Source organism: Mixophyes fleayi, chromosome 6, assembly GCF_038048845.1.
Source record: "Mixophyes fleayi isolate aMixFle1 chromosome 6, aMixFle1.hap1, whole genome shotgun sequence".
Lineage (NCBI taxonomy): Eukaryota > Metazoa > Chordata > Amphibia > Anura > Limnodynastidae > Mixophyes > Mixophyes fleayi.
The window spans coordinates 105,388,774-105,460,862 of record NC_134407.1 but is presented as its reverse complement, the minus strand read 5'-3'; the positions used below and the strand labels follow the sequence as shown (position 1 = coordinate 105,460,862).

The 72,089-nt window shown below is 41.6% G+C and overlaps 1 protein-coding gene across 1 annotated transcript; it reads right to left on the bottom strand.

Annotated features, from left to right (window-relative positions):
• Positions 1 to 17,410: 17,410 nt before the first annotated feature.
• On the bottom strand, positions 17,411 to 56,368 carry PRXL2A (peroxiredoxin like 2A). The gene is made up of 6 exons (XM_075217150.1): positions 56,202 to 56,368; positions 38,223 to 38,402; positions 33,441 to 33,532; positions 28,707 to 28,847; positions 19,938 to 20,102; positions 17,411 to 18,392 (listed from the first exon to the last, which is right to left on the bottom strand). Exons 2-6 carry the CDS (start codon positions 38,398 to 38,400, stop codon positions 18,288 to 18,290), a joined length of 681 nt encoding a protein of 226 aa, XP_075073251.1. The 5' UTR covers positions 38,401 to 38,402; positions 56,202 to 56,368; the 3' UTR covers positions 17,411 to 18,287.
• Positions 56,369 to 72,089: the final 15,721 nt, after the last annotated feature.

Genomic DNA, 72,089 nt, shown 5'->3' with positions numbered 1-72,089 from the left:
GCGTTTGCATTCCTTGATGAATCGGGCCCCTAGTTACTATGTCCACTGTAGTTAGAGAGGAAGTGTACTGTCAGATTGAAGCATATGCATCTTAAGGCTGGATGTCTACAATTGTTGTTCAATATTTGTTCAACTGTGCTGTTTAACTGTAATTTCATAATAAACACTTTGTTACAAAAACACACATCTGACCCACTGCATCTGCCCCCCTACACTAAATGCTAATATATAAATAAATAGCTGATGATGATGATGACAGAGAGGTTGATTTCAGGATCAGCTACATCTGTAGTAATTGGTCAACTGATCAGAGGAAAAAACCCAACATCTATTTGTCTTATTAGGCTAGATCAGTGGTTCCCAAACTTTTGCAGTTCACGGCACCCTTAGAGTGTCACACTGTCCCCCTCCTCTGTCACACTTTCTCCCTCCTCTGCCCTCTGTCACACTTCCCCCTCTGCATCAAGTCACTCTGCCCCCTCTGCCCTCTGTCACCTCTCACTGCCCTCTGTCACGCTGTCCCCCTCCTCTGTCACGCTGTCCCCCTCCTCTGCCGTCTGTCACGCTGTACCCCTCCTCTGCCCTCTGTCCCCCTCTTCTGCCCTCTGTCACACTGCCCCCTCTGCGTCCAGGCACTCTGCCCCCTCTGCCCCCAGGCACTCTGCCCCCTCTGCAGCCCTCTGTCATGCTGCCCCCTCAGCTGCCCGCTGCCCCCTCTGCTTCCCTGCTGTCCTCCTCTGCTTCCCTGCTGTCCTCCTCTGCTGCCCCGCTGTCCTCCTCTGCTGCCCTCTGTCCTCCTCTGCTGCCCTCTGTCCTCCTCTGCTGCCCTATGTCCTCCTCTGCTGCCCTCTGTCCTCCTCTGCTGTCCTATGTCCTCCTCTGCTGTCCTATGTCCTAATCTGCTTCCCGCTGTCCTCTGTCCTCCTCTGCTGCCCTCTGTCCTCCTCTGCTGCCCTATGTCCTCCTCTGCTAACCGATGTCCTCCTCCGCTTCCCGCTGTCCTCCTCCGCTTCCCGCTGTCCTCCTCCGCTTCTCCCAGCCATAAAAAAAAGAAAGAGCACGTCGATATTCAGTGACAGCTGCGGGAGAGAGGAGGCTGCTGGGTCCCGGCGCCTGCCGGATTGGTAAGTTTATGTGCTCTTTCCTTTTTTTTTTATGGCTGGCCCGCGGCACCCCAGTTTGGGAACCGCCGGGCTAGATAATGCAGAACTCTGTCATATATTAGGTATCAATGATCACTAGGCCAGCACAAGTTAAAACAATATATAAAACATTGCTGTTACTTATTTTTTCAAACACAAACATAGTTGCATAGATGACAATAGGAGAGGATCAGATGTTATTAGAGAACCTTCTTTATGCAAAGATCTCAAACTGTTGTGATAATACAGCCATCATTATCATTCGCTTAGCTGCTAGTAACTGGCACTGACTATTTCCAAGTCTCTGAGCAAAATAAGCAGTATGTAAAACGACAAGAGATAAGCAAATTCTTTTTCAAGAACATATTAACATAGAGGGCCTCAAACCATGTTACAATGCCAGGGATGAAAATTAGTTTACTATTTTGCACATAATTTAAATACTGGCTGTTTTTTCATGTAGCACACAAATACTTCATAGCTTTATGTTTACACTTAATTTAAAGTAGAACTAGGACATGCCCTACCCCAACTATAAATCTGTCCCCTCATTTTATTTACCTCCCCTCCAATGTAACACGGTGTTGCTAAGATGCAAAGTTGCTCCTATTTTTTTTGCTTATCTTTCTATAGTGAATCAGGCCCATAATGTTTTGCGAAACCTATGTTATGTGTGATTTCTGGAGAATTTCAGTATAATAAAAAAAAGTGAAAGTCGCTTACCGACAGCTGGAACATACATCCTTTAAATGCCCTGTGTTTCCTTAGGGGGTTACCATTACTAAACTGAATAATGAAGGAACTTATTTGTGGTTGAGCCTTGTGAGGCTGTGGATAGTCTGGGCAGAGTAGGTTATGGCCTCGACTCCAGATGTCACTATTTGAACTTTGGGAGGTATAAAGTAAAAAGAACAGATGATACACAAATTGTAAGTCTGAGTGCTACTCGGGAGCTGACTTGTACACTGCCAACCTAAGCCGCTCACTGGATGCTCACTAATTCTCCAGGATCTCTCTGCTGCATTTGACACTGTTGACCACACTCTCCTTATACAAATGCTACACTCCCTAGGTCTTGAAGACACTGTCCTATCCTGGTTCTCATCCTACCTATCTAATCACTCTTTCAGTGTTAATTTCTCTGGAACAACGTCCACTCCGCTTCCTTTATTAGTTGGAGTACCACAAGGCTCAATCCTAGATTCTCTGCTATTCTCTATCTACACCACTTCTGTTAGAAAACTAATAAGTTCCTTTGGATTTCAGTATCATCTCTATGCCGATGATACACAAATTTATCTATCATCTCCTGATCTCTCACCAGCTGTGTTGTCTCACATTACTGACTGTCTTTCTGCCATTTCATCTTGGATGTCCTCTCGCCAACTCAAACTCAATCTTTCAAAAACAGAATTAATAATATTCCCACTCAACAATAGAAGACTCCTGCCTGACATTTCTATTTCTATTGACAACACGACCATAAATCCCATCCCACAAGCCTGCTGCCTAGGTGTAATCATTGACTCGCAGCTATCCTTTGTACCCCACATCAATTCTATATTTACATGATGCTGCATACATCTAAAAAACATTTCCAGAATATGTACATATCTCACACAAGATACTGCACAAACTTTAATTCATGCACTCATCATCTTCCGCATCGAGTAATGTAATTCCCTCCTTACTGGTCTTCCTAAAATCAGACTTGAGCCCCTACAATCTATTTTGCATGCATTGGCTAGATTGATTTTCCTTGCAAATAATTTTTCATCTGCCGAGTCACTCTGTCAGTCTCTACATTGGTTGCCTGTTTCTCAAAGAATCTAATATAAAATTCTTATACTAACATACAAGGCCAAAAAACAAAATAACCTGGTTTCTACATTGAGTAACCAAATATCCATTCGTATGCAGTATCGGTTTTACATTTTATTGCATATTAAGTGGGTCACCACCTCTTCACAATTATTTGTATTTATTCTTTTGGATGTTTTATACCATTTTATTGAGGTTTTAATTGTTTATGGGATAAATAAATTGATATTTTTATAATTGCCTTGGATATATCTTTTTTAGTTATCAATTTCCAACCTGTGTATCCTCCTCTCACCGCTGGTAACATACAAGGCCATCAACAAAATTGCACTGACATACATCTCCTCACTTGTCTCAAAATATCTCCCAACTAGACACCTCCGTTTTGCTCAAGATCTGCATATCTCTACCACTGTCATTACTTCCTCCCATTCTCGGTTACAGGACTGCACTCACTTTATGGAATTCACTCCCTCGCACCACAAGACTTTCCTCTAGTCTTCAAACCTTCTCTGAAAACCCACCTCTTCAGACAAGCTTATAATACTCCTCTACCACCCTCTTAATCTACCTAGGTTACCCTACTACCACCCTCTACACAGCTAACACAGGATAACAACCCTCTGACTAATATAGTTGTGTGACTAAGCATACAGCCCACTTAATACTTTGTAACCTTTGCATTCTAACTGGACAAATATTCAATATTATGTAACACTTAACTTAACCTTGTGTATCAAACATTGTCCCAGATTGTAAACTTGCAAGCAGGGCCCTCTTACCTCTCTATATGTATGTATTACCCAGTATTGTTTTATTACTCTTTGTTCCCAATTGTAAAGCGCTATGAAATCTGTTGGCACCAGAGTCGTAACTAGGCAGGTGCAGGTGTTGCCTTGACCCAGGGCACAAGCCCAGGTGGGCGCAGCCATCCCATACCTGCCTCTATACCCAGGCTCAATCGCTCCACACAGTGCCCTACCACAACGGTAATCTTGCCAGCTTCCCCCACAAGCAACAACTCATTTCCGGCATCAGAATCAGTCACCGAAAGCAGGAAGTTGAGCACTTGGAACGCAAACTTGCGTTCCAAATGCCGAACTTCCTGCTTTCGGTGGAACTCACATGCGTTCCCCTGCTTCTGATGCCAGGAGTGAGTTGTAACCTCCCGCAGGTGCGCACTCAGGGGGGGGGAGGAGGATTCAATTGCCCAGAAACACCTTTCCCCTGTGCTTGTATCCCCACCTCCAGTAATCGGAGGTTTTCTGCATTTCTTTAAATAAATTATTAAAAAGGTGGGCGGAGCCAGGAATCACCCTCTCATCTTTACTGTGTGACTGTAGGGTCCGTGCAGCCTATTACTGCAGCTCACGGACCCTACTGACCGCCCTGCAGGAACAGAAAAAAGGAGACCGTGGCTGCCACATTGCACTACAGCAAACAGCAAGAGGAAAGTGAAAGTATGTTTTGTAAGAAGAATAGACAGAGGAACGGAAATGGGGATGAACTAAATGAGAGTGAGAGGGGGGAGTAAAGAGAGGTAGAAGGTTATAAGGGATATTTTGAAATGGGAACGGGTTCCCCCTTTCTCCATACTATGATCCATGTTTGCTAGTAAACAGAGCAGATCTACTTCTCAGAGTAGTAGGTGACTGTCTCCATTCACACTTTTCACCAACCCAGTCCTGACTCCTGTCTCCCCCCATGTTTGTGTGTACTGTGTATAAGTGTCTCTTGCCCCTCCCCCTCCTAGTGTGTCTGTATCAGCTTCCTCTATCCCATACTTACCAACTCGAGGAGGCGTGACTGGATGGCGGGAAGGGGCGGGACGAGGCCAAACGCGTCCTTTTGGCCCTGCCCCCCGCGAAAACGTAATTTACGCCGCAGGGGAGCGGGGCCAAAATTACGCGATTGGCCTGGCCCCGCCCCCTCCCGCCCTCCAAAATGGCGTGATTCACAGAGAATCGCGTCAAATGACACGATTCTCGGTGAGATCGGGATGCGGGAGAAATGCCAGCTCTCTTGGGAGCCCGGGAGACTGACCCGAATTTCGGGAGTCTCCCGGACTTTCCGGGAGAGTTGGCAAGTATGCTCTATCCCTGGTTGTGTTATCTCTTTCTCCCTCTGTATTTGTGTGCCCACCCATGTTTATATGTGCATAGCTCTCCTCTTTGTGTGTTTATGTCCATTTCTGTCTTTCCATTTGTGTGCCCGTGTCTCCTCATGTGTGTTTCTCTGCCCCCCCTTGTGATTATATGTCTCTATTTCTACATTGTGTCCCTTTATTTTCCTCCCCTTTGTGTGTATCTCATTTTGCCATCTCATTACATATGTCTGCCACGTGGGCAATTAGGGGTATTTTACAGTTGTCCAGAACCCCCTTACATTCAAATCAAACCAAACCACCCTAAAAGCAGTATCTGCACAGTATGCTGAAGCTGAGGTCGCAGAAAGATTAGTAAGAAATGGGCGCATGCATGTTTTCATGCCTGTCATATGACGCAGCCTGAGCGTAACACAGCCGAGATGGCACCCTCTACCCCCCACAACAGGGACAACAGCATTTCTGCTGAGAGGTGAGTGGCTGTTAGTATGCTATAAACTATATTTGATACGCTGGGGCCTATTTATAAATAGGGCCTCCAGTCCAGCGATATGTAGGAGTTTTTTAGCTATAAACTATAGTAAGTATATAGGGCTTTCAGTTACAATACTGTGGAAAAAATAGGTTAAATAAATAGATTACATTTAATAAAAAATATATATATTTATTTTAAAGCCTTTCATTAAAAATGTTTTATTCAAAGAATAAATTGTTTTCAAACTATATTAATCTGTTGCCTCCATCCTGTGATGGCACTAACAGATGTCACGAGCCGCGGCGGTATGCTGCCTCCTGGCGTGAACTAGCAGCCGGCCACGTGCTTTAGTTTCTGTGCTGATTTTATCCTTGTGGCATAGATGTAGGAGGGTGTAGGGACATCCTCCAACTCCAGGGGGAGCTCTCATATTATTTAAACTGGTTAATTTATATTTTTATACATGCTTCCTGGTTTGTGTTATTACCTATGCTAGTTCTAGCTAGTAATTAATTAGCAGCCTCCTGAGCCTGATTGTCAGCCCTGTCCTCCTCTGTCCTGATTGGCTCTTGGTACTATTTAAGGCAGTGAGGTCTGTAGCCTCACTGCCGGTTATAGCTTCTGTTACCAGTCTGCTGACCTGCTCTGCTCCTTGCTCCTGTCCTTTGGATATTCTGTTGGATTGCCCGTTTATGACCCCTTGCCTGGATTTGGACCCTGCCTGTGTTTCTTGTGACCCCGACCTCTGGCGTGTTTACTGACCTTCCTGTTTGCTCATGACCCTTGACCTCGGCTTGTTTATTGGATTCCCTGTCTGCTGCCAGCCCTCGACCCTTGCCTGGACTTCACTCCGCTTTCCCCGGTTCTCCCCAGCCGGTACGCACATTTCACGACCTTCTGTCAGTCTGCGGCCCAGTCTGTCCCCACCACTAGGGGCTCCAGTGAACACCTGACTTGCAGAGTAGATTCCGGGTTGTGCAGTATCGGCTGGGGGGGTTCCTAACCTTATAACCGGCCCAAAAGACATATTGGAGACAAAATTGGGATGGATGAAAGCGGAACCAAATCGTCTCCATGCCAACCCCTGGCGGGTCATGTTGAGACTCTGTATCAGATGGTCCGGAGATTGTCCCAGCGTTTGTCCGCTCAAGAGGAGGACTCCCAGACTACACTAGCCATTTCCCGTTCCACCGATGAACCCAAGTTAAATTTGCCATATTGATTCTCCGGAAATAGAGCCCTGTTCCGGAACTTTAAGGAAAGTTGCAAGCTCTACTTTCGGCTGAAACCTCGGTCTTCCGGTTCGGAACCACAGAGAGTTGGGATTGTCATCTCCCTCCTGCAGGGTGACCCCCAGTCTTGGGCCTTCACCATGCCGCAGTCTAGTCCTTTCTTGCAATCTTTGGAAGCTTTCTTTAACGCATTGGGTCTGCTCTACGATGACCCTGACCGAGTTGCCTCCGCTGAGGCTCATCTACGGGCTCTAAAGCAAGGACGACATCCTGCAGAAGAATACTGCGCTGAATTCCGCAGATGGTCACCTGAGCGTTACGCAGCCAGTTTCGCCTTGGACTGTCAGAGCAGATCAAAGATTCACTTGTGCAGTATCCTTTCCCCACCACGTTGGAAAGCCTTATGCAACTCGCCATTAAAATTGACAGGAGAATCAAGGAGAGGAAGACAGAGAAAGAGGCATCTTCCTTTTCATCTGCATTTATCCCGGTTCCCACGGATAAGGAGGAACCTATGCAGTCGGGGGCCTATTGCCTCTCTCCTGACGAAAAAGACAGAAGACAGTCACAAGGCCTATGTCTTTATTGTGGTAATAAAGGCCACTTCTCCTGCTCTTGCCCTGACAAACTTGAAAAAGGAGTCTGGGAAAGGTTCACTTAGGTCTGCAAGTTGTTTCCCAAAAGAATGCTGTTCTGATTCCCGCACAAGTCACTTTCGGTGCCAGTTCCGTGGCCCTGTCGGCCTTCATTGATAGTGGAGCTGCAGGCAACTTCCTCGACATCGGGTTTGCCCGCTCCGCGGAAATTCCGACTTTGATGCTTAAATCTGCCATTACCGTTTGTGGTTTAGATGGGAGTCCATTGCCTGGTGGCAAGATTACTTGGGAGACTTCATTACTGCAACTAAACATTGGAGCTCTCCATTCAGAGTCAATGACCTTCTTCCTTATCGACTGTCCGTCAGTTCCATTGATCCTGGGCCACCCTTGGCTTTCCCGTCATAACCTTGTCGTGGATTGGGCGAAAGGAGAAATTGTCCAGTGGAGCTCTTATTGCACACAGCCCTGCTTAACTCTGCCTCTGCGTGTGATACAGTCTATTCCGGAGCAGTTTCCCTCACAGTATCATGAGTTCTGGGTGTTCTCCAAAAAGGCTGCTGACACCTTACCACCGCACCGTGACTTCGACTGTGCCATTGAGCTTATTCCTGGTTCCAAGTTACCCAAGGGACGCTTGTACTCCCTCTCTGGTCCAGAGACCAAATCCATGCAGGAATACATTGATGAAAACCTGGAGAAAGGCTTCATCAGGCCATCTAAATCTCCAGTAGGAGCGGGATGCTTCTTTGTATCCAAAAAAGACGGAGGACTAAGACCCTGTATTGACTACCGAGGACTGAATCTCATTACAGTCAAGAACACCTATCCCCTTCCTCTCATCTCCACATTATTTGATCAATTAAGAGGTTCCACAGTCTTCACCAAAATCGATCGTCGTGGAGCATATAACCTCATCCGTATCAAAGAAGGAGATGAATGGAAGACGGCATTCAATACGCACTCTGGCCACTACGAGTATCTGGTCATGCCGTTTGGTCTTAGCAACGCACCTGCAGTATTCCAGGACCTGATTAATGAAGTTCTTCGGGAGTTCCTTGATTGTTTCGTGGTAGTCTATTTAGATGATATCCTCATCTATTCTAAATCCTTATCCGTACATCAGGGTCACGTCAAACAGGTTCTACAGAAATTTGCGAGAACACCACCTTTACGCCAAACTAGAAAAGTGTGAGTTCGAGGTGCAAAAGGTATCCTTTCTGGGTTACATAATCTCTTCTGAGGAATTCTCCATGGATCCAACTAAGGTTCAAGCTATCTTGGATTGGGTGCAACCAAACAATCTTAAGGCGGTGCAGAGGTTCCTGGGCTTCGCCAACTACTATAGAAGGTTCATTTGTGGTTTTGCTGACATCGTGACTCCCATTGTCAACCTGACTCGCAAAGGAATGGATCCAACTAATTGGTCGCCCCAAGCAGTAGCCTCATTTGAAAGCTTGAAAAAAGCCTTTGTGTCCACTCAGGTCCTTAGACACCCGGATCCAACTAAAGCATTTGTTCTTGAGGTCGATGCCTCTGACTTCGGTGCCGGTGCTATCCTATCACAGAAGGACCTTCATACTCATCATCTACACCCATGTGCCTATTTCTCACGTAAGTTCTCTTCAGCAGAAGCCAACTACGATGTTGGTAATAGGGAATTATTGGCAATTAAATGGGCCTTTGAGGAATGGCGGCATTGGCTGGAGGGTGCTTCACATCAGATCTCCGTTATTACAGACCACAAGAACTTACAATATATTCAATCGGCCAAATGTCTAAATCCCAGACAGGCCCGTTGGTTGTTGTTCTTTACCCGTTTCAATTTTGTGATCACCTACTGACCAGGTTCCAAAAATGTCCGGGCAGCTGCTCTGTCCAGAAGCTTCTTGGCACACCACGTTCCAGTCACAAACCCAGAGCCTATTATTCCGTCTTCCATAATCCATGCTGGGTTAACCCAAGACCTGAGTATCACATTTCAGAGATTTCAAAGGTTAGGTCCTGATACTACTCCGGAGCGGTGTCTATTTGTTCCAGTCCATTTAAGAAAAGCGGTTCTTGCAGAGGCGCATAATAGTAGGACTGCCGGACATCCAGGAATTCAGAAGACGCTAGAAATCCTTTCCCGTACTGTCTGGTGGCCATCATTGTCTGCTGACGTCAAAAGTCATGTCCTCTCGTGCGAGGTTTGTGCCAGGAATAAAATCCCCAGGACTCGTCCAGTAGGCCAGTTGGTTCCATTGGCCATTCCTGCAAAACCTTGGACACACTTGTCTATGGACTTTATAGTCGATCTGCCACCCTCTGCAGGACACAATACCATTTGGGTCGTGGTTGACCGGGTCAGCAAAATGTCCCACTTCATACCGCTAACCAGACTTCCCACCGCTCGAGATTTGGCCGTCTTATTCATCCAACATATTTTCCATCTCCATGGACTCCCTACTAATATCGTTTCCGATCGGGGTTCCCAGTACATAGCACAATTCTGGAAATGCTTTTGTAACCTTCTCGGAATCAAGATTAGTTTGTCATCTGCATACCACCCTCGGTCAAATGGGCAAACTGAAAGGGTTAACCAGTCCTTAGAACAATTTTTACGATGCTACACGTTGGAATTTCATGATAACTGGTCCTCCTTGTTACCCTGGGCAGAATTTGCTTATAATAATTCATGTCACTCATCTACCAAAACCTCTTCATTTTACTGCAATTATGGTTTTCACCCCAGATCTAATTCTTCGTACTCGCTCAAGTCAGCTGGTGTTTCGGAGATTCACTCCACTGCCAGGGATCTCAAAGTTATCTGGAAAAAATTGCAGTCATCATTGAGACAAGCCTCATTTAATGCAAAAAAAATTTGGACCACCACCGTACCACCTGCTCCCCCATAGTGGGCCAGAAAGTGTGGCTTTCTACAAAAAATATTAGGCTCAGACAGCCTTGCAGGAAGTTGGGCCCTAAGTTCATCGATCCGTTTCTCATAATCAAGCAGGTTAATTCTGTTGCATTTAGGTAAAAAATTCCTGGGTCGTTGAGAATCCCCAACACGTTCCATTGTTCCCTGCTCAAACCTGTACTTTACCCAAGTTCATATGGACAGAGTCGGAACAGATCTAGAAAATTTGTGGTTCTTGCCTGGATTTGGACCCTGCCTGTGTTTCTTGTGACCCCGACCTCTGGCGTGTTTACTGACCTTCCTGTTTGCTCGTGACCCTTGACCTCAGCTTGTTTATTGGATTCCCTGTCTGCTGCCAGCCCTCGACCCTTGCCTGGACTTCACTTCGCTTTCCCGGGTTCTCCCCAGCCGGTACGCACTTCACGACCCTCTGTCAGTCTGCGGCCCAGTCTGTCCCCACCACTAGGGGCTCCAGTGAACACCTGACTTGCAGAGTAGATTCCGGGTTGTGCAGTATCGGCTAGGGGGGTTCCTAACAACAGAACAGGTATTGTGGCGGTGCAATTACCACCATGATGCTTGTTAAATAGGCTTCCCCTTAAAAACATTTGGAAACCCCCCTTTAGAAATCCTGCGTTTGACCCTGCTCCCGGATACAACTTTCTAATTTACTGGTACCAGTGACTGCAATAGACAACTACTGAGGTTGGTATTTTTTACTGAATAATGATTGGTCCTTACAGAACTAGCAGAGCCCCAAGAAAATGGCTGGCTGCACAGAGGGCTTCGGCTAGAAGAAGCAGCATGTTAGTGGAATGTTTTCAGTAGGTAGCACTGCTATTGTAAATATGTATTTTTGTTTTGCATGCATTTTTTAACCTATTAATGTGAACAAGAAGAAAAACAAAAGACAGGGGGCGCCCCCTGTCTTTTGTTTTTCTTCTATCAGGTCTGACATTTGCAGACAGGTGTCGAATGACTGGGGAGCTGCCTATTTGATATAAGTATAAAACTTATTAACACAGTTTTCACTTGCACTAAGCGCTTTTTCAGCTTAGAATTATTGTGTATTAATGTGAACAATTCGATTTGGTTTAATGATTTTAAGGGGACACAATTTATAAGCTTATATTAGTGATTAGAAAGTACAGTACAAACATAGTCTGTAATCACAGCAGAAATAACACTTTTATTTTCTAATTGTTTGAATTTAGTGAGATTTTTTTTGATTGAACCTCTGTAGTTTTGCACCATTTGCGAAGTGTACAACCTTTTTTGTTTTTTTTAAATTGATTTGCTTTTCCATTGGGGAGAGGGGGGAGTGACAGTTGCTAAAGGTTTGGGGATTTTCCAAAGCACTCTTAGTAAATCTATTTAAATCTACTGTTTACTGTATGTCAGTATTGTCATTGGTGATGGTGAATAAATGTAGCTGGTTTCAATTTTACATCTTCAGAATTCAGTAATGCTTCTTGTAAGGCCAGAGCCGTAACTAGGCAGGTGCAGGCGGTGCCGTCGCCCAGGGGGGCGCAGCCGCTCGATACCTGCTATTATGCCCAGGCTCAATCGCTCCACACAGTGCCCTACCACAACCCTAATCTCGCCAGCTTCCCCACAAGCAACAACTCATTCCCGACATCAGAAGCAGTGGAATGCATGTGCGTTTCACCGAAAGCAGGAAGTTCGGCATTTAGAACTTTCTGCTTTCGTTCCACTGCTTCTGATGCTGGGAATGATTTGTAATCTCCCCGATACAACTTTCTGACCCCGATCACTAAGTAAAGAGCATTACTCTAAGCTAACTCACTGACGTGATAGCATTCAGCTGTGTGATAGGCGCGCTCTGATCGGTCAGCGCTGTAGCCTTTCATGTCTCTCCATTCAAGTTTGCAGTTACATCCTCTTAGTCCGGGCACAGAGGGGCCATGGTTGTCTGTGCGCCAAAGCGCTGCGCTCCATGTTCCCTGTCTTGCACCGCTCTTCAACACCCGGCAGCTATTGGAAATCAGGCCACGTCTCGTTTCAAATAAGTAAATTGAGGATTTTAGTAGGTAAATTATAATGTATGTATCAATACGACTGAGTGGGAGATGTGTTTTACAAGGGAGAATAGTTTAGTTAGCCCTCCTATAGTCCACAAGGCTGTTGTAGGTATACTGTTACAACCTATCTGTTAGGCTGTCTGGTCAGATAATGAACCTGCAGAACTGATAGGCGGAGGTCTTCACCTATAGCAGCCGCTTTTCCCCTAGAGCTAGACGCGCTCACAGGTACACAGATGCCCCCAGAACTTAACTCCAATGTAGTGTAGGTTCGTTATACTAACCGCAGCGCAGGCCCGAAGACAGTACAGATGGTAATGGATAGTCAGACAAAAGCCAAGGTCAGGGGTCACTTGCAGGGTAGAATAGTCAGAAAACACGCCAAAGGTCAAGGTCACGAGCAGAATAGCAGAATCCAAGGTACAGGCAAAAAGGTCAGGGTCACAGGCAATCAGGCAAGGTCCAGTAAACAGGCAGCAGGTCACAACAGAAATCCAGCAGAGTATCAGAGCAGGTCAGCACAAGTACAAGACTAAAACGCTATAACCGGTAGGGAGGTTAAGCCCTCCCTGCCTTAAATACAAGACACAGCCAATCAGAGCCTAGCTCTGAGATTATCCACAGTCCCTGCTAATTACCACCAACACTGTTATTAATTAGCCCACAGGCTGGTGAGCATGCTGCGCACGCGCCTGTCTTCCCTACCTCGCCAGGAGGTGGCACCGAGGAGATTCAGCGGGTCCTACCCGGAAATGACGTCCTGGTCGTCAAGGTGACGGCCGGGAAGCTGGTGGGCACTGGAAGAGAGCCGCAGCAGTTGTGAGTACCACTGTGGCTCGTAACAGTACCCCCCCTTGAGGAGGGGTTAGGAAACCCCGACATCCTGGCTTTCTGGAAAATTGTTTGAAGAATTTTTTAACGAGTCAAGGTGATGGCCGGGACGCTGGAGGGCACTGGAAGCGACGGCTATGAGTTCAGCCGCGACTCGTAACACTATCTAAAGAAAAAGTTAGGCATTTAATATAAAGTGTAAGTATAAGGTAAGGTACATATAAGTACAAATACATACAGCATTTGATCTATATTATATAGTTATATAATTATATATCTATATAGATATAAATATATATAATCATGCATTTGGCTTATCGTGCATTTGCAAATATGTGTAACAGAATTATTTTAGTAAAGTGTCAACCACACCCCCATATTAGGTTATCCACACCCGCTCAGAAAATGTCACACCCATTTAGATGGGGGGCGCCAGTGCCCTGTCTCACCCAGGGCACTAAAATGTCTAGTTACGGCATTGGCTGGCGCTATATAAATGTTGATGATGATATAGGTGTGATTGCAGTAAGACATGTAGTAAAATGGTGTCAACTTCACTCCTTCATTAATCAATTCTTGTAGAGCAACTGCTAACCAGACCAGTTGGTGAGAGGTATGTAGGGAGCTAGAAGAAAAGGTGAGAATTTCATCTATTCCAACCTTAGGATGCTGTCATGAGATGATCTTGCCGTATATGAGGAACGGCCATGGTGTCTGTGCACTTCCTCCTGTTGTAGATGTAACAGCAATTTAGTAGTCAGGAGAGGTACTTGATGAGAGGGGAAGTGGACGGTTGGTGAAGAACCTCCACTCCTCCACCTGAGGCATGGTTCTTTTGTTGCTTCATGGTAAAAATGGTATATCCAGTGGAGCCATTCAAGTGCTCTGCACTAGTTTGCTAGTTTAAATTATATTGTGTGAGTATTCACTGCAGCCAGGAACACTTTTGGAAGGATATTTTTGCACATCATTTATCACAAAATATTTTTTATAAAATATTGACAGATCGACCCTTTTACAAGGATGCTAGCTTGTCTACATTTCAGATAGAACAAATTATACATGTTGCTTCCAATAATCTATCACAGGGGTCGGCAACCCCCGGCACGTCCTGAGTCCTGGCACGCCGTCCAAATGCCCCCAGAAACACATAGTATGCCACAGTTGCCCCCAGAAACACATATTATGCCACAGTTGCCCCAATACATTTTATGCCACAGTAATGCCCCCAATGACTCTTATGGCCTCAGAATTGCATCAAAAAACATTTTAGGACACTAATAAGTGAATAAAAAATTATATAATTTTATACTTGCCTCTTCCAGGCGTGAAGCAAAGGTGCTTGGGAGGAACTGCATAGCCGACACTGAACTGATGCGCAAGCGTAGCAGTTCAGCTCTACTCCGGCTGTCATTCCTTCCCCGACACTGAACTGCTGCGCAAGCGCAACAGTTCAGCACTTCTCCTTCTGTCATTTATTAAAAATGACAGCGGGAGAAGAGCTGAACTGCTGCTCTTGCGCAGCAGTTCAGTGTCGGCTACGCAGTTCCTCCCAAGCACCTTTGCGGACCGCTTCACGCCTGGAAGAGGCAAGTATAAATTTATATCATTTTTTATTCATTTATTAGTGTCCTAAAATGTTTTTTGATGCAATTCTGAGGCCATAAGAGTCATTGGGGGCATTACTGTGGCATAAAATGTATTGGGGCAACTGTGGCACATTATGTGTTTCTGGGGGCAACTGTGGCATACTATGTGTTTCTGGGGGCAACTGTGGCAAGGTATGAATTGGGGGCACAACTATGTGGCATAAGGTGAATTGGGGGCCCAATTATGAGGTATGATGTGAACTGGGACACTACTGTGCAGCATAGCATAACATTTTTTTTTGCTGGTTCCTTACTGTTAATAGGATATTAGCCTCATAAAATGAGAAATTTATATATAATATATATATATATATATATATATATATATAGCCGCAGAGAGGGGAGGGGGCAGCTACAAATTGCCTGGGCCTGCTTGGTGGCCTGAGTCCCCTCTGGAGACATGATTTTGAAAAAAAAAAAAATATATATATTTTAAAAGTACTTTTTTTTTAAAAAAAATTGAGTGCAGGGGGATCGGTAGTGGTTAAATCCCCTTCAGCTCAGGTACCTTCAGACGCCAGTTCATGTGACTGCAGTCACATGGTACTCGGCGGGCTGCTGGATATCTTCCCACGCTGTGCAGTGGAGAATAAGGTAAGAAGGTGTGCTGGAGAGAGGGCATTTGTGACGAAAGGTGATGGAGAGGGGCTTGTGTCACTAAAGGTGCTGGGCAGAGGGGGGGGGGGCAAGTGTGATTAAAGCATGTGGGCAGAGGGGACATATGTGAGCAAAGCTGCTGAGCAAGGGGGCATGTGTGAGTAATGCATTTTTCTGTAAGAGGGTGGCCTGGTGCTTTTCACCTGCTAGACATGCCCCCAATGATGTACTGCCACGCCCCCAATTGTACAACCACTTGCATGGTAACAAAATGCGGCGGCACAACATTTCTTTTAACCATGCTTAACTATAAGGGAGGACCCATGGAGTTGCTGTACTGGGGCCATGAATTTCTCTAGGTAGCTCTGTATGTATGTATGTATGTATGTATGTATGTATGTATGTATGTATGTATGTATGTATATATATATATACACACACACACACACACACACACACACACACACACACGGGCTTGACTAGATTTTAGCCGGCACTCCGATAGAAAAAGGTTGCCAACCCCTGATCTATCACTTAAATACAGTGTGAAGGTTCATATAACAACCTTTGGTCTATTGAGATGGAGCAGAAAGTGAAACCCCCCCAAAAAACAAATTTTTTTCTTTTGTAACCAAAATTTTTGTTCGTTTAAATTTCAAGTTCCTGTAAGTGCATATGTTACAAAGAAATGAAGGTAAATAAATGTGAACATTTGCAATGTTACTACAACTGGATTCAAATCTGAATGAGGAAAAAACCCCAACAAACAAAAACTTAATCAATTTGCAGACTATATGAAGGATTTATTGCTTAGGACACGTTGTGAAATTCTTGGGTCATGCTGCCCTTTAAGAGTTCATTTGTTCCTTTCCGCTTTCTACTCTTTGTAAGGGAATATCCAGCCCTCGCCAGCAACCTTCATAGTGCATTTTATCAACTTGACTGGCAAAAGAGATATGTTGTATGTCAACATCTAGATGTTTTGGGCATTTAACAGCTACTGAAAACAATATTTTCCCAGTCAATTGAAAGAAAGCCTTAACCCTGCCATAAGAGATGCATTTAATAATTACTACATAATTTTTGTGCCTTCAGAGTATAAATACAGTTGTTACTTTAATAGACATTTTTATAGTCGCAACAAATTAGTTTTAAAATTGCAAATAAATTCTGAGTGCTTGTGTGGATATAATAAAAAAAAATAATTTTAAAATTAAACAAAAATCATTTGATTGCACTTTACCTTAATCAAATGAATCACACTTCATATTTTAATGTAACAAATTAATTGCTTCATTTGATGTAAAAGCAAATAGAAATTATATGTACTCTGGAAAATAATGATTTGTTCCAGCACAGACACCAATCTGGTACCAGCAGAACTAAACTGTACTGTGCTGTGTGGTCTACAATTCAAAAGAAATGTTAAATTTAGATAAATATTCATGCAGAAGTTTGGAGGAAAGTTTTGTTGTCTGGGCATGTCAGATACAGTCAGCACGGTAAACAGCCAAGAGCAAACAGTGTTTGAAGAAGGGTTCTCATGTTCATTATATTACCTGTATCAGTGAATTGCTCTCTGTCATATGAGTTGCCTGAATATCAGCCTTTTAATAATAGGATTACCTTTGCAATCATTGAATGTGCACAATTTAAATTGTATAAATATGAATTTGCTGCTTAAAAATCCAGCTTTGCTTCCTGGAGGCCAAGTTACTTTAGTTAAAATTGTTTTTGGAAAATTTTGCCAATGACAATTATTCAAATTTTCCCTAAGGTAACCATGTAAAAAACACATCCTTGCCTGGATTCTAATAAACTCCTGTTTGTTGTAATGAAGTGAAGTGTCCCAGAATGGCCGACGATAGGTTAAGCTGCTGTTTGTCAATAGCCAGTAAGAAAAATGTATTACTGTAAAAGTTGGAATAAGTCCAGTCTGCAGTGCTGGACAATGTCAGACTTTATGGTTGTCAAGCACATACTTATTCTACTAAATATAATGACTACTTCACAAAAATGTAATCTAGAAGATAAAGTCAGCCTTCACACTTTATTATGTTTATACAAGTTCCCATTACAAATTATGTTATAGTTATGTAAAGCTTTATCCACCCTCATTGATATACCATTTACACAGCTCTAATAAATAGAGATAGAGTTCAACATTATCTTATTTTGCTATAAATTAATATATCTAGGAAGAGATGCTTACAGACTTAATGTGTCTTTAGTTACATGCTCAATGACCTATGAAATACTTGTACAATTATCTGCTCATTGCTTTTAAGTTAGATTGGATGTGTTATTTTAGTATTTATGTAACCAACTGAAAGTCAAAAATTACACAGATGTAGAACAGATCTCATAGGCTTTGATGTTTTGTGTATCAAAATAGTAAGTATGAAGGACATTGCCTTAGCTAGTCTATCATATATGATTCAGGAGCAAATACAACGCTCACAGTTGTTCCCATTATCCAAACGTGCAGTATTGTAAAAATGGTCTCTAATTAGTTTTAGTTTTTCTTGTAGCTATTCTGATGTTGGAACCAAACATCAGTTTGGGACTATCAAAATCAGTTGTTGTAAAATCAATTCAAAACATTAATTTTGAACATGAATTAGGCATTATAATTCAAGCTATGGGTCCCTGGTTGCTAAGCAATGCTTCTGACAAGGAAGTATTAGGGAATATTTGTAAAAATGATGTGTGTATAATACACATTTAGTAAAGAGAACACAGTCATCTTTAATGTTATCAGAAAAATAAATAACGTATTTAGTGAAGTATTTTGTGTATCACTGAGGTAAAAATAGCATTTCACATAACACACTATGTGAAAATAGGCCAGGATCACATCAGTAAAAAGCCACTGCATGGGACAATATCCACAAGTTTAATAGGATCCTTTTTGCTTGTTTATCTTCTTCGCAGCTTCAAGGACGGCTGTTAAATTCACCTTATCTCCAAATTCCTTCTCACGATGCTCAAGAAGAATTCCCTGGAAATTGTGAAACGCAAAAAGTTCTCAGAAACATTGAGACATGGACTTGCAAATGTGTCTCTTCATAGCCACTGTACATAAGTTACATTTGTTAAAGAGCACAACATTTTTGCTGTAAGCCAATATCTGACAAGCAACAAAAGCAATTATATTTGTCATCCATCATGCTCTCTTACATCTTCTTTCAACTCCCTTAGTAAACAAAATATGCCTTGAGCAAAATAACAGTGTAAATAGCTTTACTAGTGGAATATTATGTATTTTACTTCAAAGTGGGCGATCTTCCACATGACAGACTGTTGTATGAAGGGAGCCTACATTTTGAACTGTTGTGGCAACAGTTACTAATGCAGTTTGTTTGTTTTCATTGCTGGTAATTAATCATTTAAATAGACTATTGTTGACATTTTTAAAAGGTTTTACTGTCCCTTGATGAAAGCAAACTTTCCCACCTACAAGTAACCTATTTTTGGAATCTTGTGGTTTTAAAAACACATCTGCAAGTAACATTAAATGTATGGAAAGCACACTTTGGAGGATAGAACTGGCATTGATGCAAATATTGTATGTTCTTGTGGCCAATGCTGTTAGAGTATTTCAAGTATATTGACGCATATGGAACAATAACTAGCATATTCACACCTGGGGATAAGTGTAGGAAACTGCATTTTAAAAGATGCTTAAAATCAGGGGGAATTTATAGCAGAAATGGCTTTTAAAAAAGGCATAATTTTGCCTTTAAAGCCATTGCGGCTTTAAAATTCCCCTACAAAGTCGCCGATATTCAGCGTCTTTTAAAATGCGCAGTTTCATACATTTACCCCCTGGTCTGAGCTTCATTCAACAAGCTTTTAAAACAAGTACAAAGTTACCAGTAACGATAAATAATTGTATTTGGCTTTAAAATCATTGATTCAATGGAGAGGTCACTTAAAATGAAATGCGTTTAATTATTACTACTATTTAAACTCATTCTTAATGAGCAGAGTAAACATCAAATAGAAGTTCATCCATATGACAATGCATATTGTAGGATTCATAGACATCTTGTAAGATGCATATGCATTGCTAGCAAACAAGTTATGTTCTGTGGAACGCACTTTACTGAATTCCCCCCCTTAATGTCCCGACTAAACTTTTAAAGTTTAGTGACTCATTATTATACAAGTGTTTGTTAATGTGCTACTGGAGTCAATTTTCTCTAATTAGGCATCTATTAGTAAGATTTTCCCATTCCATCAGATGTACAATGAATCATTGCTAGGCTATTACAGAACTTGTGTGCAAAACAATAAAAAAAAGCAGATCCGGCAGAGCTGGATCATAGGCGGGGCAATGGGGCGCTCTATACACACACACCGTAGCACCCCTTATCCCAAACTAATTGGCTATACCACAAAGCAGCCTTTGACAATGCAGCAAGATGGGGAACGCTGAGACAGGGGACCCCCAAAATATTAATGCAGCTCTGGTGAAATTAGTATGCACATATTAATTAAATAAACAATGCGGATATTATTTAACAAAGATTATTCTTGTCACCTGATTCCCAGAGCCAATCACAAACATTCCACCAAGGATTAGGCCTTCCCCTTCAAGGTTCCCCTCAAAACCAGCTTTCCAAGCACGTACGAAATTCTGCCATACGCCCAACCGTATGAGTCCCATAAACATCATCTTTCTCTTTTGTGGTCCATAAAAACGTTTCTACAGGAAAAAAAAAAAAAAGGAAGACTTCAGCAATTAGACATTTGACATTTTACAATCAACATATGCTAAACATTACAATATGGAGGGCAATCAATCAAGGGATTATTATTTTTTTCAGTCAGGACTTGAGACCTAGATGTGTCAGAACTGCACTTCGATTCTTCTTTGATTACCACCTCTCTTCATCTACAAGACTTCTCCGGTGTCATTACCCACTTATAGAATTCCCTAACATGTCTGCTTCCCAACAGCCTTCAAATCTTCAAACATTCTATGAAAAACCCCATCTCTTTAGTAGAGCCCTACTCCCACCTATACTACTCATACTAGTAAACTCTCACTTAATCCTCTTGTCTTGGCTCTACCCTTTCCCCACTAGATTGTAAACACTCACAAATAGGACCCACCCTACCCTTTATTTTCAGGTCTGCATATATTTTTTCTGTCATGCATGTCCCTGTTATGCATGCTCTGTTTTCCTCTCTGTTACATTCTTCAGAGTACTGTAGCTATACAAGTCAATGTAATAACAAATGTTAGACTTTAGGGACACAATATAATAGAGAACTTTATATGTAAAAGCAGGAGGTTCATTGCGTAACTTTTGAAATAAATCATGTTTATGGTCATTGTGAAGTCACAAAACTGGGAAGGATTCTTTCAGCTTTTGTGTGATAATATGCAAGAGGAATGTTTGTATTGTATGAAAATATAATTAGAGAAGCCATTTAGCAATCAAGTGAAGTACTGAAATTCTCATCTCAGCCTCTACTATTCTCATCTGTGCAACTACGTTTATTTTTTTTTAAAAACGTATGTAACAAGAATGTCATATTATTTTGACCTGTGCTGGTCTAGTTATCATGGGTGCCTAATTTATGACAGGGTTCTGCCATTGTCTAGCCTACCAATACAAATAGTTGACCAATTAGCACCAATGTATTTTATCCTGAGATCAATCGCAGTATATCTTAGCATTCAGTCTAGGGGGACAGACAAGAATACAGTTGGACAATAAATGAAGACATAAGATACATCTGCATTGGCCTGACTCAGCACTTCTAACTACAGTGGACATAGTAACTAGGTATTTATTTTTATTTCCCTCAGTTTCTTGCTTTTACTCGGAAATACAATTGTTTAAAAAACAGCTTTTCAAACTTTCATTGGAGTTATCTTTAGGACTACAGCATATTATCATTCACCCTTCCTGCAACACACACCTTTGTTCATTTTGTTCATTAAGGAAAGTTAAGCGAAAAATGCAGCAAGTTTTCTTACTTTTCTGGACAAAACCATGTTGCAATGAAATGGGTGTAAATTAGTTTATTATTTGGCACACAAGGAAAATACTGGCTGTTTTTTCATGTAGCGGTCCTCAGGCTCTGCTGGTTTCAGACCTATCGGTAAGATACTGTCCAGTCTGTCTCCACTCCAGAATCAGAGTATGGACACGGCCATCTTGGATTTGGTCACATTATTCCTCTCAGCCAATCAGGTGATAACAGCCTCCATTTCAGATTCCCTCCAAAACCAGTCCATGGGAGCTGCCATCTTGGATATAGTCACCTGATCCATCTCAGCAACCCAGAGTGCTGCTTCTGCCTAGCTGACTGCAAACTCCAATCAGGAATCAACTACAACTATAAAAGGACTTCCTGGAGCCCTTACCTGTTGCCAATGTAATGTTGTATTTCAGACGCCAACCTGGTTCCCAGAAGTTTGCAGTCTTCCTATTAATCCAGCTCTGACAGTGCAGTCTGCATTCTGGTTCCAGTCCGATTCCAGCACTCCGGTTCCATTCCAGTTACAGCTATTCACTTCCAGCATTCCAGTTAAAGTATTCCAACAATCCTCTTTCAGCATTCTGGTTACAGCATTCCGGTTCCAGTCCGGTCCAGCAGTCCAGTTCCTGTTTGCTGTCCTCTGCTAGTGTAATCACCATCAGCACCTGACAACATGCAGAGGAACATTATCAGGCCACCCAGCTTTCTTCACGTAGTCAGCAGTCCTGCTCCAGAGACACAACAGAATCTGGGTACAGACAGATCCTTAGGCGTGACAACCTCTATTTAACACTCATGAACTTTTTTCCTATTTATATTCACTAACTGGAACAGCTTCCTCTTGTCACCAAAAAGTAAAAGGCCACACATCTTACAGACACCTTTCCTATCTTTCTCTGCTTCTAATAGCTGGTGAAATCACTTAATCCAGGTCCCTCTCACTTCTCCCATACACATCTGAATGCTACCAAAATCCAGCTAACCTGAAACACATCACCTGTCTCCCCTCTCTTCCAAAGTCCTTTAAATGTTCCCTATGGATTGCATGCTCTGTTTGAGGGCAAGAGTTCATGTATGGAGCCAAGTTTGTTACAAACAGCCTCAACCATCTGTCAATAACAGAAAAATGGCTCACTGTTAGGGCCCGCAACCACCAAGATGAGCTTTTATAAAGGATGAAGTTGAGGTCTTCACCTTTAGCAGCCGCCTTTCCAATAGAGCTTTATGTGCTCACAGGTACTTGGATGCTCTCAGGTCTTAAGCTCAGTGTAGTAAAAGCTCATCAATGATGGCCGCAGTGCAGATGGAACCGGGGGTGCTAGCCCAAAATGGAGTGGGTGATCAGAGACAGGCCGAGGTCAGGGGTCCATAGCAGACAAGCAAATTAGTATCCAAGCAGAGGTCAGGGTCACAAGCGAAGCAGCAGAGTCCAGTATTCAAGCCAAAAGGTCAGGGCAACAGGCAAACAAGCAAGGTCCAAGGTGCAGGCAAGGGTCACAACAGGAGATCAAGCAAACAAGAGTCCAACAGCAGGTCAGAAACAGCATAGGACTGCAAACTCTATAGCCGACAGGGAGGCCCAGTCCTCCCTGCCTTAAATACACAGAGAAGCCAATAGGAGCAGAGCAGCCCAGCCTAACCTAATCAGCCCCAGGAGGCCGATAATAAAGTTATCTTTTAGCGCGCACGCGCCCGGCTTATTTCCCCACCAGGACGAGGCATTCTAACAGCGCTGCGGCCAGCCGTTGCCCTAGCAACGGTTGGGCAAGAAGAGACGTCCCGGTCGTCAAGGAAACAGCTGAGATGCCGGGGACAGAGACACAATCAAACACTGCCTCACCTCCAGCTCTTTCACATGGTAGCCTCAATTTTACCCATGTCTCCAGACCTGCAGATGGACTTCTCCTCTTCCTACCCCCCCCCCCTCACCAACAATGCACATTCACAGTTCTACCAAATGTCCAGTCACTCAAGTTCACATCTGTTGAAGAACTTGCTATTAAGGGATTTTAATCCATTCTCTATGGGTGTTTCTGTGATCTATCACCCCCCCCCCTGGACCACACCAACAGTTTCTTGAACATTTCTCTGCGTGGCTCCCTCATTAGTTATCTTCCGACATTCCCACTATCATCACCACCTTGATCTTTTTTCTTTTAATCTAGACTATGCTCAGTTTCTGATATCTTTAACAGTCCTTTTCCCATCTCGGATCATCACCTTATCAGCTACACGCTCAGCCCCAGTAGTTTCACCTCAAAATCTATGAAGCCTCCTCCTACCCACAGAAATGTTAACTGTTAATAGTCAACAGCTTTCCTTCTCTCTCCAACACAGTCTCTCCCCAATTTTTACACACACCCCCCCCCCTTTATATGACAGTACCTCATTTTCATCAAAGGACTCCAGCAATTCTTCATACTCCACAGCGATTTCAATGTCAGCCGTGACACACTAAAGTAACAATTTTCAAATACGTTCTCGTAAAGCAGATAGTCATTGGTGTAAATCTCGTAGCTCTAATGATTTCCTCACATATACGGTTATCTACCACTTCTATCGAAATGCTCTGGATACTGCTAAATATATGTCCACTCATTTCTGCTCAAGCTTCTAACCCCAAATGCCTCCAAAACATTTAAATCTCTTCTCAACCCTCCCACCCCAAACCCGCCAACTACTATCGGTGCCCGGAATCTTGCTTCCTACTTAAAGGACAAGATTGATAAAATCAGACTAGAAATGGTGGGCCCGATTCATTAAGAAAAGACAAGCAAATAAAAAAATGGAGTAAATTTTCTGGACAAAGCCATGTTGCAATGCAAATGAGTTTGCCATTTTTCACATAAGGAAAATACTGGCTGTTTTTAATGTAGCATACATACTTGATAGCTTATATGTACACGGAAATGTAAAGTTGATCTAGGACATGCCCTACCCTAACTATAAATCTGCCATCACATTTTAAAATGTACCTTCTCTCCAATGCAACATGGTTTTGCCTTAGTTGCTTAACTTTCCTTAATGAATCAGGCCCAGTATCTTCTTCCTTGACTAGCAATCAGCTCAATTCTTTCCCAGACACCCACTCTTCATTTGATCCCAAAAATGAAGATGAAGTATCTACTGTCTTCTTATCTTCCTACTCTACCACCTGTCCACTTGATCCCTCACAAATCGGTAGATCCTCATCTCCTGTGCTCATTCCACCTCTAACTAAAATCTGTAATCTCTTTCTACTAGTAACTTTCCTTCATTATTTACGCACGCAGCAGCTACAGAGATTCTGAAAAACCTGACCCAAACTTCCTCTCAAATTACCATTCCTTCATCCAGCTCCCATGCCACCTACAAGTTTCTACAGAGAATTGCCTACATTAGCCTCACATGATTCCTTTCCGCAAACAACCTATTTGATCCTCTTCAGTCAGGCTTTCGTTCGAAACGCTCCATTGACAACTTTAGTCAATGGAGCGTTTCAAACAAAAGCCTGACTGAAGAGGATCAAATAGGTTGTTTGCGGAAAGGAATCATGTGAATAATTAATGATTTGGTCACAGCTAAAACTAAAGGCCATTACTCTTTTCTAATTCTCCTGGATCCTTCTGCTGCATTTGACACGTTTGACCACTCTTCTCATATAAAGCCTACAATTCCTAATTCTTCAAGGCACTGTCCAATCCTGGTTAATTTCTCTAGATCCATGTCTTCTCCACTTAGCCTTGTGGTACTCCAATTGATAAGATAAGTACTAGGCCCTCTGCTGTTTTCGACCTATACCAATTCTCTTGTAAAACTAATAAGCTCCTCTGGATTTCAGCATCATCTATAGGGATGATACACAAATTTATCTATCCTCTCTTGAGCTCCCACCATCTGTATTGTCTTGTGCTACAGACTGTCCTCTTACCAACTCAAATTTTCAAAAACAGAGCTAGCATTCAATAGAAGTTACCTACCCTACCATTTCTACTGACATGACCATAAATCCCACCCACAAGCTTGCCAAGGTGTGATACTTAACTATCCTTCATACCCCACAGACTATATTTAAATTATGCTGCCTACATTTAAAACATTTACAGAACACACACATCTCACACAAGACACTGCAAAAACTCTAACTAATGCACTCACCATCTCCCGCATTGACTATTGCAATTCCCTCCTTACTGGTCTTCCCCAAAACAATCTCACACATACACCTCTGAAGCTTATAATATTAGTCAATCACCCTGCGCTACAGAATTTGCTGGCACTATATAAATAAATGTTGATGAAGTGTAGTATATATTTTTTTCTCATTGCTTTGGGGGATGATAGGTGCGTGTGAATAACTTTTTCTTATGAGAAACTTTTATTATACAGAGTGTTATACTCTATGGTAGTCATTGCAATGGGTTGGTCCCCTTCTAGTCTTAAGTACAGACAGGAGATTAAACAGGTAATATATAACTCCTCCTCTTTCCCTGTGTGATTGAGTGTCAGCCCAAGCTATTCTTAAAATACATAAGTATAAATAAATCAAACAACATGGTTGGGAATATTGTGCTACCATAGAGTATCTCGAGGAAAATGAGTTATCGGTAAATATAATTCATGTTTGTCCTCTTCCATCCTCAGTGGCAGCTATTACAATGCAATGTACCCAAGCAATAAAAGCAGGGAGGGCACAAACACCAAATCAGCCCTGTATTCTGCATAATCAAATAATTTTATTAAGTAGCTGTGCATTAACAGTTGACATTACGTCCAGTAGGTAATGTCTGGTGAAGGTATGAATAGATTACCATCCAGTTGCTTTGCGGAGATCCACCTTTGAGCCTTGAGTACTCAAGAAGTTGTTGAATGAGCTTTCAGGATTTATGCCACCTTGTGTCCATTTCTGTAGTATGCCTGTTAATGATTTCTCTGGTCTACCTCAAAAAGATCAAAGAGTGATCCATTTCCATAATTCTTCCACCAGCATAAATTAATGCCTTGGTGAAAATTCTTATGGATGCTGCAAGACGATAGGTAAACTGGAAATGCTGTCCCTGGACAAAGAACCTGAGGAATCTCTGGTGATGAACAGATATAAAAGCAAGAAATCTAAACATCCATGGATGCAATAAAATCCACTTTGCTCATAGCAGTGAGAATTTAATTTACAGATTCCATACAGAAATGTCTTGCATGGAGAAAGTGACTGGGGTTTTTCCTGTATTGTTTTAGATTCAAGGAGACTGATAAATAAAGCTTCCAACTTTACTGGTGCTTTAGGGTTTCTGGACAAACAAGTTTATACTGGGGACATGATGAAATTCCATCAAATAGTATGTGTCCACCCTTCTGCATACTCTGATCCTGCTGCCAACAGGTGTTACTGGGGACGGAGTCAAACAACAACCATTGCAAGGCTTTTTTATATGATCTCCCATTTTTAAGCTGAATGCCCAAAAGGTTTTTGTGGATACAGTTTTACCACCTTGACTGGCTTACTGTCTCCCAGGCCTATAACGTCTTACATCTTTGAAGTGCAAGAGGTTGGATTTACCCCCCGAAAACATGTTAATCATGGTGTCTAGAGTTTCACAGAGCCTTCGAATGAGTGTATTATTTTTAGATTTGCTCATGGACGCAGCCACAGGCGCTCAGAGAGCTCTTCTTGCTGCCACTGTTGAAGCCATAGTTCTAGCTGAAAAGGTTATGGTATTCAAGAATGCCTCACAAAGGAATTCTATTCCTCTCTGCATCACTTCAAGAAAATATTGGTAGACAATATTTGCTGAAAAGGATTGGACATCTGCATGACGAGTCAAACCATAGTCTGAGATCTCTAGCCAAGGAATCCATAGCTACCTTTCATCTTCCTAGTCTTGGGATCTAAGAGGACCACCATCTTAAAAAGTAATATTATTGCTTGATTTAGTACCCAATTTTTGTTGCAGTGTTTTAAAATGCATAGCCATTTTAATATGTATTGTGACATTGTTTGGTTTCTGTTTTCCGTTTATCTCATTCATGCTTATTGACACCCATGCTTATTCAATACAATTTTGAGTTTAAATAGAAAAATATTGGTCCTGGCTGACAAACTAGCTATGGCCACATACACTTTTGGAACAGACCTCCATTTCTGTCCCACTTAATCACTGAAGGGATGCAGACAGTCTCATCTTTTGAGGGAACACGGACATTTCAATTGATACCATTCTTCATTAATTAAATTCTTTACTACCTGTTGCGTGGGAAAAAACGCAATTTCTTTTACTAGAATTCTCAAAATGGGTACTTCAGAATTGCAGCAGGATTTAAGGTTTCATTTACACCCATAGATTTACATAGCTGTCTGAGAAGAATCTCTACATTATCCACATTAAATATTCTTGTTTCTTCTTTAATTTCCTAGACTCACTAATAGCGTGTTCATCCACATCTTCCAGGGGTTCCTACTCAGAGTCCAGCTCTGACTAAGAATCCCTGTCTTCTAATTTCATACTTATCTGGCACCTTAGTCTCTACACCTCCTATATAGGATATAAAGCAAACTTTAGTCACAAATGTTGTCATACAGGCCATCAGCTCTTAAAAGAAAAGTTTATTTTATTTTCATTACTTGTTCTCTCTTCTGTGGGTGGGCATGTATGCGCTGGATATCATCTGCCCAAACAGGCTTGAATCCACAGGAGGGGATAATCAGTGTAGTACAGCGTACCATATGATCTACAGCATCTAAACACCCCCTCATTTCAAAAAAAACTCTGTTGCTGAACCCCATCTAAACCACATAGGCATTTTCAAAGAAAGAGGATGTACAATGTGTAGTTAACATATTAAAGTAGCATTCAAAGGGGCAGATTCAATTCCCTGCTTTGTTTTTTAAAATGCGAGCCGTGCATTATTACAGTTACTACGGCAATTTCAACGCCGATCGTGGCTCAGAGATGTAAGCAACAAACAAAAATTTGGGGCAGATTCAATACAATGCAGGTTACGTATTACAATTACTATGGTAATTGACGCAAAGGGGCATATTCAATTCCGATTCGCGGGATCGCGCCGGAACGGTCGCGAACATAATCCGCAGTACCGCAATAACGTGGATTTTTGTTCGCAGCCCGTAGGGCTGCGTACGAAAATCCACGTTATTGCGACACCGTATTACAGGCAGTAGTGCGCATTTTCCACGGTAACGCGCGTTACCGCGGATCGGATCGGAATTGAATATGCCCCAAAGTATTGTGTACAAGACACAGAGCTAAAAATGCCCTAATCAAATTCAACCCAAAAAAAGGTTGGGAGAGAAAAAAAACAAAAAACAAACAAATTGTACCTTTTCATCGAGAAATATTTCTCCTTTGAAATAAGGTTCAAAATCTTCAACTTCACTTCCAATCTTTTCCTTCACCATACCATAGAGTGGAACTCCCAACTGGTCCAGCTCAGGCCTCAGAGAAGACAACCCTGAAGCCTCCTGGAGCGCAAAAAGACAGATATTGTTACAGGACATGCCAGACATTTTCACTACATTGTTCGTTACCATACATACTATTTGCATCTATGTTTTAACTAATCACCAATCAATTAGGTCTATAATGTTGTATTTTACCAGAGTCCTCTTCAAACGCAACCTGCATGGTAGTTGCATTTTTAAAACAAGCACAGAACTTGAGCATAGGTGCGCCCGTATTCAAATACAAGTGGATCTCATAGATATGTTTCCATTTGAATCTGGATATTAGCAAACTCTGCTTAAACAGTACTTGTCGTATGTTGAGACAGAACAAACTGTCTTTTTATATTAAATACATAAATCAGGATGTTCTAAGTGTGCATTGTACATACAATGCATTTTTATAGTTTCTTTTCCTTGTATATGTGTAGTTTTTAAAACAAAGACAATGCCATACAGTCATCACCATCAGTCGGCACTCACATCTGTCCTGTATCTGGTGCAAATTGTTACAAAATCTGATCACAAACTAGGTCTTGCAATTATCGCCATGGAGCCAGACATATGATGAAAAACATTGAATGGTTTATTGCAGAGAAAACAATCCATTATGCAATGAACACAGACTGGGCCAGACAATAAACAGATATTCAGGAATAGTAGATTAGCAGGAGTAATGCAATTGTCAGGTTACCTCCAGGAGAGATACAGGCGATTAATACTGTACAAGGAAACAGGAACAGGCTAAGCATGTATATCCACAAGAACAGAGAAAGCAGGGTAGCAATCCAAGGTACAAACATAAACAGGCTCAGGAACGTCAATGACCAGCAAAGGATACTGGGATAGGCGAGCATATATAAGACAGTCAAATGTAGATGATTAACTAGCTATGCTAGTTTCCCACTACCAGTGGTTAAGGCAGTGGTTCCTGAACTGTGCGCCTAGGCTCCTTTGGCGATCTTACAGGGGTTCCTCGGCCAGGGCCAGTGGCAAGCAAGGCGGGGGACTACTTGGTATGTATTTTGGCTTATGGGTGCCTTGAACTGAAAAAGTTTGATATCCACTGGGTTAAGGCATAACAGCAGCACCTCTGGAAAATTACAGATACTGCAGGATAATATAAACACTAGAGACACAAGGCAGATCATAACACAAACACAACTAAAACTCTTCTTTCAGAAATCCAAACATTGAAATCACCTGCATCTGCACTGGCACACCTCTGCGTGCTGTTACTGTGCATTGCCTACGTTTAACCTCCCCTTCCCACTCCCATTCCACCATTCAAGCTGTAGGCAGTTGTACGAGTCATTTGTGTTCAGACATTAATTGCATGCAGTTGTGTTTGTTCATAGGCATAAGGTCCGTTTCTGAGCATTTGCAGAGCTATTTCACGCAAGCTACGGCACACAGACAAATTTATGTCTTAAGATGAATCAGGCCCTATATGTTTCTAACAATAGAATCTACACAGCCTGTTCAAGAGTTCATACCAGGCTTTAAAGTGAAGAATTAACTTAATTCCTTTATTGCTTTTACAGACGTGAATTATTGTTTACATAATCACAGGATCTTGAAAGAATATGCTTAAGACCTGTAGTAAAATCTTCTAATAATTTTACAGGTATGCCTACTATTATGCATTTTTCTAAGCCATTTAGAAGTCATGAAAACCATCTAAACTTCAGATTACATAAAAAAAAAAAAAAAAAAAAAAATGGCTCTATTAAGAAACAAAACAGTATACATAACTCTGTATTTTATATCTGAATAAACCAAACACTTTTTTGCAATTAGTCAATATCAATAAAAGAAATATATAAAAATATACACACTGATTCCTACAGTGAACTAGGTAGTTTTAGACCTAACCCACAAAACAATTGACCTCATTCAACATTTGATTAGAATCCATCTACATGGATAGAAAATGTGGTAAGAGATGACAAGGTCAGAGTGTGTACGTGGTCATCGTCTGACCATACAACTACTGTAAGATGTTGCACATAAGCAAGGTGATTTGCATGATTTTCAAATTCAAACAAGGGGCAAGTACAGTAAAAAAATCTTTATCTTGCATCACTGAAGCACTACCATTTATGTGACTGGCTTGCAGTCTCCCAGATAACATACATGTGTTGTACATATTGAGGGACTGACAGTGGAGCACAGCCAGTGATGTCACTGCAAGTTTTAAGTGTGATCACCGACATGCTTTTTGAAAATTGAGTCATTGGGCATTTGGCCAGTAGCGAATGATCATTTATTTATTATAAATTGTAGGTAGCCAGGGGTGTATAGTCATGGCCAAAAGTTTTTAAAAGGACACAAAAATTGGTTTTCACAAACTTTGCTGCTTCAGTGATTTTAAACCTTTTTGTCAGATGTTGCTATGGTATACTGAAGTAAAATTACAAACATTTCATAAGTATCAAAGGCTTTTATTGACAATTACATTAAGTTTATGCAAAGAGTCAATATTTGCAGTGTTGACCCTTCAAGATCTCTGCAATTCACCCTGGCATGCTGTCGATCAACGTCTGGGCCACATACCGACGGCCGCCCATTCTTGCCTAATCAATGCTTAGAGTTTGTCAGAATTTGTGGGTTTTTGTTTGTCCACCTGCCTCTTGAGGATTGACCACAAGTTCTCAATGGGATTAAGGTCTGGGGAGTTTCTTGGCTGTGGACCCAAAATTTCAATGTTTTGAACCCCAAGCCACTTTTTAGCCTTATGACCAGGTGCTCCAACATGTTGGAAAAAGCATTGTTTGTCACCAAATTTTACTTCAGGATACCATAGCAAAATCTGAGAAAAAGGTCTAAAAACAATGAAGCAGCAAACTTTGTGAAAAGCAATACTCGTGTCATTCTCAAAACTTTTGGCCATGACTGTACACAGTCACAGTTTATGCATGAGAGCATAGAAAAGTATAGATAGCAGGATCAGAACATACTTTGTATCACAGTCAAGGTAGAAACAGATCTGAACAAGAACTAAAGAAAAATAAGAGCTATAGCAGAGCATATGGTTACATAAAGCTGACCCTAAATTTGAGGGAGAGTCCATTGAAAATGCAGAGAGAAAGCTGTGTGAAGCTTGCACCAATGTAAGAAGGGCACCAGGCACACATACATTTGTCAATTTATCTGGACAATCTATGTAAATAAATAATCTCCATATAATGAAGAGCAATAGCTTTTCCAGCTAAAGCTGGGTACACACTGCAGGTTTTTCACCCGATTATTGTGTCAATCACACTATAAAAGGATTGTTAGGTCCGATATAGCATTAGTGTGTACACTCTTGATCATGTCTTATTGCCCCACAGCATATCGTAATGTTTGATTTGATTTCATAAACGGACTAAAAAAAGCACTATAAAAGATGGAACAATGTCAGGCAAATTCTGCAGTGAGTATGCACTCACGATCGGCAGTGTCCACAGATCTACGGAGTATGCAGAGTCCCAATTTTTTCAGCCAATGGTTATGACAGAGGAAGAGCACAGATCGGATGTTAAATCGTGTAAAATCCTGTAACTCTACATACGAATTGGCATGCTGATCAGGACTCTCAGTCATTGGTAAAATCATGAGTGAGTAATACCTGCAGAGGTAAGGTAAGTGCAATTGCAAATGTAGAGTTGGGCAAGTATGTCCCTAAGGCATGCAAATACTGCACAGGGGACTTCAAACACATCTTCCCAGCTTGAATTGTACAATACATTTGCCTCTCATGCCAGATGAGTTAAGTTAGTTGAACAGATAATATACCGGTGAATAAAATAGTGCAAAAGGGACAGGGAATTCTGTTTCATCAAATGACTTAAAAACACTGCAACAGATATGACAGATGCCACACATACACACTCATTCATCTCTAGTCCCTTGTGTCATGTCGTCATGTAGGGAATGACACTCGGGAAGTTTGGCATTTTCCCACAGAGAACAGTATAGGAGAACTGCTAGCCATAATTACAGATATAAATGGACTAACATTTTAAGAATATGTTAAAGTCTAACTAAAGTGTCTATTTTTGTAAATATAAGTCCCAATCTATCCTTTTTCAGTGATTACATACATACTTTAGTAAGTTGTATCTAACAAGTACCTGGTATGTAGTCTCTATCTTAAAGCTGCATCACGACGCAAGTGGCACAACTTTTAAATTTGCCGCTTTAAAAAGAATGTGGAGGGGTCTGTAAACAGGAGGGTCAATAAGAAACTGCAATGTCCACAATTGCAGGTTCCAATTCGTCCTCCCATTCACAAACACACTCTGCAGCGTCTTAAAGCCTCGGATGTCATCTGGAACCCTGGTAAAAATGGCTGCATGGAGCAGCCCCTGGACATCAGGAGAGGCAAAGAACTAGGGCATTCATAGTTGATAATGCAGCTTTAATGGGGTGTTGCATATACAGTCTCCCACTTTGTCTTTGGTGGATTTTTAGTAGACACAGTCATTGCAAAGCATTTGTTGCAGATCTGTTTTCCCAGCATATTCATACAGACAGGTGTTCCAACACACATGGACATTTTTCATATATTTATGGAAACAGCTGTAGGTGGCTTTGATAAACATTATATATTATTCTATAGGTCATTACCTCTCTGCACAGAAAACATCCAGGTCTACGCACAGCCATAATTACAGCTCCATTCCTCTCCCACAGTTCTTTTGCTTTAAAAGTTCTTGATTCTGCAGAAGAAATGTTATTCAACGCTACTCCATAAATATAGAACTTCGACATTTGGCAGTATCAGAATGAACACTGGTCTTTCTAATGTGTTTTTTTAAAATAAAATCTGTAGTTTCATTGTGAGGCATTTTTCATGGCATACATGTTTCTGCAATATTCTGTACATAAAAAACCCATATAAAATGTATAGCGATTAGCAAAGTTGTGGTGAAACAGGCTTTCCCTCCCCATTAGTACAGAAGTTTACAGACTGGCATCCTGCATTGTATTTTAAACGCTGCATTTTGCAGAATTTATAGTATACAGATAGTACTGTTATGACAACGGTTTTAATTCATTTGGTTCTGTTTGCTTGGGGTACAACACTTAAGGCCAAATCCTGTGTCCGAACATGAAATAAGGCAATTATTACAACAGGCAGCTTTAAAATGTTTAGTGCATCAATACAAAGGTGTATCAAAATAAAAATTGTACAAAAAGGAGAATATTTTTCTAAAGACAGAAAAACAAACAATTCTTAGGACTGTTAAATTTATTTTAATAAACAGTGTTGCCATCTAGTTATTAGCATAGAGCAGATGGAAATATAAAAATAGGGATTAATCAAAGGAAATAGATGATTGTAGCATACTATTAAGTAAATATACATACAGCGGGTGAAGTATTGAACACATCAACATTTATCTTAGTAAATATATATTTAATGTGGGTATTGTAATGAAATTTACACCAAATGTCAGCAACAACCCTTGCAATACACATATGCAAAGAAATCAAACCATAGATGTCCATAAATTAAGTTTTGTGTAATAATGTGAAATAGCCTAGGGAAAAAGTTTTGAACAAACTTCCTGAAATGTATTTATTAATACTTTGTACAAAAGCCTTTGTTGGTAATGACCACTGCAAGACATCTCCAGTAGTGAGAAACTAGTCGCATGCATTGCTCAGATGCGATTTTGCCCCATTCTTCAATGCAAATAGTCTTCAAATCTTGAAGGTTCCATGGGCTTCTTCTGTGAACGCTCATCTTTAGTTCTTTCCATAGATGTTCAATTGGATTCAAGTCAGGTGATTGGCTGGGCCATTCTAGCAGCTTTATTTTCTCTCTCTGAAAACAATTGAGTGTGTCCTTGCTGTGTGCTTGGGATAACGTTCTTGCTGAAATGTCCACCCTCGTTTCATCTTCAGCATCCTGGTAGATGGCAGCAGATTTTTAGCAAGAATGTCTTGATACATTTTCCATTCATCCTTCCTTTAGCTATATACAGTATGCCAGTACCGTGTGCAGAAAAACACCATACCATGATGTTCCCATCTCCAAACTTCACTGTTGGTATGGTGTTTTTGGGGTGATGTGCAGTGCCATTTCTCCTCCAAACATGGTGTGTATTATGGCATCCAAAGAGTTCAATTTTGCTTTCATCTGACCACACTATATTCTCCCAGTATTTCACATTCTTGTCCAAATGTTGTGCAGCAAACTATAAACGAGCTTCAATATGATTTGCCTTCAGCAAAGGAGTCTTGTGTGGTGAGCGTGCATACAGGCCATGGCGGTTGAGTGCATTACTCACTCATTGTTTTTTTTTTTAAACAATTGTACCTGCTAATTCCATGTCTTTCTGAAGCTCTCTACAAGTAGTCCTTGGTTAACGCTTCTGATAATTTTTTTCACTCATCTGTCAGAAATCTTGTGAGGTGCACCTGGTCGTGGTCGGTTTATGGTGAAGTTATGTTTCCACTTCCAGACTATTGCCCCAACAGTGCTCACTGGAACATTCAGCAGTTTAGAGATCCTTCTGTAAGCAATGCCATCAGTATGTTTTGCAACAATTAGGTAGCAAAGGTCTTGAGAGCGCTCTTAGCTTTTACCCATCAGAAGATGTTTCTTGTGTGACACCTCCGCAATGAGACACCTTATTATAGGCCATCAGTTGTGACTGAACCAGCTGGCAGGATTGTTTTCTAATTACCGATAGATTTCAGCTGGTGTCTTGGCTTTCCATGCCTTTTTGCAGCTCCCTTTCTTCATGTGTTCAATACTTTTTCCCTGTGGCATTTCACATTACACAAAACTTAATTTATGGACATCTATGGTTTGATTTCTTTGCATGTGTGGATTGCAAGGGTTGTTGCTGATATTTGGGGTAAATTTCATTACAATAGCCACATTAAATATATATTTACTGAGAAAAATGTTGGTGCTCAATACTTATTTCACCAGCTGTAAATGGTAAATTTTAGCAACATACACCCCCTCTCATTGCAGAATTAATAGTGCAAACTAATATGAGCTGCAGGGTTAGGTGGCAGATGACCTGGGAGTTCTGTAGTTTAGTCCTAAGTGTTGTCAGATAGGAATCAGCATGTAGATGATATACTTTGTATTTACCATCTCTCGGATGTACTGATACACAAAATGTGTTCAGAAAGTCCACCAAGCGGATGAAACGCGTAGGTTTGACAAATTACATTGCAAAAAAAACTTTTCCACTCGCCGGGTTCCATCCACTTCCGGTTTGCGTTCCAGCATCCAAAGACGCTGACTGCACGGAGAACGCAGTGAGAATCGAAAACTCCAGCAGCAGCTTTGAATAAGATCGTAGGGACAGTGGTAGGGTAAGTTGCTATCCTTCCCCCAGTGGCTAGTGTTTTTTATGCCTCCTGACGCTATCATCAATTCTTCATCAACAGAGCTATAATAATCTTTACATGTCAGTGTGATGTATATGCTGGATACTCAATACACTCGTTATTTTACATTTTATGTTGCACTTCTTTTTTTGGATATCGATTACAAAATGTGTTGGAAATGTGCTGCAACTCATATCCAAGAAAAATATAAAAGTTATTTTTACAAGATAATCTGCATAAAATATCAGGGATAACTGATTAAATCTTGTTAAAAAAAACATTTTTATGTGCCATTTTTATTCGGAAGCAGTGGTCAATTTTCAATTTAACCAAACCACATTCAATTATGGTTTATTCCAATGGAATTGGAGGGGAAGAGACTAGAAAATGGGTCACTAATCAGGCTAGAGATGACATCTAGTTATTTTTTCCATGTCCCCTTTACACAGGGCAATGTCCAAAGGGCTATTATTTTGTAACCAGTAATGCATGCAGTAACTGACAGCGGAATCTCTTCTGTGTGACATGGGGAACAGCATTGTATATGCACTTTCAGGTTTCTGCTAAAAGGGTAGTGTCACATGGGTGCTTTCAACACTAGCCTTGGAAAACTTCAGAAAAGCACAAGCATTCTTAATCTTTTAATGATTGCCATTATGATACACAGATGTAAAGAGGAAACACTCGGCACACAAGTGTGTTTAGCTCAGAAAATGCTCCAGGCAGAGCCTTCAGAGATTATCCGCTCCCATGTGACATGAAAGGAGCGTTCCCCCTTCACTTAAACTTGTCACCATGATCATGGCCTTATTATCCAATAAGTTGACTTCCCATGGTAAAGGTTGAAAACAATGTCACCCTCAGACTGGCACTTGAGGATAAGTGAGTAGGAGAGACAAGGATGGCAAAAGGCACGACAGCCCCACCCCTCCCACCTTCAAGCAAATTAGTACTGATCCATACCTCCATTCTGCTATACAGTTCTGATTTTAATGAAATAAAATGAGTGACATTTATTGCCATGACCTGTTTAAGAAGCCAAAAGGAGAAAAGTTTCGAAAACATGTAAATGTAATCAGTGCATTAGTGGGGGCAGTTGGATTTTAAATGAAGGACAAGTTTCTATTTACTTTTAGCCCGGCGTGGAAGGCAAGGGGGCGCTATCGGTGCAGTAGCCTAGGGCACCCTGAACCCTTCATCTGTCCTTGATCACAGGAGTGAGTGAATGCTTTCATCAACATTCTAGCTGGAAAAGGGCTAGCCATCCCACCATGCCAATTATTGAAATCACACAGCTGCATTCTACTCACATTAGGTAATAACCACCAGAGTGGCAACAATCAAACTAGAGAAAGGTTAATTGATTTCAAGCTCATGCCTCCAATGTCAATATGGGGGGGGGGGGTGGAGAAAAGAGGGTAGCGCCTCAGTGATTTGGTGTACCATATGTGAAAATGAAAGGCTGGGTCTCTAATGATGTAGATGTAAATGAAATAGGAGAAACAGTATAACCTGATGCGCCAATAACCGTTAGATTGTTAATCACGAGCTTGGTGAAAAGTTTGCCAACTGCAGTTGCTGCTTATTGTCACAGCAATAACAGGATCTGGTGATGGAGACAGATGCTTATTTATTCAATATTTACATAAATACAATAGTTACAACCAACAATTTCATGACATTTGGATGCTCAAATTACTTCCTCATATCAAGTGTCAAAGCCACATGAGGAAGTAACTAGAATGGACATGAAATACGTTTGTTGTATTTTGCCAATTTAAGGTAAAATTGAATGTCAATTATTCCTCAGGTTATACACTATTTCTCCTACTCCATGAACAGTATTAAATAATTGTGCACCCCTCATTTTTCTGCTGTGTCTTTCACAAATTTAGGTGCAGATGACAACAGTAGGTCTTTCATATGGTAATTTAGTACAGGCCTTTAAGGGTAAAACCAACAAAACAAAAGTGCAGCTAATAGGTAAATGTAACAGTCTGGTCATTAGGCACTGTCTGGACCATACAAAAACAAAAGTGATATTTTCTTTACCATCTGATATACTCTTCAGCTCTGTATCTCCTAAATATTCCAAAGTGGCTTGCTCAGTTTTAGCGAGGAAATAGTCTGTGTTGGCTAGTAGTATTCCAGCCAATGCTGCTCCAAGGGCACCAATGCTGATGGACCACAACCCCATGGTGAAGATTTCAGTGTCTGGCGCGACCCACATCTCTGAAAGACAAAATATTTGAAAAGATAGATAATTGTATGTGGATGTTACTTTCTAATGAACTGTAAATGTGCAGTAACCAGTAACCCATAGCATCTATCAAGTTAGCTGTGATAAGTTAACCAATGACAATGGGATGCCCCCAGGTGAAAGATGAAGGTTGCTCTGCAGTCCACTATGGCCTTAGTAAGTTACTTACTACATTTAATACAGTTCCCTTGTCCTGCTCTATTCAACTCTTACCTAAACTATGCTGGTTCTACCCCTCTGATTTTCTCTTCCCCCCTCACTCCCCATTAACTTTTTCTTGTCGCTCTTCCAAATGTCTCATCAAATTGCTTTGTCCGATTTATCTCTGATTCTCTCCAGTTACTTGCTTGTCTCCTCTAGCCAGGTCAGGCGTTTATCTACTTTGTGTCTTATTGACTGGCTCAGTGGGGGCAACTGAAAGCTCACTCCAGGCAGCTGATAATTGGGGATGGGTCCTCTGTGCAACACTTGTATACAAACCAAGCATCAAAGATACAACCAAGAAGAAAGGATCATTTATTTATATCCATGATAAAGCACACAATCAGGAGTTTAAGGCAATCACAGCATCATATGCTATTTACAAGCCATCTCAAAAGCAATTTGATTGGTTGCTATGGGTTAACAAAACCCTATGCACATTTGCACTTTATTATCAGAGAAATGCAGATTTTGTGTGTTTGCACCCAAAAAAAAAAAATTACCAAACCTTAAATGTAACTTTTGTATTAATAATTGTAACACTTAGGTTTTAAAGAGGGTTATTTGGAAAGTCTCCTATAAAGGATGTATGTATTTCCTACTAGTAAAGAAACAATTACCAGTTGAGAAACATAACTTTTAGAGGTTGACCTCCCAGTATTCAAGTTGTTCAAAAACGTACTTACTGAGCCATTCTTTAGTCTGCATGATTAATCCTCCAGCCAACAAAATACAAAAATGTAAAAAAATAAATAAACTAACAAGTCTGTCTTAAGATTTATCTCCAAGAATAATCTTTTTACACAGTATTCCAAATGAACAAACTGCTCTGAATATAGGACAGGACTTCAGGAGGGCTTCAGGACTTTGATCCTGGTGCCAGTACTGTTGTTCACACAAACATAATTGGAAACCATGGGTGAGCCCCAACTGCCTGAATGCTGAGCATTCTATTCGTCTTAACAGTAGAGGTGTGGTACTGGATCATTTTGGAAGTAGTTTGCTCATGTTGTGTTCTGCCTGGAACATCGCGTGAGCAAATTCTTACAAAACGCTCATTAACCGCTTGTCTGAACGAGCCCTAATATAGAGAAAAGGAAGCAGTGAAACATCCTGCCCTAACATCTACGATTAATTGATACCCAGCAGCATATTCCACATGAACAAGCGTTGTAACACTAAGCCTAACAGGTGTGAACCATTATAAAATAATAATATTTATGATGTAATACACAACACACTGCTTCTGAACCAAACAATATGCCATAAACAAAAGTATAAAATGTCAATGCTGGGAACAGAAGTAACATGCTAAAAAAACAAACAAAAAAAAAAAAAAAACTGTGTCAGACATGGCAAATGGACCAGATGAAGTTGAAACCTTAATAGTATGCAAATTATGACAACTGTCTACAAATGTAAGTTACCTTTATAGAAGATATTTAGATTTACTAATTAATAACATTGGCCAAACCAATAATAATGCTCAATATATGGTGCCGTTTTATGATGGTAATTTGCATTGTAGTGTTTATATTGATCTCAACCGATACCAATTAATTCTCAACTAAATAGAAAACATTCTGGGCCCGATTCATCAAGGAACGCAAAAGAGGCAATTTGCGTTTTGTAAAATTGGATGAAAATTGCACACACAACTCATATTCAAGTACAATAAACGTTTCCATTTGATTATGGGTAGAAGTACGGTCTGGCTATAGGTTACTTGCTGTATTCAAACAGACAGAGCCTAATGCAGGATAAGCTCAATGCCTATGTGCAATATTAAGCCATCGCTATCAATTGGCAATTACACCTGCCTTGAAGCTGGTGCAAGTGATACAGATAAAAATCATATACCTCAGAGATGCCCTGAACTTGAATCTTACGAGTGTGTATGCATCAACCTTCGCACACTTACTGTACATTGTCTACGTGTACTTTTTGTGCAATGCATTACTGTAAAACTGGAGTGATTGCAGGTCTTGACAAGCACAGAATATATTCATAGAGAAAGGATTTTTGAATATACAACATGGACATATTAAATGGTTTGTCATTCTTGTTAATGTGGGAATTCCAAGCCTTAATACAAACACATGGTTTAATTAAAGCATATTGTGAATTTAAAGCTTGTGAACATAAAAAAAAAAAAAAGGAAATAGGACACCAAGCATATCAAAAACAATGGCTCTATACAGGTGTGGCTCATGCGTTAATCAAGCAAATAATATACCGGTATTCTTAGAGTTATGCTGGACTGCACTGTTACCAGTAAAGGATGCGGAGTGTGGGGGGGGGGGGGGGGGGGGACTTGGCCATTGGGGCAACCGCCCCCCCCCTAGCAGGGACTTGCTGCCGTTCGGCTGCGACAGGCAGGGACAGTGTGCTGCCGACGGCTACTCCGAATGTGTTTTAAACACAATCAGAGCAGCTGGGCAGCACACTCTCCCTGCCTGTCACTGCCGAGCGGACCTGCACATAGTGAGCAGACCCTGAAAGCCTTAGATGTCAGAAAGGGGGTGGGGCCTAAATCGCTTCCCCTAAATCGCCCCGGGTACAACAATTTTCTAGATCCGCCCCTGTTACTTATAGCTAGCATGGCTGGCAAGAGGAGACATCAGTAACTTTGAAAAAGGGGAGGAAGCAATTGGTAGAACCTTCAGTGACCAAGACCATTCAACTTGCTAATGTTTCACAAGCAGCAGTGTCTAAGGTGAAGTCAGCGTGAATCTCAGAGGAAAAAACCCCCAAAAACACACATACAGGGGAATGTAGCACCTATCAACCTCAAGAAAATCACTCAACTGATGCCTGGTTGATGGTGATGGAAAACTCTGTCTTTCAAATACTGTTCCCGAATATCCCTTAAATAATCAACTGGGTTAAGAACTGGTGACTGTTCAAATGTCATGGTCTTCTCAACCTTATTGTCATGATTGTCAAAAGCATTGGGGGATGGCACATGCTGAATAAGGACATGGTCATCCTGGAAGACACCCATACCATCAAGAAAATACATTTTGCAACATGGGTTGAAGATGATCATTCATTACCACTAAGTAGTAATTATCATTCACCTTACCTTGTAAGTGATTGGGTGAACTCAAAAATGAGCTCCACAAAAGAACCACTAGAATCCTTCAATGTTTAAAATATTTAGGGCTGTAGAATTCTTAAGGCTGGCACCACATATACACTCATCCATTTGTCAAGAACATTGTAGAGGATTTATCTGCCCATATCACCTTCCTGCTTAGTAGTTTGTTAACTGTGCACTACAGAACTCTCAAATGTGCATTGTCAGGTGTTTTGAACAGTTTATGCACTACAAATGGACACTAAGATGATGATTAAACTAGATGCCATTGCAACAGGTTCACGTTTCAGTCAAATAATCTGCAGCTGCTCAACTATTTTGCTTTGCAATTCAAATTAGCGCATGGATATCACAAGCGTACAGTTACCTGTGTTGGATTCTAAAAATAATGTTAGAGTGTTTTACACAGACGTACCGATTTGGAGAATTAGTGAGAAAAACCAGGAATAGACCACTGTGCCCCAGCGATCATCACTAATTTACAAACACCTACAGTTATGTACAGAATACTGTACCAAGGAAAATATATATTTAACAGAGTATATCATATTTAAATAGATAACTATCCGTTCCTGACAATAGTCTAGTTCACTTTCTGCTTTACTAACTCCACTTGAAAAGACCCATAATGCATAAATCTACATCTTACCCATTCCCCCCGGGAGACATTTGCCCATTCCCAAACCAAACATGGATTTTTTGGCTGAATTAGTGTTTGGTTTAAAAAAAAAAAAAAAAAAAAAAAAAAAAAGACTCAAACACACTACATACATTAATAAATTGAGCCCAGGTTACATCAGTCAGAAAGTTAAAGCCAAGTTAATCAGTATTTTTGACATTCCCATTCTCTACATTGCAGCTGCATGAACTGCATACACGTTTAACCTTAGGGAGCTATCCTGCAGCAATGTACTATACTCGTCAAGCGGCAGCATTCTCTCCAGGACGTCACACGCAATTGTTGGATAAAATGTGCCAAGTGAGTTCACCTGACGAAATTCTTACATATCATGCACTCACTTCTCCCCTGAAGAACAGAAGCTGTCTTGGTTGTCTTACCACTGGAGTTACACCTTTCCAGTGTCACTGCCATCATGGAGGAGCTTTCTCGCAGTATTTCTGTAACAAATGGTTACCATGACATACATAGCCAAGTTGACTCAATAGCAGGGTAACATTGACAAAAGGTTAAGATGTATACATTATGTGTAGGAACTCCTATTTGAAACATAGTTAACAATGGCTGATCCAGCTGGCACAACAACATTTAGAGGCTTGTCTGGTTCTGGATTTCCCATTCACTAGAGAGTAGCTATAAATTAAGTTTTCGGCAATTAATTAATTGCGTTCAAAAAGTGAGAAATGCTGAAACAGATAGTTGGCAACACAGACTTGCAGCAACCCTCCCCCCACAACCACAATAATAATGAAGATAGACAAACTGATCACATACTACAAGACATTTCAGTTTATATTGAGTTCTTTGGAATAGTGCAACATAACTCAAACACATCATTAGTTTTCTTATTACGGACATTTACAGTGCATTTAAAATATCCTTGCACACCTGTAAGAGTTTGGAATATTTCCTAAACCAAAAGAATGTTTGCTCTGCAGAAAAAACAAAACATTAATTAAAATAATCACTACAAGGTTATAGGAGCCTGGCATTGAACTATGCATATGTGACTGGTATTTAAAATCCAAGGGCAGCCTGCCACTGGAATCTAGGTCAGCAGAGATTTACATGAGTGATCTGCTTCTTTATCAGTAAGCTGAGGTTTTTCCATAAGCAAAACTGTGAAAGTGCCTGCACTTAAAACTTTTAATGTTGCATACTAGTTAAATATAACTTGTCACAAAACATAACTGGAAAAACTTTGGCTTTTTGCAATCTATTAAACTACAAACTGTAGCAAGCCTCGTCAGCCCATGGCATATGCGAACACATGCACTAGTGTGTTTATATTTCATTCAAAGGAGCAGATTCAATTCGACATCAGGTGCAGATGAACATTGCCTCAATGTTCAGATGCACCTATTGCTGCCTATTATGGTAAGAAATTTCTGCCGATTTTTTTCGCACACCTCTGTGGGACATAAGAAAGAATGAGCAGAAGTTTCTGTAAAAACTCCAACGCAATGTGTCTCCATGCAGTGCCAGAACTACCACTGTTGCAGCAGGTCCCCGGGGCCCATGAAGATAATGGGGCCCACTGCACAGGGAATTAGTGAGCTGTGGGCCCCAGTTCCCTCCTCACAGCTTCCCTGCATCCGGACTAACAGCTCGTTGGTTCCACCTCTGTCTCCGCGGACTGTTCGAGACACATCGCCCAAAGTAATTCTGCCCCAAAGAGTGGGAATTTCTGGCGTTAGATTGAAAATGATAAAGAAATTCAAAAAGCTACATAAAAAATAAAAAAACATTGAGGCCTTTCGTAGCTCTTTAGTGAAGCCTTTAAAAGCCTGTGAGATGCATATTAGTACTGGGAATTATCTACACTGCTTACCACTCTTACAAACTGTATTATCAGGGTGCAAGAAGCAGCATAATGAAGTTCCTGAGCTATTATGCTTCATGAACAAAGATAGTTAGAAGACAGATTAAAAAAAAAAAAAAAAAAAAAGGGAAGAAGAAATGATTCAGACAGAGGCAGGAGAAAGTGTCATGGGGGCTTAAAATAGCAGATACAAGTTTACTAGCTACAATTGATGCAAGATACAAATTGTACTATATTTTACCTTCTGTAGTACCATCACATATTTTCCCTGGCTTTTATGAAACAAAAACATAAAACATTAAAATATATGGAGAACACCATTTGTCAAGCACCCATCTACCTAAATTGACCCGCCTGACCACGGCCAGACTCATTGAATGCGTTACCTCGGAGGGGGATGAAACAAATCATAAAAGCTCAAAAGGATGGGCCTGATGGGTTCTTGGCTGATTATTACAAAAAGTTTGCAGCCCTGCTGGACCCCCGTCTCTGCACCCTCTATTCTCAAGGTAACCTCTTGGCCCCGAGAATCAACAGAAGCAAGGATTACGCTTATCCACAAGGAAGGCGATAACTAGCACTTATCGCCCAATATCCCTCCTTATAGAATAATAGAATTAGAATAACTTTAGAATTAGAATTACATTCTAAAGCATTATGCCAAGATCCTCGCCAATTGGCTAAACTCCGTACTCCCCTCCCTAGTCCACTATGACCAGGTGGGTTTCAATTCGGGTAGGCAGACCAGGAACATGAGGAGAGCCATTCATATAGTCAATACCAGGAAGACTTCAATTATCTTGGCTTTGGATGCCGAAAAAGCCTTTGATAGGATCTCCTGGCAGTTTATGACCCTTACGCTGAAGCACTTTGATGCCAGATAGGAAATCTCTGGACAGGCCAAAGCCTAATATTCCTTTCCCTCTGCCAAGTTCATGGTATGGCTGTCTTTCGGACTCTGTCCTGATAAATAATGGCACGAGTCAGGGATGCCCCCTTTCCCCTCTGATTTTTGCCCTTGTTATCGAACCTCTGGTGGCTTCTATTAGAGCTTTCCCGAATATACGAAGGGTGACCACGGGGGACCTGGAGATATGATTTGACCCTCCAGCAGCCAAGGACTTCTCTACCCAAATTATTTGATACCATGTCACACTACGGACACCTTTACGGCTACAAAAACGGGATTTATACTTACGATAAATCTTTTTCTCCGAGTCCATCTGGGGGACACTGCTTAACCATCTAGGACCTCAACAGTATTCAGAGAGGAGCCGCAGACTCCTGGAACAAAGACAAATAAATATTTGGACGTAGTGAGGGCATTACGTATATATGTTAAGAGATCTGCAAAGATACGCAAGACAGATTCTCTATTTGTATTGTTTGACTTTTCCAAACGGGGATGGCCAGCATCTAAGCAAACTATATTGCCAGATGGCTTACCCTGACTATCGGGGAGGTTTATGTCCGTATTAATCTCCCTGTGCCGAACCGTATTGTTGCCCATTCTACCCGGTCGGTTGGGGCGTCTTGGGCGGCCCATAATGGAGCCACGGCGGACCAGCTGTGCAGAGCAGCCACCTGGTCCTCGGTACATACCTTTACAAAATTTTACCAATTTAATATATTTGCGTCTGGTAGTGTTCTACGTGCAAAGAGATCAGAGCGGTCCAACCCTTCAGAGGGATTGCTTTTGTAAGTCCCCATGGTTAAGGAGTGTCCCCCAGATGGATGAAAGACAAAACGGGATTTATACTTACGATAAATCTTTTTCTCTGAGTCCATCTGGGGGACACTGCGAACCCCCCCGTCTTTTTCGTTGTTTTCTTTTATCTCCACTCCCCCCTCTGTTGAGTGGTGTGTCTTGGTTGATTGGCCTATCATCCTAAGGGCTTTGCTAATCAAACTGAGGTATGTGGGGAATTGGCGGGGGTTATATGCTGTCAGCTGAAAAAAGTTAACTCTTTGGGTGCCAGACTCCTCCCCCCGACTCAACCCCATGGTTAAGGAGTGTTCCCCAGATGGATGAAAGAGAAATTAACATTACGAAATCTGAATCGCTGCTTCTAAATGTCCCTTACTGCGAGTGTCAAGATATTACCTCCCAATTCCACTTTAGGTGGCAAAAGAGGTGGGGGGGGGGGGGGATTCCCTGACCTCAAGTATAGAAGCCACTTGCATGTCTCTAGTAGACCTGTTTAGTATCTGGAGTCTACCTTAAACTTCTTGTGCTTCCCTACCTTACTACTTTCTGTTAAGACCTGGGAGACCTGCAAGACTCATCTCTCTGTCCCTCCCAACTCCGCTCTAAATCATGCCCTTGTGGCATAATCCCTCCTTCCCCGCTGGTATGCTTCGATCTTTCTCCTCAACATGGACCGCTTCAGGTGTCCGATTCACTTGGAACCTTTTAGGACAAGGGAGGTTCATGACTTACGATGCCCTTTGTCCAAATACCCAGACACGCCTTTTTATAAATACCTACAGATTAAGCATTTTCTTCACTCTCTCCTGTCGGGTGACCCACCATCTCCGATCTCCTCATTTGAGACCCTGTCTCTCCTCCCCGCTACGTAGAGGCATGATCACTTCACTAAATAACTTGCTTCTAGACGAGATGCTAGCTCCTGGGAACAGTCATGAGAGGGAGTGGGTGGAGGACTGCTGGGGGGCGGGGTGGGGGACCATCAGATTGAGCGTAGCCTCCAGCTCCATATATACATTAATTAAGGAGAATGCAAACAAGATCTATTATAGATGGTACCTTATGCCCGATATCCCCTATGTGTTGGCGAGAATGCGGTCATAGAGGCACCCTCTTACATATTTGGTGGTCGTGTCCTGTCATTTCCTCCTTCTGTGATACATTTACTAGCTTCCTGATCTCCCTCCTCCAGTGCTCTAGCAGGAGAGATCCTTGGTCCTTGCTCCTCTGCTAGCCTATACAATACCTACTCTGCAAAACTGGCTTCGCTAACATGGAGAAAATCACCTTCTATCTACGAGACGAAGAGGACAGGTTTCACCAAATCTGGTAATCTATCAGTAATATTCCTGACGGATGCCTGCCCCCCAGCCTCCCCCCGCTCCTGCCTCTTCCATAGCCACCCTGCCCATAGCTTTTTTTGTCCTCCCGATATCCCGAGTGTTTTCCTTTTCCCGGCTCTGAGAATGCTCCTTTCCTAAGTTTTCCGTAACAGACCACCCCCCCTACCCACACATGCACTCCGCCCCTTCCCACTCCCCCCTTAATTGTACTGATATTGCTTGATACGGTTTGTGGCTGGATCACTTATAAGTAACTTATGGTATAAATTTATTTAAAGGAAATATCACAGGGTGCTTATTTATTTAATTGCAAATGCACTTATTTTTGATATGGTGTATATTTTGGTAAAGAAAATCTTTATTTCTGAGACCAGGGAAGAAACTAGTTTGTTTTAAGTTTGCTAGAGGAAATGCATGATTTCTGGAGGTATCTATCTGAAACACTATGCCTTTGTGGAGGAAGTCTTTTATGAATCCTGATGTGGGGAAATGACTTGTTTGGGGTTTTGTACCTTTCATTGGGAATATGTATTCTGCAGCTGTGTGAAGAAAGGACCTATGGTAATCTCATGTTAGACCTTTTGATGTGTGAGGGTCCAGCATCTGAAGGCACAGGAAGGTTTAATTAAGACTTGATACTAGATTTCCTGCGTCTAAAAAGAAGATGCAGGAAATCACAGCAAGTTTTAGACTATCACAGATAAGAGTAAATATTGTTAGCTTTGCATTGCATGTAAATCCGTGTTTGGGTAAACAAATTGCATCCCGATTCTAAACATAGCTCAGACCTCAAGAATGCTGGCTTACCCTGTTAGTACTTATTATACAGACTTAAACACAGCCTGTCTTGTATTGAAAAAGCTTATTCTGGTTCCATCTGACCTGATCACTGATACCTTCAATCAGTGTGACTGCAAATAAACATCACTTACTTCAAAGACCTGCTTGAAAACGTCTTCCATGCTGAAAATCCTGTGACCTACAGATTAGACAAAATTTAATCCGTTCTTGGCTGTTACTGAGGTTTGGACCCAGCATCCAGTACTACCGCTCTGCCTGCTACCCAGCAGCTCTGACCAGTGTGATAGGCCAGGGGGGATCCATCCACAGCACCCTGATCCATAGGAAGAGGTCAGGAGTACCAGTCCAGGTACACCTTTAACAGAGTACACTCGCAGCATCAGTTATCTAGAAGAAACTCTGTTTTGGATGCCGGTAAAGGAGTCCAGTGGTGGCAACTTATGTAAGCCCATCCTATTGCGGCAAGAGGGCACCTTTGGGATAACAAGAGGGAACGGTGGCAAAGTAAGCCCAGCCGGTTCCCAGCAACAGGAGACAGGATGGCATAGGCGGCCCATCCTGTCATACAGGACAAATATTTATTCTTTGTCATTAACATATCTCGCTATGTAAAGCAATTCTGACATGTATCGTGGCAGTTTTTGGCTTTTCTTTCCCTGTTATCTGTTAATTAATTGCGGTCATCCATGATGATTTAATAAAAATTTGGCGTTTAGTATTTATTACCTTAAACAATGGAAGATCTCCCTTTTTTTTTTTTTTTTAAAGACCAGAAACCTTAACTTAGGCTATAGAAACTCATCCACAACTATATATTGCAGACAGTTCATGATACTCAGTATCTAAACTAATTCTAATTGCTTTACTACATCATGCCATGTGCACTAAATAGTAAGAAAAAAAAAAAATTCTTGAGCCCATTTTGGGGTGTGGGGCCCTATGTGTACAGTGTATGTATGAAATTCACAATGTGGAAGAGCACATGCAGTATAAATAAAGTAATTGTTTTCAGAGCAATTTGGTCTATTCCCAAACAGTAAAACAGCTAAAAAAATGTTAATAAACACCTTTATTTTTATATAGCACACAAAGTGAAATGTAAAAAACTGAAGAGCGAGTTCTTTCACTAACATTCTGCTTATGAGAACATATTCAAAATGGCTTTGTGTGCAGGAAGGTCACAAGATAATATTATAATACATGTATAATCTTATAAGTTATATCTGCATAAAGAATGAGTTCTGATGTCATCGCATAGTGTTCATTAGGAAAACTTGTGTAATAGAAATAAAGCACCCCTTACTGTAAATTACATGGAAATTATAAGTCACCTGTATAAAAGCATTAAGTGACTTCTAATCTCCATGTAATTTACAGTAGGAAGCGCATTATTTCATATATATTTAATTTACTTTTCATACGTAAATCATTTTCTGACAAGCTTCTCGAACCAGTTTGCTGAATGGGATGTAAAGTCCAAAAATGTGCAAATATTCTTCAGCTATAAACGGAGCTAAATTTGAACACTACGGATATATAGAAGAGACAAGAGATGTAGCGCTGGGCTTGTTATCTCCCAGCTTGACTAAATATAGTATATAAAATCGCAGCTTTAAATTAGGACTGTGCTAAATGTCCTAACAAAAGCCAAGAAAGAAAACGAGAGGGAGAGAATATAGGACATAAATGTTTATTTGTTTCAACACTGTATTTTTTATTTAGTTTCTAAATTTGAACAAGGCAAATAGGTTTAACCATGTTCAAGCCAACTCGAACATTTTGAAATTAAATGGCAACATTTTAGCGGTATTCTGATGCTAAGGGCAAACTCCATGTTCGTTGTTAGAATTAAAATATTGTTAAAAATACTAATAAATGTAGCTATTTAGGCTCAAATAGGCAACATTTTATAATTATTTTAACAGAAACAAAAGCCACAAATTTGGATTGGCATGTATTGTAGAATGCCCCACGAACATGTCTGAGAGCTCTAAACTAGTGCAATTCAATGGAAACCATTTTTGCCCACATCTCTACTGACTAAGTAAAGGGATAAGGCAAAATCTGAACCCAAGGGCAAGCAATATGTCAGGGTTGGTTAAACAGGTTCATAAACAAGGTCAGGATAACATAAGGTCTTGCAAGACCAGAACGACAGCAGCTCAAATACCAAATAATAGTCCAGATATCAAAGATCAGAAACGTGAAGCACAATAACCTGTTGCACAGGCAAGAAGTACTCACATGCACTACTACAACGTTCTATATTCTCACAAATTGTCCTTTCCTACAGACTGAATCAAATAACGGGCTTAATCTGAAGGTCTTTTTCTGATTTAATCAGGAAAGACACTAGGATAGTGTACTCAGCGAAAAGAGACTAAGAGACCTGTTTAACAAAGAATGCATAAAATGAAAAATAGTTTTCAATCCTTATCGCATTGATAAGTTTTGAACTATCTCATATTTATTAAGAAACCAACACAGGAACAGCAGTTCCGATAAACTGCTGTTTCGGTGAAAAAAAAATAATAAAAAAAAAAAATAATACTTACCACGGTGTCTTCGTAAAGCGCTCGTCTCTGGATTTATTCATCCCTTCTTGGTTCCTCCTTAGAATGTCTATGCGCACGCGCCGATCGAAATTCTTGGGCCTGCGCACAGGAACCCTCCAGTAGTCAGTGAGACGAACAAAAATCATTTGACGGGGAGGGATCACATGATCCCTCCACACATGCGCTGGTCAGCTCTGTTCTTTGGAGCAGAGCTGGACATAAATGAAAAGTGAAGTGAAGACTTAATTTACGATGATGTACATTAACAAGTTTCCAGAAAAAAAAATAAAAAAATCTTTTTTTGGAACTTGTTAGATTGCGTTAGGGAACAATCACCATACTATTTTATGGTAACTGCTCATAAAAACTAATTAGAGTGCAAAGCAGCAGATATCCACAATATCTGCTACGATGAAACTGTCATAAATTTGAGGAATCCTCCAAATTGTGTCGGAATGATGGGAAGTGTACTTTTTTTATTAAATTACACTATGATAAAAAGGCCTATGAGAAGCTCAGACCAGCACATGTGCAGTGTTCCGATAGTTTGTGAGGCATTATCTGTGTGGAGATTGTATGTTCTCCCCGTGTTTGCGTGGGTTTCCTCCCGGTGCTCCGGTTTCCTCACACAGTGCAAAAACATACTAGTAGGTTAATTGGATGCTAATAAATTGACTCTATTCTCTCTCTCTCTCTCTGTATGTGTATGTTAGGGAATTTAGACTGTAAGCTCCAATGGAGCAGGGACTGATGTGAATGAGTTCTCTGTACAGTGCTGCGGAATCAGTGGCGCTATAAAAATAAATGGTGAGGATGATAATAGATATACCGTATTTTTCGCTCCATAAGACGCACTTTTTCCCCCCAAAAAAGTGGGGGGAAAAGTGTGTGCGTCTTATGGAGCGAATACTGCTGGCAAGAAAGAAAAAAAACTTACATTTCCAGCGTGGAGAAGCGAGTCCCGGCCAGGCTGCAGTTCCTCCTGATCGTACGTCCCTCCGCCTATCTGTGAGGACCTAGCTATCACATGGGACGGCATCTGTCATGTGGTACACATCCCATGTGATAGCTAGGTCCTCACAGATAGGCGGAGAGACGGACGATCAGGAGGATCCAAAGTGCTGAAGACATCGCGCGCAGAGGGAATAAGGTAAGTTATCAATATTGTGTGTGCGCGCACGCTGGAGTAGGAGAGAGAGAGAAGAGCAATGAATACACAGAGGAGGGAGATAAGAGCAATGAATACACAGAGGAGGGAGAAAAGAGCAATGAATACACAGAGGAGGGAGAAAAGAGCAATGAATATACAGAGGAGGGAAAGATGAGAAATGTATTTTGTCATGTGCAAGCTATTTTGTAGACATATACATCTGCAAAATATAGTGTGTGTGTGTTGGTGAGTGAGAGTGGGGGCCAGTGTATGTTTTCCTCCTCTAAAAACTAGGTGCGTCTTATAGTCAGGTGCGTCTTATGGAGCGAAAAATACGGTAAATGCAGACACATTTTTACAATTTTACTTTTTATGATCGTGTTGAGCCTTAAATCTGTTCCATTAGATATGATGAATATGTTATGTTTGCTATTGTAAGAACGCTAAATAATAGAGAAAATAACTGTTACGAGCCGCGGCGGTACTCACAGCCGCCGCGGCTCGCTTCTGATGCCCTCTGACGTCCCGGCCGTCATTTCCGGAGTCCACCCGACTGTTGCTAAGGCAGCAGTAGCATCGCCGCGTCCCGGCGGCAGGGGACAGCCGGGGGCGCGCGCAGTAGTGGTCACAAGACGGTGGGCTAATTTGATGAAAGATGGTTAATTAAGCAGGGGCTGTGTGTGGTTTCAGAGCTGGGCTCTGGTTGGCCGATTCTGGTATTCAAGGCAGTGAGGTCTGCAGCCTCACTGTCGGTTATAGCTTTTCTGCCACAGTCCTGCTGACCTACTTGATCCTAGTACCTGCCTTTGTTCCTGTCCCTGTCTCATGGACACTATTGGATTTCCCGTGTATGACCCCCTTGCTTGGATTTGGACTCTGCCTGTTTGCTCGTGACCCTGACCTTTCTTGCCTGTATCTTGACCTTGCTACCATGCTTGTGACCTCGGACCTTGGCTTGTCTATTGGATTTGCTGTCTGCTGCCGGCCCTTGACTTTTGCCTGGACTTCACTCCGCTTTCCTGGGTTCTCCCCAGTCGGTACGCACTTCACGACCCTCTGTTAGTCTGCGGCCAAGTCTGTCCCCACCACTAGGGGCTCCAGCGAACACCTGACTGGCAGAGCAGACTCCGGGTTGTGCTGTATCGGCTAGAGGGGTTCCCAACAATAACCCTTGACGTTTATTCTGCTTTCAGGTATTGTCCTACCCAGTTATACTTAAATCATGTACGTTACTGCAGAGTGCTCTTGAACAATATAGTATCGTTTGACAGTGCCAAATAACAAGAGTATTTTTCACTATAAAGCCTGCATATGCTTAACCTCCAGTTCCAATGTCAAACATATTTAGATAACACTTGTAACACAGTAAAGAATAGCCACTTGGGAGACGTATAAAACTAAATGTCCTTTCAGATGGCATGTTCACCATATGACATAAATGCCCTGCCAAAATGGTGACCGTGCAGACTGTGTTCTCAAGCTGCCACCACAGGAATCAGACTGTTGTTGACAAACTTTGTTCCATTGCTGTGACAGGGAATGTTAGACCTGGTGCCATGATTAAAACACAGCGCTCAAAGTGAACGCTGTGCTTACCAATGCAGAAGCATTGCTTTCGCATTGGGGTTGCCATGAAAGTGATGTCATATCCAGAGAGGGGCTGGCCATATTAATACAGGAAAGACATGATCATCATCATCATCTTATTTATATAGCGCCACTAATTCCGCAGCGCTGTACAGAGAACTCATTCACATCAGTCCCTGCCCCATTGGAGCTTACAGTCTAAATTCCCTAATATTGACACACACTCACACACATATTATCATTGTTAACCTCTATTTATATAGTACCAGTATACTCCACTGCCCTTTACAATTGGGAAAAAAGCATAGTAATAAGATAAGACAAAACGGTAAGAAGAAATGCTAAGATTAAACTTACATGACAAAAAGGTGAAAATAGAAATAAACTAATAAAATGTGGGGGAAAAAATGTTTATGACACCCCTCTAACACCTTTCCAATACTATTAAAATTGTGCCAAGTATTGGCGACAGACCAATTTTGCAGGGTATTCATGCACTAATTTATAAATGTCACTCAAAATGTATGATATACTAAGCCCAACTGTTTCCTCAAACCAATATAAACCTCATGCAGCACTTCTGCCAAACAGCGCTGGGGTCACGAGTTCAATTACCAACCACAGCCTTATCTATGAGGAGTTTGTATGTTCTCCCAGTGTGTGTGGGTTCCTGCCGGGTGCTCCAGTTTCTTCCCACACTCCAAAAAACATACTAATAGGTTAATTGGCTGCTATCAAAATTGACCCTCTCGCTCTGTCTGTGTGTGTGCATGTTAGGGAATTTAGACTGTAAGCTCCAATGGTGCAGGGACTGATGTGAATGAGTTCTGTTCAGCGCTGCGGAATCAGTGGAGCTATATAAATAAATGGTGATGATGAAACCCACCATGAAGATTTTCGCACTTTTATGCAGATATTGTATATAATTTGAAGTGGGGTGGGAATTTAAACTAAAATTAGCACCTTTATTCTTGGCCTCTATAATTATGTCATATTTGTTATAGCTGTACTCCAGAGGACCGGCTGATTAAATTGTGGAATACATTTCTGGGTTTGTAGTAACATTAAAGTAGTTAGGGTAGTGTTGGGCAACAGACAGCAGGGCAAGCCTTCACCTGCAACCTCTCACTTGTTGTTCTGGTCTGACTTATTGTCTGCTTTATAAAAAAAAAAATTAAAAAAAAAAAAAAAAAAAAAAAAAAAAAAGAGAGAATAAGAATAAAAGGGAGCAATGGCTTCCATGACCAGAGGAGAAGCAGGGAGTACAGTGCGATCTTCTCCTTTCCTCGGCAGACGCCTGCCATAAAAATGGTGCAGGTCGGAGACAGCACATGGGTACAGGTCACACAAATAGCATGTGGGGGGAGATCTGAGGGGAAGTTTTGGTGTACATGGGAGATCTGACGGCTTGTGAGTGAATTTTATGGCCCATGGAGGTCTGAGGGCATGTCGTGGAATTCTGGAGCAAGTGGGTGACATATGGAGTCATTGTGGGATGAGTGATCTAGGGATGCCAAGGTCCTTTCCTGCCTTTTTTTTTTTTTCCCCAATTTCAGATTACAGATAATGAGCTGCCATCTTTAAAGTTGGAGGACTACATACACAGCCCTTGAAGGTTGCACATCATTGAGCTAGGTGAACAACCATGTAAAGCTGTACTTTTCCCATGTTTGATTATTTTCCTTTTGTTAATTCTCATACAATAAAAAGATATTTGTTTCCATTTACTACCAAAAGAAAGTCCTATCTGTTCCAAAAAAAAACTATATAAAACTCAATTGGGTGGATTAAGAAACAAAATAATATACTCCCGTTTACACTAATACTTCCCAAACCGTGTAATGGAGGATAAAATCTTCTGGTTATAAAGTAGTTATTAAAGGTATATAAAACAATATACCCCACTTTTTACATTATGATTTGCAAAATATCAGCAAGTTCACCTTTAACTTTCTTATTTTTCTATAAATGGCAAAGTTCTAATTCACTTTTACATTTGCTACACCATTTCCCCTGAAATGAGTGTACCAATCCAATCAAGTTGAATTTAGGTCTCAAGGGCTTCCCTTTTGCGGTAAAATCTAGAAATATGCTCCCTCACTGTGATCTATCCAAGACAACTATGCGTCCCACCTGCTTTTGCTTGTCAACCTACACAAGCTCAGTTTGCTATACGGTTCCAAAGGCCAAGAAAGACAATTATCTATAAAAAAAACAATGAAGCTAAAGAATTTTTTGGTGGTCAGGAAAGACGTAAACCTGTTTGTCTTTATGCTACATAGTACTGAAACAATACATACCACTCATAATTATTTAAAAGGGAATGTTCACACATATATATATATATATATATATATATATATATAAGCTCCCCAGACCACAACATAATCATAGCCATACAGGATGAATATGCCATGTCATGCCTGGACTTTCGTCCCCTAATAAAAAAAAACACACACTTTGCTAGCAGGTTACAATAAACCTGCTTGTGGAGGTCGATTTACATGCAGAAATTCATAGCAAATTACAGATCTCTAGAAGACAGTCAACATAGATAAGCGAGAACGTATACTAATCATCCATGAAAAGATGTATAGTGTACTTATTCTAGCTTTGCTGCACAATTATCCCCAAAAGTAGACCAATGACTCATATGTTAGTGCTTTAAAGACAAAACTTATTTAAATGAAAATATTAAAATGTGTTCAACATATATTATCCATTAACAATATAAATATAGAATCTAACATGTGTATACGATTAGATCATTGATGGTGGCAAACATAAATGGCAGATATTCCGAATGTATCATACTCGATACTTACAAAAATGATATTTTCTAGATGTCTGATGCCAGCATATCCTATCAGCGATTGATATGTCAGAAAATATTTCCTGTCTGTTCGAAACTGCATACATACACCTAACCAGCGCCCGACAATACTTGTGTAACACTAACAAGGGATCAATGCACAGGACTTCGGATTGTTCCTCTCTATTTAATAGAGTCTATTCAGTGGGCGTGGTTAGCGGTCAAATTGAGGCGCAGACGATCCGGAAGCTAATTCCCCACATGTTAAACACAATTTTTTGGTGTATACGAAGTCTTTGTTAATCAGCAGTGTGGCTTTATAGACAGAAAGGATAAAAACACACAGTGAAGTTTTACTTGCTACCATATCAGGTTTTTTTTTATTTTTCTCAACTGATACACTACTAATTTCCATCCTTTGTATTGTGATCACGTCTGTAAGTGGCTCCAGCTCTGGATGTTACCCAGATGGTTAAGAGCGCATCACGGCATCACCAATCATTTCAATGGACCCTAATCGGCAGTGATATGCAGATAGGTACATCTCCTCACCTGGCTTTTGTATCCTTGGCCAAAAAGTATGGGGAGAGTCGTGTTGCCGAACGGAGACAGGATCAGGTCCCAGACCGGGAAGTGAAGTGCAGAGCTTCCAGGAGTGTCATTTCTTTTCTTGCGCTTGTTTGAATGGCATTTTTTTCCTCAGTGCTTGCTAGTTGATCACTAGATATTGCTAGTGGAGAGTGAATTGGAGGAGAAGCTGGTCTGCTGAACTGTCTATTTACTTTAATGTTGGAAGATGAAAGGGACACATGCATCATATATTAGCATTGTGTTAAACTCCAGTCAGTGGAGAGGTTACATGAAAGGGTGGCCACCTGTCTTCTGTTATGGTTTAAGGGGCCTATTTATTAATCCTTCAATTGGTGTCTATCCCCTGAAAACAGCAGTTTTCGGGGAATAGATGCCAATTGAAGTATTTCCTTTATCTTTCAAGAGTGCATCGCAGCAGATATAGGGCACATTTATCAATGTTCGCATAAAGTGAAAGATAGTTTTTAATCCTTATCGCATTGATAAGGATTGAACTATTTCTCAAATTTATGAAGAACGCAACACAGAAATAGCAGTTCCGATAAACTGCTGTTTCTGTGATAAAAAAAAATACTTACCACAGCCTCTTCGTAATGCGCTATCTCCGGAATTCCTGCTTGTCTTCTTCGTTCCTCTTCATATGGCAACTGCGCATGTGCAGTTCGAAGACCTGGGCATGCGCACAAACATCTCTGCTCTCTCTCTGCAACTATATAGAGTGGTGAGTGACAGGGAGGGATCATGTGATCTCTCCACACATGCGCTGTCCAGCTCTGCTCTTCGGAGCAGAGCTGACAGCACTGACATTTTTCAGTTATGATATATTTGCATAACAAGTTACCGAAAAAAAACTTATTTTCAGAACTTATTAGATTGCGGAAGGGAGCAGTCCCCATACTATTGAATGGTGACTGCTCCCAAAAACGAAAAAGAATGCAAAGCAGCAGATATCCATGATATCTGCTGCATTGCACCTTTCATAAATATGCAGCACACTCCAACTTGCGTTGGAGTTACGGAAAGAGAGTGAAAGGTTGCTACACCCATTCATAAATATGCACCATAGATATCTGCTGCTTTGCACTTTTTTTTGTAATACTTAGCAGTCCTCATGGATGTCCATGGGGACTGCTATGCACCACAATTTAACAATGAATAGAAATGGTTTAACGTATACGGTAATGTATGCCACCTCAGGCTGACATACATTACCGTTTCTGCTATTTTTCAGCACTGTTAAGCTCTGCAGAGCTTTACAGCGCATGTGTGGAGGGATCACATGATACCTGTCACACTCCGCTCTCTGCAACAGTGAAGTGCAGAGAAGTTTTCAGACGGAGCATGCATACAAGACTTCTATGGATCGCACAGCAGCTTCAGGAATGGAGAGGCAGTGAAAAGGACGTTTTTAACTTCACAGGAACAGCCGTTTTCGGGACGGCGGTTCCTGTGGAGATTTTTTAATAAATATGAGAAATAGTTCAATCCTTATCAATGCGATAAGGATTGAAAACTATTTTTTCATTTTATGCGGCTGTTGATAAATGTGCCCCTAAGAGGATTTTTTTACGACACTGCACTGAGAATTCTGGCCCCAGGTTCTGGGGAACTAATTAAGCAGCTGAGACGGAGACATGGAGCATTCTGAACATGTTTCCGTCTTACTGCGGACATCAATCTTGTGCAGCATTCTTCCCAGGATTTGGGTAAATAAACAAACTCTTATCGTGTTAAGATCATTGAACTCTATGCCACATAGTGGTGAAAAAGTATCAGAAATTGCTTACATAGTAACAACACTGCTAGAAAATAGGAGCGGTAATATTATTATAGTTATTTTTAACACACCACATATACATTTTCTAAATGACTAAACTGCCCTTGGACCAGAAGAGCACAGATCTGAAAGTATATCGTGTAAGTGTGTACACATGAATCGGTATGCTGATCAGGTCTCCCCCCCCCCCCCCCCCGACATTGGTAAATTGCTGATCGTTAGAATTTTCCTGTAGTGTGTACCTAGCGTAACGCTGGGTAGTTTTATGTTAACTATATGCAGGGCTGCCATGAGGAATTTGGGGCCCCGGTACAGCAACTTTCTAGGCCCCCCTCCACACTTAGTAGGAGAAGGGATGTTTGCCTCAGCATATCGTCGGCAACGTCTAAGGGGGATGTGGTCACATAGTGATGGGGGCGTGGACCCCATCACTATGTCATGCGTCTCTTTAAACATGACATTATGGGGGAATTCAGTTAGCCACAAAGTGTCTCTGGAAAGTCTGTGAGACACTTTGCGGCGGAGATTTTGTCAGAAATGTCCACGCGCCACATCACCAGAAATGGAATTCCCCCTATTGTGTATTAAAAATGGTGTTGCTCTCACCTACCTGTTATTGCAGATTTCACAACCTGGTACTGGATTCTTGTATCGATCCTGGAATGTTGGGACCTGTTTGGAAAATGTATAGGTACATGAAATATGGAAAATAATTAGTGAACACAGTACACAGCACAGATCACACAGTATATAATTATATAACAAGCAAATTATGTGTGATAAAAATAATCACAGATACCTATATGTTTGAAAATGGTCAAATAATGAAACACAATTGTAAGTGTATAAGAGAAATGGATGCCTCTAAAGGCTCTGCAACCCCATACAAAGATAGCGCACAATAAAATTTAAGAGACGCTCAAAAACCCTTAAACATAAATTCAATAATGAGAGAAAATGACATAACTCCAAACTAATTTATTCATAAAGTAATAATATGGGGATATTCAATTGCCGGCGATGTGGCACGCGGACATTGGACTGCGCACATTGCTGGCAATTACAGTTGGAATGTCCGCTGTGAGGTGTCCCGTGGACTTTCCTATATATTGTGGCAAGAGCCTGCTACTGCAGAAGCACACACGTACAACTTCTTCCTATTTATGGTTCTTTATTGTCAGGATGGTAATAATGTTTTGACACCGTATACTTGCACAGCAATTAGGGAGACCCTCAACGCTTACTATACATAGTCCAGCTCTCTGTCCAGATCAGCCAGCTAGCCCAGCGTTGATCTCCCTGAACAATGAAACAAGCAGGGTTTTATACCTGACACTCCTTCCACAGGCCTAGCTTGATGGACAGGTGACACACCCACCTTCTCTTTAAAAGGAAACGCCCATCCCTAGCTCTGTTTAGACTATCAGACCCACCCTGTCTGTTTGCTGAGAGGAAGCAGCTTTTAAATCATGTAAGTAAACCAATTTTAAACTACACATATGTTTTTACCTGGTTTAATCTCCACCTAGGTACATAACTGTGCCAATGTTTTACTCTACTTCCCTGCTTTCTCTGCATATTGCCAGCTAAATGCCTCCTTTTGTTACATATCCCTCCCCCTAGCGTCTCCAAGTAGGGGGACGCGGACTTCGCGAGGAGCGCATATTTTCGTGGCAACGCATCTGCATTTTTGTGTAGAATCCCAGGCCTATGTTCTACTGAGAACTTGAAAGGTTGTAGTGCCAAGAATCAGCGGGTTACCTTGGCATTTACCTCCCGGTTGTTCTGCATCCATCTTAATGGTGCAGGGTCTGTTATTAGGGTGAACTCTCTGCCTAGGAGATAATAGCGCAGAGCTTCTGTAGCCCATTTTATGGCGAGACATTCTTTCTCCACAGTGGCATATTTTTGTTCCCTTGGAAGCAACTTACGACTTAGGTACATGACAGGATTTTCTACTCCATTCTTCTCCTGTGACAAGACTGCACCTAAGCCAACACCAGAAGCATCAGTTTGGAGGAAGAACCTCCGGGCAAAATCTGGTGCTTGTAGAACTGGAGAGGAACAAAGAGCTAACCGAAGATCAGACCAGGCGGTTTCTGCAGAGTCAGACCAGGTTAATCTATCTGGACAACTTTTTTTTAACATGTCCGTAAGTGGAGCAGCTCTAGTGGCGAAGTGGCTTACAAACCGCCTGTAGTAACCTACTAAGCCTAAAAAGGTTCTTAACTGTGACTTTTTCTCTGGTCTTGTCCAATTTTTGACTGCCTCCACTTTATCTAGCTGGGGTTTTACATGCCCTCGACCAACAATGTACCTCAAACATTTGGCTTCTCTCATGGCTATGGCACATTTCTCTGGGTTAGCTGTTAACCCTGTGGACCGTAATGAAGCTAAGACCGCCTCAACTTTGGCTAAATGTGATCCCCAGTCTGGGGTATAAATCACTATATCATCCAAGTAAGCAGCTGCATAAGCTGTGTGAGGTCGTAGCAATTTATTCATAGCCCTTTGGAAGGTGGCAGGTGCCCAATGCAACCCAAAGGGTAGGACTTTATATTGATAGAGACCATCAGGGGTGGAAAATGCAGTCTTTGGCTTGGCCGTGGAAGTCAGGGGAACTTGCCAATAACCCTTTGTTAGATCAAGGGTTGTTAAATAATTGCTACCAGCAAGATTTTCCACTTGTTCATCCACACGTGGCATCGGATAGGCATCAAACTGCGACATACTGTTTAGGCGCCTAAAGTCATTGCAGAACCTAATTGTCCCATTGGGTTTCGGGACAAGCACAATGGGACTATTCCATTCACTAGTGGACTCTTCAATTACATCTAACTGGAGCATCTTCTCGACCTCCTTTCTCACGTCCACCCGTCTGGCTTCTGGAATACGATATGGCTTCTGCTTGACAATGACTCCTGGCGCAGTGACAATGTCGTGTTCGATTAAGGTAGTGCGCCCAGGAATGGAAGAGAAGACATCCGTGTTCTGGTGAATCATTTCTTCAGTCTGTTGTCTCTGCTGAAGGGACAAGGCTGGCTCTATGGGCACTTCAGACTTTTCAATGGCAGTACTCACTACCTGAGGAGAGGTTTCCTAATCATGCCAGGGTTTAAGGAGGTTCACATGATATATTTGCTCCTCCCTTCTCCTACCTAACTGGAGGACTCTGTAATTGACAGGACCGACAGCCTCTAGAACTTCTTATGGACCCTGCCAATGGGCGAAAAGTTTGCTTTCCTGGGTAGGAACCATGACTAGGACCTTGTCCCCAGGCTTGAAAGATCGAACAACAGCACTTTTGTCATAACTTTTCTTCTGTCGTTCCTGAGCCTCTTTTACATGTTGCTGCACAATGGGCCCTATCTTTCCTAGTCTCTCATACATTTGGGACACAAATTGTACCAGATTTGGCTCCCTGGGACCTTGCTGCTCCCACTCTTCTTTTAACATATCCAAGATACCCCTGGGCTGTCTCCCAAACAATAACTCAAAGGGACTAAACCCTGTTGAAGCTTGAGGTACCTCACGGATGGCAAACATCAAATAGGGAATAAGAGTGTCCCAATCTTTTTTCTCTTGAGCCACTGCTTTCCTGAGCATGTGCTTTAATGTGCAGTTAAAGCGTTCCACCAAGCCATCTGTTTGTGGATGGTATACAGAGGTGTGAAGCGCCGTAACCCCTAGCAACTGGCACATGTCCTTCATCAGTTTAGACGTGAATGGAGTACCCTGGTCTGTGAGAATTTCTTTGGGTATTCCCAAGCGTGTAAACATCAATACAAGTTCTTTAGCTATGGTGCTGGACTTTATGTTACGTAGGGGAATTGCCTCTGGATACCTGGTTGCATAGTCAAGCACCACTAGTATATATTGGTGCCCACGTGCGGATTTTTCCAGGGGCCCCACAAGGTCCATAGCTATCTGTTCAAAAGGAACTTGTACTATTGGTATTGGAATGAGAGGTGCCCTGTACATGGGTTTGGGACAGGTTCTCTGACAAATGGGACAGGACCGGCAATACTTTTTCACTGCCATGTGTACACCGGGCCAGTAAAACCTAAGCAGAACTCGTTCCCGTGTTTTATCCTCCCCTAGGTGTCCCCCACAGACATGTGTATGTGCTGCTTTTAACACTAGGGTTACATGGATCTGAGGAACCATTAATTGTTCTACTTTTTCCCCCTGTACATTTGCAACTCTATACAGGAAATAATTTTTAACAATAAAATATGGTATACCTTCTACAGGCTGGGCGGCTTTCGCTACCCCATTTACCTCAGTCACACTTTTAAAGGCATGCTCCAAAGTGGCATCATTAAGTTGGTCTCCGGCAAAATCCTGCAAAGTAAACAAAATTGGTATTGCGGACAAGTCCATATCCTCACTGACAGGCAGGGTGGGCTCATCTGAGACATCACCGACCAATGCTAGTTTGGACTGTCCATGTTTCCCCACATTTGGATGCTTTTGTGGAACTCCTGCTGTGACTCCCAGGATGGCATTCCGGTTTGGCGGTTCCCAAAGATCGATGTCCAGATGTTGTGGACTCTTAGGCGGTTCCTTTAAGACCGGGCTTCCGACCGTTGCATCAGTTGCCGGCATGTCCGGCCGGATCCGCTCACCGAGGACATCATTAAACAGTGGGAAGTCTCGCCCCAAAATGAGTGGATATGGGAGTTTAGGTGCTATGGCAGCTACCACCATAACAGTTTTGTCTTTGAGTGTGACTGGTAGTATTGTTCTTTCATACTCCTCTGTTGTGCCATGTATGCAAAGAACTTTCACTTTGGGCAACCGAAAAGTTATGGTTTCGGGTAAAGCAGAGCTGGAAACCAATGAGAGTTCACTCCCCGAGTCAACCAAGGCGAGAACAAGGTTTTGGTTGATTAGCACAGTCACCCGAAACAAACAAGGATTTCCTGATGTGGGACTCATGGTAAAACAGCTTGGAAATGTAGGTCCAATATGTGCTTCAGAACAGTCCATGGGTTCATCTGTAGTTTAGGACACTCTGCCTTAAAGTGGTCTGGCTCACCACATTCAAAAGATTAGACAGCTTTGCACCTGGCCCTCTGTCCGTAGCAGTTTTGCCATTGGGCCCTGTGGCAAGGATTGTCAAACCTGGCTTTTGGCGTGGCAGCGGCTTTGGCATAAATGCAGGTTCTTTAGTCATTTGCTATAGCGCACAAAACCTTTCTACCATGGTGGCAAGCTCTTCATAAGTTTGTGGGTCTGATTTCAGAAACCACCTTTGCAAATCGCGGTTCAGCCCCCGGATGCAGTGATCTATCGCCAGAACTTCAATAATCCGAGAAGGCGAATTCTCCTCAGGCTGCAGCCATTTCTTTAAAATTTTAGAAAGCTCAGCCACTTGCGCTCTGACCGGGTTTTCTTTATCATAGCACCATTGGTGATAGCGCTGGGCTTGGCCTGGCCCGGAAACTCCAATGCGAGCCAATATCTCAGACTTAAGACACAGATAATCAGAGGCCCGTTCCTCATCTAGATCCATATAAGCTCGCTGAGCTTCACCAGTCAGATATGGCGCCAGTCTCTCAGCCCAATCTTTAGGAGGCCATTTTGCCCTTTTTGCAAGTTTCTCAAAAGACACCAGATATGCTTCTACGTCATCAGCTGGTGACATTTTCTGGAGAACAGGACCAGGTGGTTCATTTCTGTCATGCCCCACCTGGCTTAACTCTTCTCTTAAGAGCCTTGTGTTTTCCACCTGTGCCTCAGCGACTTGTAGCATCTGAGCTTGCTGCTGTTGCTGCGCAGCGGCCACATTCATGAGAGTTCTCAGTACTTCCTCCATGTTGACGTCTGCGCGGGTTGGGTAGCGGAAACTTGCTTCCCGGAGCATCCGACTCCTGACACCACTTGTGGCAAGAGCCCGCTACTGCAGAAGCACACGCGTACAACTTCTTCCTTTTTATGGTTCTTTATTGTCAGGATGGTAATAATGTTTTGACACCGTATACTTGCACAGCAATTATGGAGACCCTCAGCGCTTACTATATATAGTCCAGCTCTCTGTCCAGATCAGCCAGCTAGCCCAGCGTTGATCTCCCTGAACAATGAAACAAGCAGGGTTTTATACCTGACACTCCTCCCATAGGCCTTGCTTGATGGACAGGTGACACACCCACCTTCTCTTTAAAAGAAAACGCCCATCCCTAGCTCTGTTTAGACTATCAGACCCACCCTGTCTGTTTGCTGAGAGGAAGCAGCTTTTAAATCATGTAAGTAAACCAATTTTAAACTACACATATGTTTTTACCTGGTTTAATCTCCACCTAGGTACATAACTGTGCCAATGTTTTACTCTACTTCCCTGCTTTCTCTGCATATTGCCAGCTAAATGCCTCCTTTTGTTACAATATATAAAAGTATGTTTTATTACAATGTATGTTTTATATAAAAATTAAGAGGCACTCAAAAACCCTTACACACACACACATATATATGTTTAAGGGTTTTTGAGCGCCTCTTAATTTTTAGCATGCAATATATAAGACATACATTATCATCATCATCACCATTTATTTGTATAGTGCCACTGATTCTGCAGTGCTGCACAGAGAACTGATTCACATCAGTCCCTGCCCCATTGGAGCTTACAGTCTAAATTCGTTAACATACACACAGAGAGAGAGAGAAACTAGGGTCAATTTTGATAGCAAAAAAAATTAATAAATTCTGGCGCTGATAGAATTATGTAAAAACAATTCCAAGTGGAAGCCAAAATCGCAACTGTGAAGGATTGGTGAGATCCTATAAATTATAAAAGAAAGAAATACACAGTGCTGAGAATGGCAAGCACTCTAAAGATGAATTTGTGGAAAGAATACGGTAGTAAATAGAAATTTATTGTTACACCATAAATTAAAAACATGGACCATTAATAAATATCAATTCTCACAATAGGTGCACTGATATGCTATATTGCTAAATAATACAAATTTAAACCAATATAATAACTTTAATAAGCTGCTAAAAGTGAATATGCAGTCCAAATGATAATAATACAAAAAGATACATGTTCCTACCATGGAACATATATACGTCTAAAGAACTGGTAGTTGCTCAAATCAATTTATAGGCTATAACAGGTGCATGAAAGGGTGCGGTTATCCTAGAAGGAAAAACACAGACAAATTCCCCCAGCACACTGCTAAAGCCAGCAACAGATCTGCTATTTCTACTGTAGATAAAAATGCAAAAGTCTCAGCTGCACACATTTGCAAATGTATGTTGAAGCCACCCACCACTCCAAGGTGCTTTTGCTAATAGGGTGGTCCTACTCTAAACAATGAGAGTCCCATATATTTGGGCCATACATATGTGATTTTAAATTGAGAGCTAACTTACCAAAGAGGTACCCCAGAGACCTCCAAATAGCAATTAAAATATCAGTACTCCCCCTCAGCTACTGACACCAACATGCCTCTCAGACAAATAAAGAACTGGTAGTTGCTCAAATCAATTTATAGGCTATAACAGGTGCATGAAAGGGTGGGGTTATCCTAGAAGGAAAAAAACACAGACAAATTTCCCCAGCACACTGCTATAGCCAGCAAGAGATCTGCTATTTCTACTGTAGATAAAAATGCAAAAGTCTCAGTTGCACACATTTGCAAATGTATGTTGAAGCCACTCACCACTCCAAAGTGCTTTTGCTAATAGGGTGGTCCTACTCTAAACAATGAGAGTCCCATATATTTGGGCCATACATATGTGTTTTTAAATTGAGAGCTAACTTACCAAAGAGGTACCCCAGAGACCTCCAAATAGCAATCCAATGTCAGTACTCCCCCTCAGCTACTGACACCAACATGCCTCTCAGACAAATAAAGAACTGGTAGTTGCTCAAATCAATTTATAGGCTATAACAGGTGCATGAAAGGGTGGGGTTATCCTAGAAGGAAAAAACACAGACAAATTCCCCCAGCACACTGCTATAGCTAGCAACAGATCTGCTATTTCTACTGTAGATAAAAAACAAAAGTCTCAGTTGCACACATTTGCAAATGTATGTTGAAGCCACCCACCACTCCAAGGTGCTTTTGCTAATAGGGTGGTCCTACTCTAAACAATGAGAGTCCCATATATTTGGGCCATACATATGTGTTTTTAAATTGAGAGCTAACTTACCAAAGAGGAACCCCAGAGACCTCCAAATAGCAATCCAATGTCAGTACTCCCCCTCAGCTACTGACACCAACATGCCTCTCAGACAAATAAAGAACTGGTAGTTGCTCAAATCAATTTATAGGCTATAACATGTGCATGAAAGGGTGGGGTTATCCTAGAAGGAAAAAACACAGACAAATTCCCCCAGCACACTGCTATAGCCAGCAACAGATCAAGCTATTTCTACTGTAGATAAAATGCAAAAGTCTCAGTTGCACACATTTGCAAATGTATGTTGAAGCCACCCACCACTCCAAAGTGCTTTTGCTAATAGGGTGGTCCTACTCTAAACAATGAGAGTCCCATATATTTGGGCCATACATATGTGTTTTTAAATTGAGAGCTAACTTACCAAAGAGGTACCCCAGAGACCTCCAAATAGCAATCCAATGTCAGTACTCCCCCTCAGCTACTGACACCAACATGCCTCTCAGACAAATAAAGAACTGGTAGTTGCTCAAATCAATTTATAGGCTATAACAGGTGCATGAAAGGGTGGGGTTATTCTAGAAGTAAAAAACACAGACAAATTCCCCCAGCACACTGCTATAGCCAGCAACAGATCTGCTATTTCTACTGTAGATAAAAATGCAAAAGTCTCAGTTGCACACATTTGCAAATGTATGTTGAAGCCACCCACCACTCCAAAGTGCTTTTGCTAATAGGGTGGTCCTACTCTAAACAATGAGAGTCCCATATATTTGGGCCATACATATGTGTTTTTAAATTGAGAGCTAACTTACCAAAGAGGTACCCCAGAGACCTCCAAATAGCAATCCAATGTCAGTACTCCCCCTCAGCTACTGACACCAACATGCCTCTCAGACAAATAAAGAACTGGTAGTTGCTCAAATCAATTTATAGGCTATAACAGGTGCATGAAAGTGTGGGGTTATTCTAGAAGTAAAAAACACAGACAAATTCCCCCAGCACACTGCTATAGCCAGCAACAGATCTGCTATTTCTACTGTAGATAAAGATGCAAAAGTCTCAGTTGCACACATTTGCAAATGTATGTTGAAGCCACCCACCACTCCAAGGTGCTTTTGCTAATAGGGTGGTCCTACTCTAAACAATGAGAGTCCCATATAGTTGGGCCATACATATGTGTTTTTAAATTGAGAGCTAACTTACCAAAGAGGTACCCCAGAGACCTCCAAATAGCAATCCAATGTCAGTACTCCCCCTCAGCTACTGACACCAACATTCCTCTCAGACAAATAAAGAACTGGTAGTTGCTCAAATCAATTTATAGGCTATAACAGGTGCATGAAAGGGTGGGGTTATCCTAGAAGGAAAAAACACAGACAAATTCCCTCAGCACACTGCTATAGCCAGCAACAGATCAAGCTATTTCTACTGTAGATAAAATGCAAAAGTCTCAGTTGCACACATTTGCAAATGTATGTTGAAGCCACCCACCACTCCAAAGTGCTTTTGCTAATAGGGTGGTCCTACTCTAAACAATGAGAGTCCCATATATTTGGGCCATACATATGTGTTTTTAAATTGAGAGCTAACTTACCAAAGAGGTACCCCAGAGACCTCCAAATAGCAATCCAATGTCAGTACTCCCCCTCAGCTACTGACACCAACATGCCTCTCAGACAAATAAAGAACTGGTAGTTGCTCAAATCAATTTATAGGCTATAACAGGTGCATGAAAGGGTGGGGTTATCCTAGAAGGAAAAAACACAGACAAATTCCCCCAGCACACTGCTATAGCTAGCAACAGATCTGCTATTTCTACTGTAGATAAAAAACAAAAGTCTCAGTTGCACACATTTGCAAATGTATGTTGAAGCCACCCACCACTCCAAGGTGCTTTTGCTAATAGGGTGGTCCTACTCTAAACAATGAGAGTCCCATATATTTGGGCCATACATATGTGTTTTTAAATTGAGAGCTAACTTACCAAAGAGGAACCCCAGAGACCTCCAAATAGCAATCCAATGTCAGTACTCCCCCTCAGCTACTGACACCAACATGCCTCTCAGACAAATAAAGAACTGGTAGTTGCTCAAATCAATTTATAGGCTATAACATGTGCATGAAAGGGTGGGGTTATCCTAGAAGGAAAAAACACAGACAAATTCCCCCAGCACACTGCTATAGCCAGCAACAGATCAAGCTATTTCTACTGTAGATAAAATGCAAAAGTCTCAGTTGCACACATTTGCAAATGTATGTTGAAGCCACCCACCACTCCAAAGTGCTTTTGCTAATAGGGTGGTCCTACTCTAAACAATGAGAGTCCCATATATTTGGGCCATACATATGTGTTTTTAAATTGAGAGCTAACTTACCAAAGAGGTACCCCAGAGACCTCCAAATAGCAATCCAATGTCAGTACTCCCCCTCAGCTACTGACACCAACATGCCTCTCAGACAAATAAAGAACTGGTAGTTGCTCAAATCAATTTATAGGCTATAACAGGTGCATGAAAGGGTGGGGTTATTCTAGAAGTAAAAAACACAGACAAATTCCCCCAGCACACTGCTATAGCCAGCAACAGATCTGCTATTTCTACTGTAGATAAAAATGCAAAAGTCTCAGTTGCACACATTTGCAAATGTATGTTGAAGCCACCCACCACTCCAAAGTGCTTTTGCTAATAGGGTGGTCCTACTCTAAACAATGAGAGTCCCATATATTTGGGCCATACATATGTGTTTTTAAATTGAGAGCTAACTTACCAAAGAGGTACCCCAGAGACCTCCAAATAGCAATCCAATGTCAGTACTCCCCCTCAGCTACTGACACCAACATGCCTCTCAGACAAATAAAGAACTGGTAGTTGCTCAAATCAATTTATAGGCTATAACAGGTGCATGAAAGTGTGGGGTTATTCTAGAAGTAAAAAACACAGACAAATTCCCCCAGCACACTGCTATAGCCAGCAACAGATCTGCTATTTCTACTGTAGATAAAGATGCAAAAGTCTCAGTTGCACACATTTGCAAATGTATGTTGAAGCCACCCACCACTCCAAGGTGCTTTTGCTAATAGGGTGGTCCTACTCTAAACAATGAGAGTCCCATATAGTTGGGCCATACATATGTGTTTTTAAATTGAGAGCTAACTTACCAAAGAGGTACCCCAGAGACCTCCAAATAGCAATCCAATGTCAGTACTCCCCCTCAGCTACTGACACCAACATTCCTCTCAGACAAATAAAGAACTGGTAGTTGCTCAAATCAATTTATAGGCTATAACAGGTGCATGAAAGGGTGGGGTTATCCTAGAAGGAAAAAACACAGACAAATTCCCTCAGCACACTGCTATAGCCAGCAACAGATCAAGCTATTTCTACTGTAGATAAAATGCAAAAGTCTCAGTTGCACACATTTGCAAATGTATGTTGAAGCCACCCACCACTCCAAAGTGCTTTTGCTAATAGGGTGGTCCTACTCTAAACAATGAGAGTCCCATATATTTGGGCCATACATATGTGTTTTTAAATTGAGAGCTAACTTACCAAAGAGGTACCCCAGAGACCTCCAAATAGCAATCCAATGTCAGTACTCCCCCTCAGCTACTGACACCAACATGCCTCTCAGACAAATAAAGAACTGGTAGTTGCTCAAATCAATTTATAGGCTATAACAGGTGCATGAAAGGGTGGGGTTATCCTAGAAGGAAAAAAACACAGACAAATTTCCCCAGCACACTGCTATAGCCAGCAAGAGATCTGCTATTTCTACTGTAGATAAAAATGCAAAAGTCTCAGTTGCACACATTTGCAAATGTATGTTGAAGCCACCCACCACTCCAAAGTGCTTTTGCTAATAGGGTGGTCCTACTCTAAACAATGAGAGTCCCATATATTTGGGCCATACATATGTGATTTTAAATTGAGAGCTAACTTACCAAAGAGGTACCCCAGAGACCTCCAAATAGCAATTAAAATATCAGTACTCCCCCTCAGCTACTGACACCAACATGCCTCTCAGACAAATAAAGAACTGGTAGTTGCTCAAATCAATTTATAGGCTATAACAGGTGCATGAAAGGGTGGTGTTATCCTAGAAGGAAAAAAACACAGACAAATTTCCCCAGCACACTGCTATAGCCAGCAAGAGATCTGCTATTTCTACTGTAGATAAAAATGCAAAAGTCTCAGTTGCACACATTTGCAAATGTATGTTGAAGCCACTCACCACTCCAAAGTGCTTTTGCTAATAGGGTGGTCCTACTCTAAACAATGAGAGTCCCATATATTTGGGCCATACATATGTGTTTTTAAATTGAGAGCTAACTTACCAAAGAGGTACCCCAGAGACCTCCAAATAGCAATCCAATGTCAGTACTCCCCCTCAGCTACTGACACCAACATGCCTCTCAGACAAATAAAGAACTGGTAGTTGCTCAAATCAATTTATAGGCTATAACAGGTGCATGAAAGGGTGGGGTTATCCTAGAAGGAAAAAACACAGACAAATTCCCCCAGCACACTGCTATAGCTAGCAACAGATCTGCTATTTCTACTGTAGATAAAAAACAAAAGTCTCAGTTGCACACATTTGCAAATGTATGTTGAAGCCACCCACCACTCCAAGGTGCTTTTGCTAATAGGGTGGTCCTACTCTAAACAATGAGAGTCCCATATATTTGGGCCATACATATGTGTTTTTAAATTGAGAGCTAACTTACCAAAGAGGAACCCCAGAGACCTCCAAATAGCAATCCAATGTCAGTACTCCCCCTCAGCTACTGACACCAACATGCCTCTCAGACAAATAAAGAACTGGTAGTTGCTCAAATCAATTTATAGGCTATAACATGTGCATGAAAGGGTGGGGTTATCCTAGAAGGAAAAAACACAGACAAATTCCCCCAGCACACTGCTATAGCCAGCAACAGATCAAGCTATTTCTACTGTAGATAAAATGCAAAAGTCTCAGTTGCACACATTTGCAAATGTATGTTGAAGCCACCCACCACTCCAAAGTGCTTTTGCTAATAGGGTGGTCCTACTCTAAACAATGAGAGTCCCATATATTTGGGCCATACATATGTGTTTTTAAATTGAGAGCTAACTTACCAAAGAGGTACCCCAGAGACCTCCAAATAGCAATCCAATGTCAGTACTCCCCCTCAGCTACTGACACCAACATGCCTCTCAGACAAATAAAGAACTGGTAGTTGCTCAAATCAATTTATAGGCTATAACAGGTGCATGAAAGGGTGGGGTTATTCTAGAAGTAAAAAACACAGACAAATTCCCCCAGCACACTGCTATAGCCAGCAACAGATCTGCTATTTCTACTGTAGATAAAAATGCAAAAGTCTCAGTTGCACACATTTGCAAATGTATGTTGAAGCCACCCACC

Coding starts and splice junctions, on each gene's coding strand:
- PRXL2A (XM_075217150.1), bottom strand. CDS start 38,400: ATGTGGGTCGCGCCAGACACTGAAATCTTCACCATGGGGTTGTGGTCC. Junction 33,533..38,222: donor GCTGAAGAGTATATCAGATG/GTAAAGAAAATA, acceptor TTTCTTCTGCAG/AATCAAGAACTTTTAAAGCA. Junction 20,103..28,706: donor AAATATTTCTCGATGAAAAG/GTACAATTTGTT, acceptor TTTTTCCTGTAG/AAACGTTTTTATGGACCACA.